The sequence below is a fragment of the Ochotona princeps genome, chromosome 10 (genome assembly GCF_030435755.1).
Source record: "Ochotona princeps isolate mOchPri1 chromosome 10, mOchPri1.hap1, whole genome shotgun sequence".
Taxonomy (NCBI): domain Eukaryota; kingdom Metazoa; phylum Chordata; class Mammalia; order Lagomorpha; family Ochotonidae; genus Ochotona; species Ochotona princeps.
The window spans coordinates 4,226,733-4,298,821 of NC_080841.1; positions in this window are offsets into that span (position 1 = coordinate 4,226,733).

Genomic DNA, 72,089 nt, shown 5'->3' on the forward strand with positions numbered 1-72,089 from the left:
GGCATGGCTGCCTTCTCTCCTTGCTGTCCCATGCAGTCTGTGTGGCACACTGTCAGTTTATCCCAGTCTCCGGGGAACAAATACCTTCCTTGGCTTTTCTGGTGTTTTAGTAAGCTATGGTCAGTGTGAACTCTCACTATCCTCCTTAGATTTCTTGCTGAAGTATCACTTCAGTCTCTGTATCTCAAGGTATTTTGTGTGAATGCTCCTCAACAGAGCTTGCTATTTCCTCCCCCAACTTTTCTTCCCATGGCAGAAAGGATTTTTTTTTTCTGCTGTGGATTGTTAATGTCTATCAATAATTCAGCTGCTATTTAGTGGCCAGCACTCTTTCTTTAGAAACAATAATATTCTTCTCTTTTAATTCCTCTCAATAACTAGCATAAATATGGGATTCCTGATTCTTTTTAAGATTTTAACGTGCAGGTAAGTCTTCTTTAAAAGCCGCCTGTTACTAAAACTGATAACTTCAATACAAATCTTCAAAATCTATTCAGACATCACCCCCACTACCCCCTTGCTGGTCAACATAAATGATCTTGTTCCGTATCCTGCTTTGTCGTCTCATAGCATGAAAATTCATCAAGTGTCATCAACAGAAAATTGCCTGCCTTTACTACTTCAAAACTGAATTTTCTTTTTGACTATTGACATCTATCATTCCTGTATCTTCCTCTTATTTCTTGCAACAATCACGTTGTGTTTCTACAGAGAGGCAGACTCAGTCTTATCCAACCGACATTCAGTACTCTTGCTTTGTGTAGTTCCACTTGATCTTCCACTACAACTTAGAATCCCTTTTCTTCCCACATAATCAAATATTGAAGAAAGATAGTCAATTTCCAGTTGTTTTCTGTGTGAACGTAGGCTATGTAATTTGAGTTTCAGGGGATTCAGTGCTGACATGGTTATCACTCAAATTCTGTTCTCTCTCTGTTAAAATGGTTACAACTGTTACAAAACATTTTTTATTTCTTACAAGCCTTAGCTTCAAGTGATCTTAGCTGATGCTTCACTGAAATGATTTAGATCTCCAAAATAAAGTTATCTCAAAAGACTTGTCAGTTGCAGAATTTGTCTGTATTTTAATCCATGTTTGCAATTGCTTTTTTTTTTCTTGCAGATAATCTTAGTAACAGCATGTCATAAATGAAAGTCCAGTAGAACTGAAAACACAGCTTTTTTCTCAAGTCTCCATTTTTGATCATTTTGAATGATCTTGTTACCTTCTGGAACAACACATATTTAATTTCACAGACGCCATTTGTCTCATGTACCTGCCATAGTTAGTGCCTTTATTCTAATGTTTGGAAGAGTTTGAAAATCTGTTTTATATTCTAGGTAACTTATGTGAAAGCTTTTTTCTTCTAATGAAGAAAAGTTTGTAGCTACTTAAAGGAGTCAGATTTAAAAGCTTTAAAATATTTATTGTCTGATTGAACTTTTGTGTTATGTCTTAGGAACTGGAAGACTGTAAAAGGATAATTATCTGTCCAGATACAATATAGTAAACAATCCCATTTAAACTTATCTTCTAGACACTGAAATATTAAATTCAAAAACTATGCTACACAAATTAACTGAATTAATGGGTATCCTATAGTGCTTGTAAATGGTAACACTCTCATCTTTCACATTGTATTTGTATGTTATAAATAATACTCACTTTATAAAACTGAGGAATTAGCACACATATTTCTCCGTTATTCACCACATGGTGTTAGTGTAAAATCAACTCTGATGGCGATTTCTTTATGTTGGCTCAAGATTTTGTGTTCAGTATTCATCCTGACAACTCTGAATGACAGCCTTCCATACTTCAGTGCTTGCTTATGGGAAGTGCCCTAAGCATCTAAACCAAAGTGGTCAAGCAGCATGATAGCAGCAATGAAAACGAAATCAAAGAAGTGTGTTAAAAGTTCATGGAAAATGTGTATTGTGCGAAAGCTATGCCTGTGTTTCAAAATTCCTTGCATCGAAATGAACTTGCCTTTCAATAGCTGTTGCCAGGTTATATTCAATTCCATCCTATCATGTTCTGTGAACATCTGAATCTAAACGTATACATGTTTATCTATACAGTGATTTCTTGCTTTAATAATTATTAGTCCAAGCGATGTCTTGAAGCAATTTTTCTGTTCCTTCGGGGCGTAAGAAAACCCTGATTTGAAGAAATATTCTAATTCTCTATTACTCTAGAGTTTTTCATAGGTTATTTCTTGAAAAAATTAAATTTTCTGGGCCTGGTGCAATGGCTCAGTGGCTAAAATCCCTAGCTGCATCTGCCAGGATCCAATAGAGGTACTGGTTTGTATCCTGGCTGCTCCACTTCCTATCAAGCTCCTTGTTTGAGGACTGGGAAACCAGTAGTGGATGGCCCAAAACCTTGGAGACCTGCACCTGCTTGGGAAATCCAGAAGAACCTATTGACTACTGGCCTCTGATCATCTCTGCTCTGGCCGTAGCAGCCACTTGGGGAGTAAACCAGTGAACAGAAAATCTCTCTGTAAATCTGATTTTCCAATAAAAATAAAGTAAAATCTTAAGAAGAAAAGACTAAATTTTCTACTCATATTGTTGTAGTAAAATCAAAATTGTCAATTTATTATCATTATGGTTTTAGCTCATTCTTAATATTTGTTTTTGTTGATTGCCCACTGCTTTTACCTGGGTCTTGCACAAACTCGCAGTTCCCCACCAATCTTTCCTGTCTCTTCCAGCTCCCAGGAGCTTACACGGCATTTGCTTCCCAGTTTTAGACTCACTCAGACTCACACATCTTTGAATAGCTCTCACTCCCCGACAGGTAGACTTCTCACTTAGTATCCACAGGTCTTCAAAGCAAAATTTTTTAATAGGAGGCTACTTTTCCCTTTCTACTATGCATGAACTTCCCTGTCATTTTTATACAATATGGATTTCTAAACTGCTGTTAGAATGTTCCTTCTCTATGTAAAATCAATATTTCACAATTTACTACCCAAAGAAGCTGAAATTCCTGAGCAGAGCTAAGTATAGCTTGAAAGACCTATCACAATTTGATGTAATGCTAGCAATCTTGGCAAAATGCTCTCCTCACTCACTTTCCAATGAGCATCTCCTTAAATTTCTTCTGCTTTTTTTTTTTCATTTTACATATTTATTTCAAAGTATTATTTTAAATTTTTTTAGAACAATCCATTCAAAACCAGACCTTTAAAGTAATACTAGACCAGTGCAACTTCTTCAGAACCGTATCGATCCATTTGCTATGAATATTTCTACATTTTTCTCTGCTTTCCAAATTATTTATATTCTACCTCACAGTATTTAATTATTAACTTTAAAAAAATAATTTCTACAACATAAACAATAGATATCCTTCAAGGATATTTGCTTTAATCCTTCAGTGAGTCTTGCTCTCATTATTTTCACTGCCTTCTCTGCCTTCAATTATAATTAACATTGTGTCATTCATATTCCTTTCTTAGTGTAAGCTACGTGTCTTTTCAAGTCAGCTTCCACACAATTGCTTATATGCAGTAAGTATGTTAAAACAGACCAGTCTTTTCTACAGTCTAATCTTTTCAATGATTCTACCAGTATTATTTTGAGCAAAGTTCTCTATCCAGTCTACTAATAAAAACGAATTATTACACATTCCTGTGTCATTTTTTATGATTTATTTCTTTTTATTGGAAAGGCATACAGAGAAGGAGGTACAGAAAGATTGTCAGAAGATCTGAGAACTAGTTCACTTCTCATACGGCTGCAATTGCCAGAGCTGAGCTGATCTGAAGCCAGGATCCAGGAACTTCTTCCACGTCTCCCAAGCAGGTGCAGGGGCCAAGGCTTTGGACCGTCCTTGACTGCTTTCCCAGGCCACAGGTAGGAAGCTAGATGGGAAGTGGAGCAGCCAGAATTAGAACTGCCATCAATATGAGATCCTGGCACGTTTTAGGCAAGGACTTTAGCCACTAGACTACCAAGACCGTTTGTTTTTTAACTGTTGAAGTACATATATTTGGAATATATATATTTTAGATCACAAAATCCTAGGTTGGCCACGCTTTTCTTTCAGCATTCCATATATTTTATGGTACCCTTTTCCTGCTGATGTATTTCTGATCAGAAGACTAGTGTAAATCACTCTCATGACATTCTTTCCCTTTGGCTTATTTCAAGGTTTTCTCTTAATCTTTGTCTATCTCTGTAGGTTAAACTGTGACCTCAATTTTTTTATGAGTCTAAAAAAAGTGGTTTTCAGCTAGAGTATATTTTCCTTGTTGTGAACATTGGACTGGTGATTACCTTCACTCTATGCCAGTGCTAAAATGTCCCGTGCCTTGAGTGATTGCACAAACTACTGCACTTTCGTCCCATATTGATGCACCTTTATCTGGTACCTGGTACCTACTCCTGGTTCCAGCTGCATGCTGATACAAACCCTGTGAGGCATCAGGGCTAAGATAACTTGTTTCTTTCTATCAACATTGGAAACTCAGATTGGATTCCTGAACCATGGCACTGGTTTCGTGCCATCCTGGTATTCACCTAGGGACTGTCCGATATTTTGGTCTCTCTCACAGAGACTTTTTGAAAAATAAATTATTTTTTAAACAGAATACCATTAATATAGAATTATTAAAAATAAAATAAGTATTTTGTTTATGATATTAAATATGTTATAATTCTAATATTATGTTGTATTTAAGTATTCGATCATATTCAATTCCATCTAATTTAATTTAATCAATGATAATAAAATTTCATAATAAAAATTTAATTATATAACATAATTACATAGATTATACAATGAAAATATAATAATATGAATATAATAATATAAATACAATAGTATAATTGATTTTAATTTAATAAAATTAAGTTCTTGTTATAAACTATGTTTATTTAATGTTATTTCAATAATATAAATATAAAAGATTATAACATAGAAATACAAAATACATAAAATATTAAGTCTTTGCTGCAAACATAATCATGCAGTATCATCTAGGTATTTACGTTTTATTTTGGAATATTTAAGTCTGTCTTTAACAGATGAAAGTAAAGAATGAAAATGTGAGAAAAATCTACTGTCATTTATTTACCACATGAGTTGATTTTAGTCCTATAGTCAAGACAGTTATCACCAGGGGAGCATCATGACGCCAGCTGTGGTACCAGCATCCCACATGCGCACCGGTTCATGTCCATGCTGCTCCAGTTTCCATCCAAATCCTTGGCCGCAGCTCAGGGAAACAATGGAAGGTACTCATGTTCTTGGACTCTTGCACCCACATGGGAAACCCGGAAGTAACTCCTGTCTCCGCATCAGCTTAGGTCCAGGCTCTTCCTCTGTCTTTTCTTCTCTGTATCGCTCTGGCTTTCACAAAATGAAAGAAAGCAAGGAAAGTCAGCCCCGTGATGAAGGTGATCCTGTAGTGAGTTCCTGAGTATTCTTAAGTCACTGATGTGTCTCACTCCTAACAGATGGTAAACTAATACTCGGAAACTTCATCAACATGCTTCTGAATACTTTAAATAAACAGGACCTTTATAGTAGTATCAATCTCTATTAAATTTGTTGATTTGAATTTTATTTGTCTAGATCGTCAACCACTGAAAGATACAATATATATCAGAAAGAGTTCAACCGATCCTACCTATGACCTAAGTACTAGTTGCTTACCTTAATTATCTCACTAAACATAGGATTTCAGTGGTCTTTTTGTACTGTTTCAAAATGAAAAAAAAAAACCCAGAAGATTCTTTTTAAATTTTTCTTAAGATGTATTTATTTTATTACAAAGTCAGATATACAGAGAGGAAGAGAGACAGAGAAGAAGATCTTCCGTCCGATATTTCACTCCCCAAATGACCACAACGACTGGTGCTGCGCCAATCCGAAGCCGGGAACCAGGAACCTCTTCCAGGTCTCCCACGCGGGTGCAGTGTCCCAGGGCATTGCGCCGTCCTTGACTGCTTTCCCAGGCCACAAGCAGGGAGCTGGAAAGGAAATGGAGCTGCCGGGATTAGAACCGACGTCCATATGGGATCCTGGTGTGTTCAAGGCGAGGACTTTAGCCGCTAGGCCACTGTGCTGGACCCAGAAGATTCTTTAAATATATTGTATTATAAATCATTGATCAGTGCTTATATTTATACACACAACAGAATTTAAGACAAGCTGATTTTAAGTATACATTAAGTGTAGCGAATAGATTTCAAGCGTTAAGCCTGCAAACTGCATTTGAATAAAGTTTATGACACAACACCTGGTAAGTTTCTCTGGGAATCAAAAGAAAATCATAAAGAAGGGAAGCCTGAATTGGCTTTCTCATGAACAGGACAACCTCACGAGTAGCTGCCAATACTCTCAGACGCAGAATATCATCTATTCATGTAAAAATCTCAGTGCACTTTGTACAGTGGCAGGCTGCTTACATGTTTTAAAAGGGCATTCTGAATGAGTAAGTGGATCAATAAACAAATGAATGAATGTGTTTCCTTATAACATAATGGATTTATTCTTGCACTGCACAACCTTAATTATGTATGAGACATTCCATCTAATGATGCAAGCGTGCTTTCTATTCACTGCCTGTTGCACATGACCACAGCTTGTTCATAGCTCCTCACACTTTTAAACAGGTTCATGATAGACAACCCAGGAATATTCTATGCAATGTAAAAGATTTTAACCACAGAGGTTCTTGACTGTCTCATGGAGGGCTTGCTCTTTGTAATCACATCGGCCCACTGATCAGGTTTTGCTTTGGTCTCCACACATCCGAATTTTCTTTCACAAAGACTAAACAGATTTATTTGCCCACAAAGTGGACTCTGCTGTTTGAAGTGTTTAACACTTTTGAGTTTCTATACGTTTTCCTTTGATCCATTTTTCCAGTACTTTTCTTTACCAACAACTTCAGGTATAATTCAGTCATCCCATTTAATATAACCACATTTTATATATCAAATGTACTCACTGCACAAATGCAAATCCTGTCTTCAAAGTGCTTGTAACTCAGAAATATGTAAAATAGCACTATGATATTACATAAACCTCAAATATTCCCTCTGAAAACACGGAGAACCGAAACAAGTGTCTGACCATGCACATCCTTAACTTTCAGAAAACATTTACATGTTATTTTTTACACAAAGTTCATATTCACTGAAATGTGAAGCACTGTTATTTGATGAGTTTTGACAAACTACATTCCTTTCTATTTCAAACTTATATCTTGTTCATAGTAGAATGTCACCATGATCAGATGTTATCATCACTCCAAATAGCAGTCCTTCTATTGTTTTGTTCCAGTCCATTCTGACCCACATCCTTAAGGTAGCCACTGTTCTATCTTACTCTAGCAAACTACTCTAGTTTAAAAAAATACAGAAAAGTATTACAAATAATAAGCCTTTACATAAGACTTTTAACCCATCACAAATTTCCATATCATTTATATCATTGTGTATGTCAGTAACTTCTTTCTTTGGACTTCTAAATAACATTCCATCACTTCGATAGAAATATTTTTTCTCTTTTTATATTAAAAGGCATGTATTCTGTTTTTAGGATTTTTTTGTTATGATCATTACATATTAATCAGTATGAATGTTCTTGTGCCAACCTTTGTGGACATTCTAGTTTTGTACAAAAATACACAAAGTGTAAATACAAAGTCATAGGTCAATATGTTGTTTCTGTTATATTTTTCTTTTTCTTTTTTTTGTTTTCTTAGAAAATGGACTGTTCTTTTATCAAACCTATGTCAATTTGCATCCTAACCAAGAGTATATGAGATTTACTGTTGTACCACTTTCTCATTCACATATTATATTGCCAGGTTATTTAATTTTACTCATTTAGAAATGTGTGTTTTAAGTCTAGGAATAATATTAATGCTCTACTAAGACGATTTGCCCTTGCTGAAAAGTTACTATACTACTTGTTCCCAATTTTTAATAGTTGAATATTCACATTTAGTCTATTCTCTTCTGTTGATCCCTATCAGCATAATTTTCCAGTAATTAATTTTACTATTAAATTGAATTATACCTTGCAGTATAATTATTTTCTTTGTCACTTTAGGGTTCTCTATTGTACTTGAGGGGAATGATATTATGAGTATTCCTTGTTTTTGAATCAACACATATTAATCTTTGTGCTCAAGTGAAATAATTTTCTGGTGCCATCATTGGGGTGTAGCAGATTTAGCTGTCATTTGAATGCTGGTGTCACCTATCCCAGGCCAAGTTTAAAGCCCAAATCTCCACTTCTGATCCAGCTTTCTGCTAACATGCCTGGAAAGTAGCAGTTGAGGGGCCAAGAACTCGGGCCCCTGTCACTCAGGAGGGTGGAGACCAGGATGCAATTCCTAGCTCCTTGCTCTCACAGGCCCAGGCCTTGTGTCCATTGAAGTGTAAAGTAGTATAACTAATACATGAAAAATTTTCTCTCTCTCCTATCACTTCACATTTCAACCATCCAAATAAATCTTTAAATAAATTAGATCTTTCAGTGGTAAACTTACTCTAATATTTATCTCAAACAGAATAAACATTCTAATGTTTAAGGCAGATTCTGTGTCTTCAAATCTTTTTCAACTTTTTACACTACCTCACTCCATCTCAGGTCTCGGAGATATTAGCAAACTAGTACTATTTAGTTTTCTTATCCAATTTCTATTACGTTGACATAACATGCATAACATCATCAATAGTGATGTTAATATTAATTGCCACACAATTTAGGTGGGTATGCTGCTAAGCATCCAGTGCTTGGCCAGCAACTAATGATTTCTTGTTCATGAGAGGGCTTGGTTCCATAGAACCAGATGTAACATAAAACCTCATCCATAGCCCAGCTTGGAAGAATGGAAAGAGAGAAATTTAATTAAAAAGGGGGTGGAGGGCAGCACAGTAGCCTAGTGACTAAAGTTCTTGCCTTACATATGCCAGGATCCTATGTGTGCCCATGTTCCAGCAGCCTCGCTTCTCATCCAGCTCTCCTTGCTTGTGTTATGAGAAAGCAGTCAAAGACAATTCAAAGCCTTTGGACACTGCACCCACGTGGGAGACCCAGTAGAAGCTCCTGGCTCCTGGCTTTGTATAGACTCTGCTTCTGCCACTGTGGCCACTTGGGGAATGATCCAGCAGATGGAAGATCTTCCTCTCTGTCTCTCCTCCTCCCTGTACCTCTTAGTTTCCAATAAAAGTAAAAATAAATCTTAACAAAAAGAATGAAAAAGTGAAATGCAACAGACTTGGGAAAACTAATAGGTAATGTTTCCTGGCATATAACGAGCATTCAAATTTTCTCAGTGTGTTTAAAAACATGAAGATGGTAATGGAAATAAAAACAATTATTTTTTGTGTTATCACATTTCAGATATCTCATTATAAAAATACACGTAACTTGAATAAGTATTTTAGTTAGGGTCAATTGCTTGGTGACAAAGATAAGTAGACATCAACTCAGATCCAAGGATGGAATAATTCAGCTCTTGACGATAACGTACCACTGAAAGATATTTATTTTAAAGAATAGGGACATTTTTTCACAAACTGGAGCAACAAATATAAAAACTAGTTGTAGTACCTAAGAGTTTTGAAACATACCAAATACTTTCCTTTAACTTAGTACCATGTAAAATGAGTTACCTCTGCTTGGTAGATTAAGATATGCGAAAGTGAAATGGCTTCAAGCCCAGGAAACGGGCAAAACATGAACAAAACTTTCAGCTCCCACACCTTGTCTTTCCTTAACCAAGGTCAGGCACATTCAAGAATGCATTAGGGTCATTAGGAATATGCTTTCTCTTTCTGGGTGGAAAACTACTTCTCATCTCTGTGTACTGATTTTGAATCATGAGTGCCTCACACACAGGTCATGCATTCTGTAAAGTGTCGGGGCCCCTCAGAAGGATTGCTTGCTCTTTCAGTAAAGCTATAGTTTTTCATTTCCTCAAACACATACTGATTTTCTTTTGATTCAAAAGGAAATAAGTTTGATGCATTCCAATCCATGTAGGCGTCAACCTCAAAAGGCAGCTTTCAGAGATTTGAGGCTGACCTCATAACCATTTACTGTGGTGACTTACATAAAAGTTTGGAAAGGTATGAGAATGAAAATTCTGCATTAGAATATACCTCAATATCAATCCACGTTTAAAAATGAAAGTTTGGCAAACTGTGTTCAATTGTCTGTGAGAATCTCAGAGGTGATCAGTAAAGCAATCATTAGAAGGGAAATTGGAAATAGATAGGACTTGGCAGAATCTAAAGCTCAAATTTTAATCAATCTCTGAAATTGGATTAATCCAACCCCAGAGGATAAGGCCACTGGAGCTATAAACTACAGAAGCATACTCACACCTCTGCGATATTCTTATTAAAGTTTCCAGACCGTAATGGTTAGTGAAATATGACAGTCCCAAAAGTACAAATACCATACGTTCTCTCTGATATAACTCAGCCATTAGTCAGATTACAAAACAAATTGATGTAGGTCATTCAATATGTACATATACTCTCACAGACAAACAGAATAATGGAGACGAGTATATTGGGAAGTAATGTTCCTTTACAGCATGCATCTCTACTTCCAAATAAAAATAGGACGACGATTTTGAAACATGGACATATACGCTTACAGCATGATACTAGATTTTTAACTTCTGCTTATACCTACAATGTCATGATACATTTAAATAGCAGAAATTAATCTTATAACTTACTAAAGGACTATACTACTGGGACAAGTCAGGAAATAGCAGGGAGGGGAAATGGGAAGAGAGGAAAAGGAGGGAGAGCAAAGCATCTTTATACCTAGAACATAACTAACTAAATAAATAAATAAATAATGAAGTTTTGATGAATTGCTGAGGAAATAACGATCTTTAAATATCTTCATATATGTGTGAAAAAATTAAAATTTAACTCCAGGCTCACATGAATGTGAAATAAATTTCAAGTCAATCACAGTTTCAAGTTTTGGGCGACTATCACAGGTTCTTGAAGTAAATGAAGAGACTACTTCTCAGAACAGCATGGTTGGAAGATGCTGGAGAGGGCAGCTACTTCTTTTTAAATAAATCACAATGTATTCATCAGCTGCATTAAAGCACAGGTATTCATCCAAAACACCAAAAAAATGAGTGAAAGCAAAAGTCATAGAGTCAGGAAGAAAGAAACAAAATAGCAGAAAAGATAAGTAGGGTACTTTGAAATAAATGCTTTCCAAGCATAAGAATGCAAGTCACCTTCCTGAAAATTCCAGGGACAAGTAGAGCTCAGTGAGTTATGACTCACACCCTGCATGAGGCCAGAAGGAAAGAGAGCACCAAGGATTGGCAGATGCAAACAGCGGAAGTCAGCTGGACATCTCAGGGACATCGCAGGTCTCCAGAGCGCTTTCATCACACCAGTGCGGAATGAAACCGGCAAGCAATAGTAAGAACGTTCTGTTAACTTCTGTGACCGAATATCCACTACCTTCAAGATACAGGCTAAACTCTAACATTTGTTAATCTAAGATTTCCAATAAGAAAATCTAAGTGAAATTTCAACAACATGGTTGTGAGTGGTAGATAAAATAGACAACCAGTGCACATTATAATTCTTTTAGAATACCCTTAAATTTGCTTTTTTGCTTTTTTTTGGGAAGATTTATTTTTATTGGAAAGTCAGATATACAGAGAAGAGGAGAGACAGGAAGATCTCACATCTGATGATTCACTCCCCAAGTGGCCGGACATAAGCCTATGCAAAGGCAGGAGCCCAGAGCATCTTCCAGGCCTCCCACGTGGGTGCAGGGTCCCAAAGCTTTCTGCTGTCCTTGACTGCTTTCCCAGGCCGTAAGCAGGGAGGTGGATGGGAAATAATGCCACTGGGATTAGAACCGGTGCCAATATGGGATCCCAGCACACGCAAGGCTAGGACTTTAGCCACTAGACTACTTCTCCAGGCCATAAATTGCTTTTTATAAAGCATCTCTCAACTGTAACATGTGCAGTAACTTCAATTTCAGGGGAATCTAGGGTAGGAAACTATATATTGTAGGCTAAAGTTTATAATAACATTCCCTTGATGTAAGGTGGGGACTTATGGACTTTGAGAGATTATTTGGAGTGTTTAGCTGAGGAGCCCAGCTAACTCTTACACCCTTGACCAAAGACCCGTCCTCTATCAGGGATGGTCGTCCTCTTCCAGGGAGCACAGAGCTTTGGGAGGGACGCACATGGAGTGGTGAGGGAGGAAGGTGACACCTGCCTGGCCAGCTAGATCAGCCAAATCAACCGTGACAATCAGTGGAGTGACAGATGTCTCGGCTAGATCACCTTCACATCTAAGCTGGGGATGTATGATAGCACAGTGTTGATGGCTGTGTTTTATGCTACCCTGGCAATGAATGTATATATGCAGGGGCCTTATAATAAAAAGTGAAGCTGGAAATACAGATAATGCAGAATTCCTGAGCAATCTAGAGGTGCATATCCAGGAATAAAGTCTAAAATCAAAACACTCATGCTGCAGAAGATATATAGAGTCAAGACACTCCTCAGATGTGCAAAAATCAGTGCAGGAACACATACCACATTCACACACACACACACATGCACAAACACACACAGAGACATACATGCACAGACACACACATACACACACACCATAAGTGAGGAAGGCAATGCGTCCCCAAAAGGAAAACAATTTTGTATTAATACTGGATTGTGAAGAAGGGGAGATTTGATTAAATGCCTAAAAATGTGCTCAAAAGAATGAACATGTTTTCTCAAAAATACATAGGGAATAGGTTAGGTGAAATTTGGAAATCAATAAATACCATGAGTGAGAAGTTTAGCAATGATTGAGATATTGAAAAAGAACCAAACAGAAATATTAGAAATGAATTATTCAGTATATAAAGTAAGAATAATAATTACAAAAAAAAACCCCATAGTGCGTATCCTCAATGACAGACTCGATGTGGTAAGGAAAGATTATCCAACAGAAAAGACAGGTCTTTTGAAATACCCAATCAGACCAAAAAAAAAAAAAAAGAATGAAAGCTGTGTTTGCAATCTTTGTAAGATATGCCATTAAATGATGTCTGTACTTCTCTGGACTTCCAGTCAAGCTAAAAACTATTGAAGCTATAGGGAAATCAAAAATTAGTAGGCATGACAAGTGCTTGTCTTCGTCATGACATCTGTAGATATGGGTCCGCCACCACAGCCTCTCCAACACTAACTGGAACAAACACACTGCACACTTCACTGAATCTCTAGCTTTTCACTCAGGCATCCTTTGGAGATGTTCTTGTATGCATACATTAGGCATGGAGAGAAAGAAAAAAGACACACAGTCAGATCTTACATCAGATTTGTGTAATATGTTACAGTATTCCAGAATCAGAAGTCAACTGGGGGCAAATCGGGAATATTAAGTAACAAAGGCTTCCAAATCATTAATCATATACTTTAAAAAAAAAACATTGCTTCATTGAGAAAATGAATGGATTGACTGTAAATATCTGAGGTACAATGAAGTACAAAGCCTCCCCCAGGAACTCTGAAATGAGCTGATAATGACCTGGATCAGTGTCAGTGTGGTATGAATGGGGATTTCATTTTCACAATAAATATTGACTGATGAGCAAATTTGCATGTACTTCAACTGAATCCAATAATGAGTAAACAAGTATGAAAACTTTCTCTGTATTTTCAGTATTTACTTCATTTCTGTGGCAAATTATTGGAAGTTCCCATTTCTAAAAATATGTTTCTGGCGTTCCTGGAATGGTTGATGTGTGACTATAAGTTGTACTTGTCAAATTAGTCATTCTAAGATGCCATTAATCTAGAAACTTAAGAAGCATCCACCTCCTGTGTAGTTAACATTGAAATAGAAGCATTCAAGTTTAACATTCACATGTTTTTCAGTTAAACTCTCCTTCATAAAGCTGCCAGTGTATAAACTACTGAAAGCAATAAGCACCAGTAGAGGTCTGCGTTGGGTGCAGTAATAAGGAAGCCTGTGGGACACCGGGGAATCCCAAGCTGCACCCCACAGCGCAGGGCTCCAGTCCACCTTCTGTTTCTGACTCAGCTTCCAGCTCACACTGACCTTGGCAGATATTGAGCAGGAGGCGTTCTCACTCTGAGGCTCCACTCAGCCACATGGGAGACTCAACAAAGGTTCAGGCCCTTGGCCACAACCTAGCCCAGGATGGAGCTCTCTAGTCCCCTCACACTTTTTCAAATAAAGCAAATTTCTTGAAAACTCATTTTTTTATTTTAAAACTAATGAGATTATGCATGTGATGTACCTTGGAGTTACAATTATAAAACAAATAAGACCAATCTGATGCTTTGTCTATGTGGTTACTTACAACCTGCTTGTACATCTGAGTCTTACCATTTATAATCAGGCTACAAAAAATGATCCTTAGTGAGGCTTTACCAGCATATTTTCCAAAAGTTGACAGAAAAAAAAAGAACAAATCTATTAAAAAACATACTTGATACAATTTAGATTTCATCAGCCTTTGAATTCTTTTTGACGTCATCTTTAGAAAATTTATTTTATTTACATTTTAAAAATTCATTTACAGAATAAGAAAACAAGATTTCAAAATCATATATGATTTTACAAATTTAAATGCATCATTGCAATCCCACCTATTGTATCCTTTTTGGAGTACATTTATGTTAGAAATATATTTGAAGGGAAATATGTAGAGAATTGTTATAAACAGCAAATCCATTGTTTATCAAAAATGAGCCCCTTTGTAATAATTCTATTAGCAATTAGATAATAGTATTCATTAATCCTTTACTGTGAATTTGGCTCCTGAAGAATTTCACATATATCAGCAATTTTTATAATGAAATCATGCATAATTGTGACTTATGATGCTTTAAAAATAGGAACATGGGTTTTAAAACTTCACTGAATGAAAAGTTTTACAAAAGGTAAAAACATCTTCAGATTTAAATGCATCACATTGATATCTCAAGGCAATCCTGGGATGTTGCTTTCTGGTGTTGCATTATACTGGGGTTTAGGACAACTCTGAGAAACAGAAGAGAGCCAAAGCTTCAATTCAGTGATGTGGAGAGAGAAAAAAGCTGTAATCATGGGGAGGTAAATAGCAAGGCCTGAGTAAGGCTTCTTAGGCTGTTGTTTGGGTACACGTGGGAGGGGGAGAGGGATAAGCCAATGGAGAAGCAGACTCCGTGTGTCCACACCACGGTGCATATGTCCAGCTGCTTCTGCTCCGGGCAGCTGTTGACATGTGTGTGGCCCCAGTCCTGGGGACGGATCAATCCCTTGAGGTGGTTTCCGGCTCTCACCATCCAACTTCACTGACATGGACTAGACACAATTGTCTAATGCCTCTGCCCAGCTGCCTCTTCCCAGTCACGTGTTTCTCAATACATTATGAAATATGGATTCACTGTCTGCATTTCATGTCCCAACATGTAACTTAATGGTGAATGACTTTCCTTATCATTAAACAAATCCATGTATTTAACACAGATTTTGGAGCTTAACGATGTTTCTGACCTCACCCACTCTCATGCCGACACTTTTTTATTAATCTTAATTTCTACAATGACACACTTTCAGTTTATTTTATAATCATAGGCTCAATCCTCAGCTAAGTAGAGTTCAAGTAGTAATTAGGTAAACCATTTTTCCCTAAGAGCATACACAATAAACCTAAAAATGTCAATCTTACTTACACAGTATGCTTTTTTATACTGCATATAATCATAACTGAAAATAAAACAAGATATTTGTCTTTGTCCTTTGGGGACTGGCTTTTTTCACTAAGCACAATGGTTTACAGTTGCATCCAGTGGCAAGTGACAGAATTTGATTCCTTTTTTACAGCTGAGCAGTAACCGTAGCAATGTACATATCTTATTTTCTTTATCCAATCATTAGGTGCTGGGAAGCAGGTTGATTCCATGTTAGCTATTGAGAATCGAGGAGCAATATACATGGGGTGATAAAAGCCACATTTTTCATCGTTATGCTCATGGTTACTTCTACCTGTGTCTGCTGCATCCTCAATGAGTTATAGAAACCATTCTTCGTGTTGGTCACCATGCTTACGATCTGGGAATTCATCACTACAGACAGCTTACACAAATGAAGAATAATCTTTTAGTTAGTCACAGCTATTGTTTAGTAGAGAAGAAATACATTTCTTTATCAAAATTTTTGTTTATATTGAAGATATTTGATATAGCTTTTTTTTCAATTTAGTGACAGAATGATATCAGTGTTATATTCCATCATAGTGTACCAAATTGCTCTTTTCTTTGACTTTTCTGGGGAGAAACTAGCTGGCCTGTCAGTTACAAAAAATCTAACCAATATTAGGAATTGCATTAAGAACAGGACAGAGTATATTTCCATTGCCGCAATAAATATAGAGACTCTACTTTTTAATATAAAGATTTCCTTTATTGTCATTACAAAGTCAGATATACAGAGAGGAGGAGACAGAGAGGAAGATCTTCCGTCCGATGATTCACTCCCCAAGTGAGCCGCAATGACTGGTGCTGTACCAATTCTAAGCCGGGAACCAGGAGACTCTTCCGGTTCTCCCATGCGGGTACAGGGCTCCAAAGCTTTGGGCCATCCTCGACTGCTTTCCCAGGCCACAAGCAGGGAGCTGGATGGGAAGTGGAGCTACCGGGATTGGAACCGGCGCCCACATGGCGCGTTCAAGATGATCCTGGCGCGTTCAAGGTGAGGACTTCAGCGGCTAGGCCACGCCACCGGGCCCGAGACTCTACTTTTGGAAAATTACTGTGTTAATTCAGCCTGGAAGTTTTATAAATATTCTACAACCAATATCAGTTTATTTATTTTTAAGTACTGGTCAGTGGCTAGTAGAGAAATAAAAGCACATATGTTTCCTTTGGCAATTTCAAGTATAGGCTTAATTTTTCTGCAAATACATTTGCACAAAAACGGTCTCTAACTTAAAGATAAAATGGTTTTAACATGGTAGACTCAGATCAATTATTATGTAGATTATGCTATATAAAGAAATTATTTAATCTGCTAAAATAAAAACCATAGCTGAAATTTTTGAGGTGATATCAATGATTTGCAACATAAAAACAGAAAACATGCTTTTTTGTTTAATGTATACGTACTTGAAAAATATAGAGATGTTGCTGAAGAAGCACAATGCAATGTTCTGATGTGGCGATGTATTGGAAAATGATTACATGTCAATGTCATTAATATGAGCTCACCTAGTTGTGCTTCTATATGTGTATAAGAGAAACAGTGGGACGCAGGTTGTGGGAGCACTTAAAATAAACATCAGCAGCAACTTTCCAGTGCACAATGTTTAACCCTAACAACCGATGCTATGTTCTAGAACATCAGAGCCCACCCAAACCACACAACTGGACATTATAACACTAGGAAGACATTACCACATTTTCCCCATTCTGGTCCCTAGCAATCATCATTTTAGCTCTGCTTATGTTTGTTATTATTAAGTAAGAATAGAGTCTATGTGTCCAAGTAATGATTTTCTTCACTGTTTATCACAAGTCATGGAGCATTTTTAGTGCTTCCCATGTGAGTCTAGGGGCCCAGCATGGTGGTCTAGTGGCTAAAGTCGTCACCTTTCACGCGCCAGGATCCCATATAGGCACCGGTTCTAAACCTGGCAGCTCCACTTCCCATCCAGTTCCCTGCTTGTGGTCAGGGAAAACAGCAGAGAACGGTCTAAGGCCTTAGGACCCTGCACCCGCGTGGGAGACCCGAAAGAGGCTCCTGGCTCCTGGCTTCTGACTGGTGTAGGTCCAGCCATTGCAGCCACTTGGGGACTGAATCAGCAGACAGAGGATCTTCCTCTCTGTCTCTCTTCCTCTCTGTATAGCTGACTTTCCAATAAAAATAAAGTAAATCTGTAAAAATAATTAAAGATGTGAGTTTAGGAAATTTTTAAATAAACTGGAAGGTATTTTTAGTTTTACAGTAACTCCTATTGGTGGTATAGTGAAAAGCAGCAATTTGCTGTTCGTAACTATGTTAACAGCACTGTGGGCACTGGAAGCAGCCCAGACAGCTGTGTGTGCTCTACAGTGCATCAGCTGAGTGACAATAATTAGCCTGTGTGGTCCAGGCCACACAGTGGTCAGTCGTCTTCATGTCACTACTCTCAACCTCTGCCTAAGCAGCTCTGCTTCCTGATTGAATTCTCCTACTTTGATCAATGTTGCTGAAACTTTGTTTCTATAGATATCCCCACATGCTTTCTACTAGGTGTGTTTACACCCGCTTTGTTACTCCCTACTCTCTTATTAGATCACTCAGGCATCTCTGGACTTCCCGATGACTGACCTGTACATAGACCGATGTTCTAGCGTGTTGTTCATGAAGGATATTTGGACACTTGAATTCACTATCTAATATCCAAACACTGCCTTGGAACATTAATGATAACACAAATTGTTTTTGTCATCCTGTGTAGGTTTTCTATCTGCTTATTATCAATCAGCTTTTGATACATTTACAGTAGGATGATGATGGAAAAGGAAGATTGCTTAGGATGTATCATTTTTTCACTCAGCAAAAAAATTATAAAAGCAGCACCAGCTTGGAAGTCACAGTGGCCTTAAGTGGCCCCAAAGTAGAAATAACTAAACACAATCATTGAGAGCATCACCAGATAATGGTAAATTATAAACACTAGATTATAAAAACGGGGAAAGTCAATAAATGCACAAAAAAGGACTGGAAATTTTGAATTAGTACCACAGGGAAATGTAACCATTTATAATTCATTATTCTCCATCCAACCCCAGCCCCACCATGTGTGTTTAGGAGTCATGTGATCCGTGAGAGTTTTGTGAGTATCAGGAACACGTGCACATATGCTGAGGCGGCAGCATAGCACCTCCTCCTGGGTCAAGTCCTTCCTACAGCTGAGGAAAGAAAACTCACATGATGCTCTGCTTGCAGGCAAGAGTAATTCCACTAAATTATCTCAGCTCCACCCCACATGTGTGCAAAACAGCGCAAGTACTATTTTATTAAACAGTACACTAATCATGTTCACTTTTTGGCATCCTCACGTAGAAGAGGCAACAGACTTGAAGCACCAACCCTCATTTTGTCTGCAGAAACTACATCATTTAGATATAACTCTTTAATCTCATCATTAGAGCATCTAAATCTCAAAAGTTTTCTTTGATGGATATCAATATCACTCAGAACTTTACAGCTGGAATAGGGTGGCATTGGCTTCCTCTCCGCTTTCCTTTAGGTACATGAAACTTCTATACTTGCCAGGTTGTTTTAGTGTTTAGATAATACAATTCCAGTGACATCAAATTTAACAGCTGGGGTTCATAAGTGCTATATTTTTTATTCCTTCATTCAATCACATTTATATATAAAAATGATAGGTGGAGTTTATGTTTTTGTTTGTTTAATGTTGTATTTACTATTTTTCCCAATTTCTCTATTTTAAATGCATTATAGAAGGTCTTAAAGGCTTTTCATACATCTCTTAGCAAACAGCTGTGAATAGCAGAATTTCAAACAGACAAGGCTTAGAATATCTGTTTTTCTTTTGTTTGGTGAGGGAAAGAATTCCAACATTTAGAAGAAAACTTTGCTGTGAAGTTCTGGAACTCATCAGCCTAGAACCATATAATTGTTAGATTCTGCTTGATCTGTTGAGGCTGCGGGGCAGGGACGTGAAAAAGGACGGCTTGCTCAAAGATGTGACATGAATGCAGAGGCTCCTAAGACACATAAATGCTAAATCATAAAGGAACTTTCACATGAGACCAGAATCCTGAAATCTGAAGCAGCGCTTAAGAAGCAGATTTGAGAAGTAAATGTTTTTGAAAAAGAGAAAAAAATAGAGCACTTGCTAACTTACATAAAAGTAATGAACTATATCATGATTATTTCCACAAAAGAGAAAATGTTGTTTTGACTTTTGTCATCATTAATTCTATTGAGTCGTACGTGTTTGAACAAACATTTTGTCATTAGCAAAAAATAGATAGCCACGGAGTTTATCCTTTTTCAAAATAGTGAGAAAGCAATTGTATCTCCAACAGTAGTCCTATCCTCTAAACATGAAAGTGTAACGAGTATAACAAAAATGGAATCTAATGATTATTTTCAGAAAATCCTTTCTCAGGCAAAAGGACACAAAATAAAGTGGATACTACCAGAGTTGTTTACAGTCTAATAAATGAAAAACTAGTGAATGATCTCAGCTTCTATGTTATTCATTTGAACTATCATGTAAATACCAAGATATTTTTCAGCATTTTAGAACAATAGTCTTATATAAGTCTGGGAAATTATCATATATGTTAATTATGTCATTTGTTCAATTTCATGAAATTCTCAGTATATTTATAAAAAAGAAATAATCACTGAAACTGATGACTGTTGTATGACAATTAGAATCGTTATTTAAGTATCTAGTTATCATTTCTTCTACTAAAACCTAAGAAATTAGAAAGAGAAAAATATTTCACATCCAATATTCCTTTATCTTACCGTGTAAAATCCTTATCATATAAAATTCTCCTACCATGTTTTTTATCTTCATGAAATTTCGCAGCAATAATGGATAGCCCAAGTGATTTACTATTAGGATGTCATTCCAGAAAATAAATAAAAAATACAGACTTGCATTTGGGCACTATTATTAAGACATATAATGATATGTGATATAGCCCCAACAGTCACTGTAATTTCATTCTGTATATATGTATATATATATATACACACACATATATATGTAGATATGTATGTATATAGAATAGATTATATAAATCATATAAATTTATATAATCCATAAATTATATGTATATTATTATATAAAATATTAATGTTATATACAGGATAAAATTACAAATATAGATGTATGTATATATAAATATATACATTATATATATATATATATATATATATATATATATATATATATATATTAGAATGGTGGGGTTTTCTAATATCTAATACATCCTTGCCCATTCATTCATTGTGACATTTCTAAAATCATTTGCAAAATGTTAAGGCAACTAGAACAATGGTGATTATTGTATCACAGGTCCAATAAAAGTTTTGAAATGAAGGCCCAGAGTGTTGGCTCAGTAGCAAAATCCTTGCCTTGCCTGCACCAGGACCTCATACAGTGCCAGCTCATGTCCCAGCTGCTCGACTTCCCATCCGCTCCCTGCCTGTGGCCTTGGAGGGCAGTAGAGGATGATCTAAGACTTTGAGACTCAGAGAGAGACCCGAAAGTGAATCCTAGCTCCTAGCTTCAGACCAGCTCAACTGTTGCCATTGTGGCCACTTGAGAGAATGAACCAGTAGATCAAAGATCTTTCTTTTTGTCTCTCCTTCTCTCTGTAACTCTGCATTTCCAATAAAAATAAAATAAATCTTTGAACATTTTTGAAATGAAAATTGAAATCATAAGAAGTTAGGTTATCCTGTGAAGGCCACAAATACCTTCCAGATATGTTCTTCCTAAGTTATCTTCTATGTGGAAGGAGAAACAAAGCAACTTATAGATTTGAACCAAAGAACAGCACAATTCCCTTATACCAAGAAGCCTTGTAATGAATTGCTGTGAAAGAAAATTACAGTCAGGTTAATTCTTGTCATGCCTTCTAGGCATAATAAATGATATTCTGCTTCTGCTCACACCTGACCTTCTATTGTATATGATTTGAAGGGGTTAGCAGGGATGCTGCAAAATCTAATGTTAATTTTATTTTATGGGATCCCAAGCCATAGTCTCTGAAAGGAGCCCACATACATCATTAGAATGGATGATGATCTTCATTATAGAAACAAAATATCTATTATTCTAAGCCTATAACTTCATCATTGCTAATCTCAACGCATTGCTTCTTGTTCTTGTTCATTTTGAATGCAAAACAAACATGGAGGACAAATCATGGACTATTTGAAGGTAGGAATTTGACTGTACTTTATGATTTCTGTGTTCCACATTATGTTGTTGTGTTCAACCCTTGGTAGAGCTTCTTATTACAGCTTCCTGCCAGTGCAACGTTGGGAGACAATAGGCGAAAGTTCATCTGCCTCTCTTTTGACAATTTGGATCAGTTCCAAACCTTGCTTTCAACCCCTCATCACCCCTGATTGTCAGAAACATTTAGGGAGTTAAGAGAAACAAATAAACATTATTTTTAAAAAGCATCATTTTAAAGTTTTTAATCTTCTATTAATATCCATAAATATTATGAATAATCAATTCCATACTATGTAGTCACAAATAGCTTTGGTGTATCACACCTATGGTTTTGCAAGGAACTCTCCTGCTAGGCAAAGCTCCTGCTGGTGATCATGAGATTTAGGCTGCAGCACACAAGGGCAGCCCAAGCAGAGTTAGTTCACAGCATATATTGGCATGAGTGAGAGCCAGGACAAGATATAGGCCAGGCTGAGTTGGAATACAACATTAACTAGTTCATTTGATTGTGGTAAGTGGGCCAGGCTCAGCTAAACTGCTTCACCCATCAATAAGAGCTGGGTCGGGGGAGGCCAGGCTAAACCAAGCTGTAGCACTTGCTGGTCAATGCCAAGACTGGGAGCAGGCAATATCAGACTAGGTCATAGCATGTGTTGGCACACGCAAGACCCAGGACTGAGGATGGGCCTGATAGGGAAACTTTGAGGAATTCCTTGGTGAGTTGGTGCTTCCCCTGGTGAGCATACAAGTTGGAAATTGTGGCAAAGCGGTCTGTGGGCAGTCTAATCTAGGGTAGGCTGATGCACCCACTGATATGCACAAGAGTCAGAATGAGTACAGGTCAGCCAAGCTAGGCCAGCGTTCAAACTGGCAAGTCCCAGGAATATGTCAGGCTGGACTGCAGTAACCCCTGGCAGGTGAAAGAGCCAGGGCTGGAAACATGCCTTGCAGGGTAACTGTGGGCACGCTCCTGTTGGCTTTGTATCTGTTGCTGGTGAGCACAAGAACCAGGTCTGGGGCAGACACCTGTCAGCATTTCTGGGGTCTGGGGGTGAGTTCGGCTGAACTAAGTCACAGTAGCCGTAGATGACACAGAACTGAATGGAATGTGGCTGGGCTACACTGGCCACAGCACCCATTGGTTCTTCTAAAATATTGAAATATGGGGTTTAATCAAAGCTGTTTAAACCGCATTCACCAGCATGTATGTTGGCTAGTGCAAGTAACAGACTATATCTGACCCAGCACTGGCTGGAACATACAAGAGTCCAGTTTGAGGTCACACCAGGCAAAGTTCATGGGGGACTCCACAACTAGATGGCTGGACTCAGAACCTGGGCTCAAGAAGAATCAGACTGTGTAGTTTGACCATGGAGTGCATGTAGCGTGAGTGAGCCTACTCAGTTGCCGATGCCTGTGTAGTAGACAACCTGTTCAGATGCACTGAGGACACAATGACCAGCTCATTTAGGCCAGCAAAGACTGTCACTGCCTGATTAGAGGATGGAAAACAGAACAGATTGGAAAAGTTCCCTGACCAATCTTTGTAACTTGGGCTGTGGTGCACTAAAGTGAGAATTATCAACCAGTCGATCTTGGAAAGAGTTTCTCAACCGTGGAGCAATGAGACCATCTCAAGACTATTGAAACCATTCAAGTAACACCCTCAGAACATTCTTCCTCACATGGGGTCTCCAAGGCATCATCAAATGACTGTCCCCATTCCTGAGTGCTGTTGTTGTTTGACAAAAAAGAGTGGCCTTCTACTGCTGCTCCCCTATGGACACAGAGGAAAAAAAAATAAAAAGACTGGAACGTGTCTCACCCACCTTCCTCCATACCTAAACCTCCCCACCACTCTAATCGGAAGCCCACATATGCATGCATCACATTCAACTCTGTAAATAATTAAAAATAGAATTTAAAAATATAAGATAAAACACATGCTAAAATTTTATTGTATTATTTTATGATACAGTTTCATAGGTTCTGGGATTTCCCTTACCCCTCCCCAGTTCCTTTCCCTCCACTGATTTCACTTATATTATTACATTAGTGTAGTCTTCCATATAGAGTCATAAATCCATAATTCTGCTGTTTAAGTAAATCCTGACACTATAGGTATGGACAATGGCAGAGAGTCAAGCATCCTATTATCAAGATATATTCAACATTTTCATTGTAAGTCCATCCTTGATTTGGAAGTAGAGATGCGTACTGCATTGTAGCTTCACATCTGGATGTGATAGTCTCCATTACACAGTTACTATTCAGTGAAAAGTCATAAAACAAAATCAATGACAGGAAGTAAAGTAGAAAATTTACAACAACATGAAGGTAAATAAGCTATTGAATGACTAATGTGTTGCTGAAGAAATAAAAAAAGAAAATCAAAAACCTTCTTGAAGCAAATGATGCTACTGTACGGCCTATGAGTCAGTGAAAAAATTAATAAAACATTAAAGAAATGACAATAAAAGCAAAAATATCAAAACCCATGAGATGTAGCAAAATCAGGATTAAAAGGCTATTGATCTTGCATTTTTCATGAAGGAAAAACAATATGAAGAACTATACCTCAGTATCAATATAGGGGAAATCGGTGGGTTGTAGGAAGGATTCTTGGGGAGGGAGAGAGGGGAAATCCCAAAACCTATGGAACTATATCATAAAATAATAATAGTAAAAAAAAGAAAGGACTACCAATTTTGTATTTTTCATGAAGATGGCCTTATATCAGAAAGAATACATGATGTTTGTCATTTTGGGATTGATTTACTTCACTGAGCATGCAGGTCTCTAGTTGGGATGATTTGGTTGCAAATGATAGAAATTAATTTTTGCTAATGGCTGAGTAGTATTCCATTTAGTAAATGTACAATTTACCCCTCTTTTGATGGACATCTGAGTTGTTTCTATGTCTTTGTTATTGTAGATTATGCTTCTGTAAATGTAGGATAAATCTCACATGCAGATTTCATTTCATTTATATTCTCCCAAACAGTAAAAAAATTACCAATGATGCAGTTATTATATAATACATATATTTCATAAATTTTTTTGAAGATTCTCTCACATGCATGCATTTCAAAATTCTCCATATCCAAATATACTCACTTTTTATACATTATTTATTTTTTTTTATTTTATTCATTTGAAAGTCACATTGAGAGAGGGAGAGCAGAGACAGTTTGTCCATATGCTGCCTCATTCTGCAGTAATAACCAGAAAGTCTGAATCCTGGAACCCAGTCCAGGTCAGCTCCCTGGGTGGCAGGAGACTCAGAGCTTGGATCGCCACTGGCTTTCAGGGAGCACATGGGCATGTGGCTGAGGTTTGGAATCAGAGCAGCTTTGAAGCACAGACCCAACTCTCAGGAGGCAAGAACACCCAGCTCATCTCAATCACTGCCTCAGACCACACCTCTAAACTCAGCTTAAACACATTTTTATCAGCTTTGTGGAATGCCCTCTTATAGCTAGAAGAGTGGAAATGATGGGTCATTAAAAAACATGTTTGCTATTCCAGGAAATGATCAGATGACATCTCATCTTTGAGTCGATTTTAATAACACCCATGACAATGGTTTGTATGAACTGTTTAATTGTTTTGAATCAGTGACTCTTCATATCTACACGTGAGCTTATTTGGATATCTTTTTCACGCTAAATGCATTTTTGAAAATATTTGCACGTCTACACAAAAATAAGAGTTGATAAATATTTTTACTTTAACATTTCCATTCTAGAATAGTTAATTCTACATTCTGTGGTCAATTAACTACTGGAATTTTACTCACACTCCATAATTTAGAAATTTAAATTTTATTTTATTTTTAGAAAATATATGAGAGGCTTCAATTAGTTTTATACATTTTACTTTTCTTACTAAATATTCGGTGAAATTGATGTATCGTATGAAACATGATTGATATTTACTGTTGCTTGAGTAGAAAAAAGAAAAAGTATCACACTATTTAATTTTTTTCATGATCTTGATAAACTGAGATTGCCATCATCACAGTTACAGCAGTAGCCACAAAGTGTTTGCAGACAAGTCCATTTGGGACTTTCGATTATAATTATTTGTGTGGTTAAAACGTTTTCCCTACCTCTCCCTGAACTGAAATCGGAACTCATTAATGAGAACTTTGCGATGATTAATTAGAAACCTGTTGAAAAACATCCTTTGAAGATAGCTAAATTAGGCTTTTCGTTTTTTCCCACGATAGACCTATACACTAATTGGCTTTTTCCCCCTTGCAAGGGCAATTTGCGGTTTGGGAAGTTACTGTTCTGCCTTTAAAGTCTTTCAAGTCCGCAGCTGAAATGAAAAAGGGCAACTTTACTTTGCATCTTTTTTTCATAAGGAAAGGGTCCACTCAACCCAAAATCTCAGCTTCTCTGAGAGCAGGGAACTGCCAGCCCTGTGCAGTGCTTGCTTGCCGTCATTAACGGCAGAAGGAGAAATGAGGGACAATGCTAGCAAGGCAGAAAGACTAGAAAATCTCTCTCTCTCTCTCTCAATTCCTGCCTCTTCTCATGTCATCGGAGGAATATCAATTGTCCTAGTTCATTTTTAATCTTTCCGTATTTTATTCAAATGTTAAACTTTTTCAAACATTTTCAATCCACTTGTTTTTCATAGAGTCATAAGCAAGAGATAGGGGAGCGAGTAACACCTTTAAAACGTTGATTGTTGAGAGTGTGTGAAACCAAAAGTTGTCAACGTACTAATTTATAAGTGATTGTGAAGGTCAACGACTTGAGACTCAAGCTGTGGATGATTTTTGCATCCTAAATGGAGCAACATTGAGATAACACATGTGATATGCAGATAAACAACTGAAAAAGAATAAGAGGAAGAAGAAGGAGGAAGAGGAGGAAGAGGAGGAGGAGGAGGAAGAGGAGAAGGAGGAGGAAGAGGAGGAGGAGGAGGAAGAAGAGGAGGAGGAGGAGGAGGAGGAAGAGGAGGAGGAGAAGGAAGAGGAGGAGGAGGAGGAGGAGGAGGAAGAGGAGGAGGAGAAGGAAGAGGAGGAGGAGGAGGAGGAGGAGGAGGAGGAGGAGGACACGACAACAGTTGACATGGATTTTTGAGCAAGAGATTAGGATGCTGTTTGGGGTGACTTGCTCCCCTGTCTAGACACCTTGGCTCCAACTCCAGCTTTTAATTCCAGCTTCCTGCAATGTATACCTTGAGAGACAGTGACCAATTAAGTGTTCAGGGTACTGCCACTACATGGGGCACTTAAACTGACCTCAACTCCCAGATGCCAGCTTTGAACTTGCCTGGTCAGGCCCACAGCAGACATTTAAGGATTAAGCTAGCAGATGAAATCTCTCTTTTTTCTCTCCCTGCTATCATCCCCCTCTCTCTTTTTCTCTCTCTTTCTGTTTTGCAGGTGTGTGCTCATGTTCTCACTCCGTCTTAAATAAAGTAGAAATTTTAAAGGCAAAGATGATATTGTCCCCAATTTAAGTAACTTTCCCTTTTGATGAGTTTCCTTTATGTAGTTTTTACAAAATTAACAAGAAATACATATTTTGCTACATTAAAAACAGGCTGAAATTCTGTATACTCATTCAATATTTAAATCACAGTGTCTATGATGCCACTTAGGAAAACTACATCGCATATTAGAATGTCTGGGTTCAATGCCCACAGCTTTCATTTTGAATTCCAGTTGCCTGTTTTAGTGCACACCCTAAGAAAACAGCAAAGGGCTACCTTTCAAGAATCATTGCTAATTATGCACAGAATCCAGAGTGAGTGTCCGTCTTCTGGAATCAGTGTTGCTCAACATGTGCTGTTTCAGGAATCTGAAGTTATTTTTTTGAAAGAGAGATTAACACACATAGACAAGAGCAACAGAGAAAGAGAAGATGGAGAACAGAGAGAGACCAAAACCACGAGAGACACTGATAGGAACATCTTGCTGGTCTGCACTACCTTTGGACTTTCAAGGTCCATCAACAGGAAGCTAGATCAGAAACAGAGCAGCTGGGACTCAAACCAGCACAGACACGGGATGCAGGCAGCACGAGTGGTCTTAGCCTTTCACAGTACAGCACTGAACTCACATGAGGGCATTTAGAAAGTGAACCAGAGGGTGAGATACTATTTCTGCCTGTATGTCTCCATCTGTCATCAGCTTGGGATTCCCATATGCCAAACTAGAGTGGAAGTTTGAGTTTTGCCTGCTGCATTTCTGGTGGAACTCCCTGTTAACAGGATTCTGACGGCAGCATGTAACAGTCTGAGTATTTGGATCCCTGGCAACAATTCCGGAAACTTGGATGGATTCCCTGGACCTCAGCCTCCATGTGTTCCAGAACTGGTTATTATGGCCTTTGGGTAGTGATATAACAACATTAATTTCTCTCTCTCTCTCTGGCAAATAAAGAACGATTCTTAAAATAGAAATAAACACAAACAAGCAAGAAGATGAACGTTACAGGGATTTCTGGATAGAATTGTTTAAAGTGCTTTTTATCTTGGATTCTTTCCAAATAAAGTAGCATCTGGATGGCAAATTGGCTTTACAAAGGCAAGGCTTTAAATTGAAAGTTGACTATGCCTTGCACAGCAGAGGAGCTTAGGAACAGCAAAGTGGTCAAAAGGGAAGTCTGGTAATGCTATGCTAAAATTCATTTTCAGTTACACCGTAAGCTACTAATTATTTGGGGGCAAGAATGATGTTAATTGTTGAGAAGTGAACTACAGGATTTGTTCCTGTTTTCTCCAGACCACTGTTTTCATCAGGGCTACACTTAGAAAAGTGAGATAAATATTGCACTAGACATATTAAGTCCATCTTACCCATTCCACATTTTAAGCTCATGGAATAGATTCTGCTGCTACGGCTTATTGAGGTCACACAACTTGGAGTGAGTGATGGCTGCAAATCCTCAAAGGACTCCATCACCTCTGAGTCCCTCTGTCTGGCACAACACTTTCCTTGGGAGTCCAAGGGAGAGGAAACAGGAGGAGAGGGAGTTGTTGAGGGACAGGGAGTATATGAGAATTGTACTGAATACAAATTATTTCATGACCTGGACTGTTAAGTCCCTCCACAGATAAAACAGTCTCTACATATGTATGCCTTAGCATATTTCCATAGACTCTGATATCCAGTTTTAAGAAAGCATGGAAGAAAATAATTTTGTGCTCTATTGCAGGAAAAATGAGTGGTGAAATCCTTGAGTCTCCACAGAGTCGCAGCAAGAAAAACAGATGAGCTAGTAATTATGTAACGTTTAATTTTAGTGTGGTAGCACACAGATGGAGTTAGGAATCCTGGAGACTTCTGAGGGTAGGTGGCAACATTCCTCACATGGTATAGGGAAGAATGGCACATGACCCCAAGAGGAAAACAAAATACACTTCATATTTTGTGAACATATTTAATATTATAATTCATAAAACAATGGGACTTCACAGTAAGGCTTAAAGTCAAACACTTGAGAATTGGATCATCTTTTTGGCTTGAATTTATCAATGTAAATCTTTGCATAAGGTTATGAGAGAAGAAAATGACTAACATTTAAGTAACCTAATTATAGAGATGGGAAACAAACTTTAAACCTTACAACTGAAAAATAAGGCCTTTGCCCCATGCACTTAATATAGAGAGCACATATTACATCAGATTTCTAAAAGAAAATTTGAATAATCATGATTTGCAATTTCAAAAATTTACTACAAGGAGAGATCAACTATTATACTAAAAGCTTCAAGAAAACCAATTTGAATAAGTTGCTATTCTACTTCTCAAAGATAAATATTCCTAATATTTCTCAGAATTTTCCTTAAATATAGGAATTATGTACATCTATAAATTGTGTACTTAGAGGGTCTGATACAATGGCTCAACTGGCTAACTATCCACCTTCAAGTACAGCATTTTATAAGGGGTCCATTTCATGTCCCAGTTGCTCCACTTCCCATTCAGCCAAACATCTTCCATGCTTTGATGACTCCCTAAATGACCGCAGTAGTTCAGAGCTGAACCAATCTGAACTCAAGGGCCAGGAGCTTTTGTGGGTCTCCCACATGGGGAGGTGGTCCCAAGACTTTGGACCATCCTCTACCACTTTCTCAGACCACAAGTAGGGAGCTAAATAGGAAGTGGAGAATTTGGGACACGATCCCGCACCCAAATGGGATCCTGGCACATGCAAGGTGAGGATTTACCCACCAGGCTATTGTGGCAAGCCCAGAACACTACACTATTTTAATATACTTATCTATTCACAGTTTTTACAATACATTTTATAGACATACCAAAAGCCTAGAGAAGATAATGGAGCTTTTGTTTTCTTTTCTTTTTTTTAAAAGAAATAAATTAATGAAACTCACATAAGGAATTCAAATTTTGCTTATTAATTATTCTTGATGATGCAGTTCATTAAAACCAATATTGTTTTAGGATCCAATTCCTTAGCTCTAATCATAATTGTGCTCTATGGGGAAAACTGTGTGGGAGATAGTGATTTCCAGTCTCAGGCATGTTGCCCTGTGTTAGTCTTGCTTCTACTTACAAACCACCTAGGCTTTAGGCCATCCCAGTACTAAATAGTTTCAGTTCATTCAAGTAGAAGAAACATGAAAAGACCTATTCTCTAATTCTACTCTGCCAGAGTACTTATCCTTCTGGAAATTGCCTGTATATATGATTACTGTAGGAGAATAAATTCATAACTGAGAGAAAACCCACATAGTTAACACTTGAGATTGTAAAGTTAAAGTACTTTTTACCAGGGCAACTTTAGTATAACAAAATGGTTTAATTTCCCAAGGAATGAAATATGCTCTCCGAGGAATGTATTATTAATGGCATGCTATAATTAATTAATTGATTCTGGGAACTATTATACCATACTAGTCACTTTCATATTAGTGTTCTCAAGAGTATCAAATAAATAAGTCAGTGACTGCACGTCTCTGTGTCCAGCCAAGACATCCTGCTGATGCAGTTTCCATGCAGTTTCCCACAGTGTACTGCTCAGCTGTCTTGGTCCAAGTTTTGTTGGCATATGCTAAGAAAAGACTGATGCGCTCAGAGGAACTATTTTCTTCTCATTACCTTTTTGTAATATTATGGACAGCTGTTTCCTTGTGGGGTTGGTATTTGATTCCAGTTGGTTATTTATAGTGAAGCAGTGGCTGTTGCCAATGGCGTCACCCTAGGTTGGTGGTTTTCAATGTCGAGTTTAACTAAGCAACAATTTCACCAGTTGTAAATAATTCTATATTTCCTTTCCAGTCAAGTAACGGCTGTCAAATTAAGGAAGTTTTCTAAGCTGGGAGCACAGTTTTGCTTTTTCACTAGAACACCTGCAATTTGTTTGATGTGATCCATTCTATTCCCTGAATATGCATCGATTAAAAGAGACAGACATTTGCATAAAATTTCTCCATGTTAGGCAGCCTTCCAGTTGCTTTACATGTCAAACCTCTGAACTCCTACTATAATGATATTCTATAACATGAGAAACCAGATTACATAATTAATTTGCATTCTAAATACAATAACCTACTCCACTAAAATTACATAAATAGGTTTTATTTCATAAGTATATGTGCCCATTCAAATGTTATTTAGGTAAATATTTATTTAGTAGAAGTAACTTTGTTGTTTTAGATTTTTCAATAACATTATTGAATTTAAACTTCTTGATAACCCATGCATAAGCCTTGTGCTATGATCATGAGGTAAGAAATTGAGAAAGACAAAGTAAATTCATGTACTTATTAAGTTTATGACCTGAGGTTTCCAACACTAAAATTGATATTTGTTTCTTCTTTCAACTGGGATCCTTAATGTTGAAAAGAGCCTGAAGGACATTGAGTGAAGGGCTGACTTTCAGCTGCATCTCAAGGAGTTAAGGAATGGCTGCCAAGCTCAAGATTTCCCAAGAGAGGAAACAATGCTTCCGTGGACTTTCACCTGATTTGATAAGCAGCAGTTTGTTGTGAGAACGATCCACTCTTCAGGACTTCTCAAGGACGCTCTGTCCTCTGCCGTGCTCATGGTGCTCTATTCCAGTTGGTCTGCTGAACGTTGTGCTGTGAAATCCTGTTTTCTTCCACATTCCGTCATGCACGTTGACCATCCCAGCCAGAATCAAGCACCATTCCAACATCTACTTCCATGAGACACACTCTTTTAGGTTCCCTAATTTACATACCATGATTTTCTCCAAGTTTACCTAGACTACTGGAAATGAAATGATTTCTTTCTTTAACAGCTCATTATTATTCTTTTGAGTATACATATATATGTATGTCCATTGTTCTATGTGTTTATGGATCCTTAAGAATATGTCTGTTTCTGGGCTTCTGTATATGATGCAGCAATTAACATGATTGCCACTGTCTCCTGGCAAACTCATTTCCCTCCATATATATGGTTACCAGCAGTGTTTTGACTCCTTTGCTTTACTTTGAATATTTTTCAGAATACCCATATTATTCTCCAGGATGGGTATAATAATTTAGGATCTCACAAACTATAATGCTAGTTGGTGTCAATTGATATTTTACTATAGCTATAAATTACACTTCCTTGAAGAATGGCAATGTGGAGTGTCTTTTAACATCAAAGTATTGTGTAAATTATTAGTAAACTGGAAACCATAATGCTAAGGGAAATGAGCCAATCCCAAAAGGTTAAATACCACATGTTTGCCTTAATTTAAGATGATATGATGTTATGTATAACATGTTATGTTATGAATGTTATATGTTGTGTATAAACTAAAATTGAAATGTAAGTGAGGTGGTCACAGAAGGTGGCTAGGAACTCGCATTTACTTTTAACATATTGGTTACTCATTACCATGTCAATTAATTCCATAATGATGTAAATTTCTGCTGATGGTATGTTAGAGCTTTCAATTGACTGGGATGATACTCTGCTGGCTCTGTCTTCAGACCAGAGAGGGTATACCTAAGAAGCCGTTGAACTTGACTGGACAATAAGATGCTGGACTCTATGTTTGGTATACGCTTGCAATGGGGGAATCTCAATTGAACTTGAGCTGTGATTATGCAACAAGGTGGAGGAATCCACCATGGTGGGAGGGTTTGGGGAGGGGTGGGGAGAACCCAAGTACTTATGAAACTGTGTCACATAATACAATGTAATTAATGAATTAAAAATAATAAATAATAATAAAAAATTATTAGTAAATAGAATTAAATGATAACTTCATTTTGATTACTATCAGCTTAGAAATATATGAATACACCATGGGTCTTCAAAATGTTCACAACAGTATATATTTTGAGATAAATGACACGTTAAGAATTTGCACCAAAGCAGCTTAAATTTGAGTTCCATGTCTTCATGAATGTTTTGAAATACGTACATCTGTTCTATTTCCTAATCTGGAATGAGTTAAATCTTGGGGAGCAGTCATCGTATCCTTCTTCAGTGGAATCTGAAGGACTAAGTTAGAGTCTTGCAAACATAAGCTCTCAAATATGTGACCTTTAAAATTTTCCTGACTTATTATTCTCTATCTTATATGATCGATCTTAATTATTTCATGCTAATTATTTTACCTTAGTTTTATGAAAAACATAGCTCCTATTCAGCATCATTTCCTTATTCAACATTAAATAAAGCAGGAAGGAAATGCTAAATGGAAAATATTTCCTGAATATGGAAATGCAAAGTTTAAATTGTTTTTTGATTGAATGAAATGCAAATAATGACACTATGTTCTATTTGAGTCATTGAACTTTTTTTTTTAATTGAAAAGGCAGATATACAGAGAGGAGGAGAGACAGAGTGGAAGATCTTCGGTCCAATGATTCACTCCCCAAGTGACTGCAATGGCCGGTGCTGTGCCAGTTCAAAGCCAGGAGCCAGGAACTTCCTCCAGGTCTCACACATGGGTGCAGGGTTCCAAGGCTTTGGGCCATCCCCAATTGCTTTTCTAAACCACAAACAGGGAGCTGGAAAGGAAGTGAGGCTGCTGCGATTGGAACCGGTGCCCATATGGGATCCCAGCATGTTCAAGGTGAGGACTTTAGCTGCTAGCACACCGAGCCAGGACCGAGTCATTGAACTTTTTTATCAATCATGAATTTGGTGTTACAGAAAATTATTTCTCTAAGTAGATCGTCAGCTAGAGGAAAACTTAAAAAAATTATGTTAGCTTGGATCTACTTCTTATTTTCAATCAAACTATCTTCAAATGAGCTAAGAAGGGTAAAAATCTTAAGTAATCAAAGACAGTCAAGGTCTCATGTTTAACTATTCCCAAGAATCCCATGTGATAAGTCCCCAATGATAATTAGTATACTACATTCTCTAGTTAATTGAAAAAATAAAGGTTATGAAAATATGTGTTTCTGTAAATTAATTAGATTTTAATAACATCATCCACAGGTTAATCACTTACTAGAAAACTGCTGTTTCCTGTTAATTTTGAGCATGTTGCAAGTAAATACAGCCAACAAAGATCTTCTAGGATTGAAAAACATTAAACAAGCCTATGTATAAATAAAAGCATACTGCAGTTAAAATAAATGAACAGATAGGACACAGTTTATTATTACGCATTGTTTCTGACTTTTGATTTAGAAAATAGAATCAATGTACTTCCTACATTAATAGTTCTTGGGATATTCTGGAAAGTTACCATTAATTTTTTTTAAACACTAGAATTTTGGAGCATGTACTTGGGGCGGTGTTTGGGTTACTTGTTGTGATGTTCATATCCTGTCGCTGAGTGTCAGAGTTAGAGTTCCTACTCCCTTGCTGGTTTCTGCTGGAGTCGTCGGTCATGGCACTGTACTTGGTTTTTTGCTATCCATGTAGAAGTTCCACTGGATTCTTGAGTCTTGGTTTTGGCTTACCCTGATGTTAGCAGTTTTCATCAGGAAAACGAATCAGTAGATTATCTCTCTCTTATTTGCCCCAACTTTTTTTCTCTCTCTGTTTCTCTTTTTGTTCATTAAAAACTGCCGATGACATATATTGAATCAAGGCCATCTTGCATATATGACTGTAATAACTCATACTAAACTGTAACAATTTAAAACGGAATGCAAATGCAAAGAATTTACTAAGCCATTTGTAAAAATAATATTTTCAGAACCTTGCTTTATATTTTGAATGTGAAGAATGGTATCTTTAGGATTTAATTTAATGAAATACATTTTTCATAGCCTTCAAATGGTGTGTATTAGCCATTTGTTAGTTCAGTTGATAAATCAGATAGCACCTACAAAAAAATTCCCCTTAGTTTTAGAATTTCCATGGAATGCAAGTAAAAATCAAATACAACTCTGCACAAATATTTCTAAATAAAATTTCCAAATGCCTGAGACTCAAAAAGTGCCTCATGTGTGCAGATAAAGACATACACGTTAATATATTCCTTGGACAACCAAGAAATGCAAAGCAGACTATCCACATCCAACAGCAGAAATTGTCGCGTGGATGTCCTAAGAGTGTGTAGTTACGATTTTTTTTTAAAATTGAAGCATGCATTGGCTCCTAAAACATCTAATAGATCACTATGAAATGCATTATCATGCCTCTTATGCTGTGTAACACTCTATGTTTTATCAGTGATTTCAAAAAGCGATAGTTGTATCACCTAGTTTAATCAGTGTTACTGGTATGCATGTGATGAAATGCTTAGTCCATAATTATAAATAATCATCTTAATAAAATATGGAATTTCATTGAAATACACATTTTTCCTATAGTGAGGAGTTCTATACTAACAAGGGAGGATTTATTTGTTTTCTTAGAGAAAATGTTAAATAAAGTGGCCAAAAATGAGCAGCATTTAGAAAAACATTGAAAATGAATCATGTAATTTTTTGAGAATATTTCCAAACCCAAGATCCACTATTTTCCTCTTTCTGTAGGCTACACAACTGATCATTTCATGAGAATTTTATTTCATTTGATTTGTCTGTATTATCAGAGATCAGAAGGATGTTTTACCTGCATCTACGAGAAAGCAAATATGAATTACACAGCACTTCGCTTAATAAATGTTAATAACTTAATACATGTTTACTACAAATGGGATAGCTGTCCGACTGTTACTAAGCAATTTCATGTTTCCAACACTTCCTTTTCGAAAGTTATTTTAAACACTTTTTTAAATTGTCCTATTTGTTTCAAGGAAACAACTCGCTTCTAATTATATTTAAGTGATTCTTCACAAGTGATTGGAAAGTTGAAACATCTTAATAAATAGCATCCTTCAGTTCACACAAAATGTTTTCTAAGGTTCTGATGTTTTAATTAGCTTTGAATGCATATATCATTGCTGTGAAGTCTGAAAAATTACCTAAAGTAATGCTAATTACTTCCTGTCTGCAAGGGAAACATGCACAGGATGAGGGAATAACATTTGTTCAGAACACTTTGAGGCAGACAAACTCATCTAGTGCTTATTTTTCTGAAAACAATGTGCCATGTCTTATTGGATTTATCTATAGCAAATAAATTATGTGAACTCTTCTATTGGCTTGATAAATATACAGCATTAAAGATACAGGCTATTTTTTTTTTAACGTTCTTCTTTGCCTTTATTTGAATTTTTCCTTCCTTCCTTCCTTCCTTCCTTCCTTCCTTCCTTCCTTCCTTCCTTCCTTCCTTCCTTCTTAACATTAGTGGTAGTTGACAGCTGGAGTCCAACGGAGCTTGAAATGGTCATTCAAGTTGCCTTGTTTAAACTTTCAACACACACAAAAGTAGATTCCTGGGCTGAATATCTTGAAGAGACACGTTAAAATGTTACTCGTTCGGTACCCCAGCCCCCAGTATGGGAGTGGTGACTGCAATGCCAGTGCCGTAGTTCCCTGTCTAGTTTTCTACTGAAATACAACTTGGAAAGAAACAGATGAAGGCTCAAGAGCCTGTGCCCACCGCAGCCTGCTGGAGGGACCTGGCTAGAGATGAAAACTCCTGCTTCCCCTGGCCTTGTTTATTCAAGCATTTAACTAGTATATGGAATCCGTAACTACTTTCCCTTCTTTCAAGTAAGTGAAAAGAAATAAATAATCATTTAAAAACATATTGCTAAAGGAGAGGTCATGGAATGAGAGAGGAAATAGCAAGGGTATGAACTTTCAGAAACAAATGTCAGCAGAGACTATAGGCGTCATTTAACAAAGAGAGTGGCAGAAATCTAAGGCCACAAGGCTTACAACGTTGAAAGTGTTGTGGAAGAATGGAGGAATATCAATTTAATTACAAAAAGTCATTACAACTGGGATAATTCAGCAATAAAAAAGGAGCAAAAATCATGAACAGTGTGGTGACTTTTCATAGACCAGAACTTTCTGTCTCCAAAGTTCCCAACAAGCTTGGTCCGATGACATCATCACTGTGGCAATGGGATCACAGATCAAAGTGAATGAAAACTATAAGCTCCAGTGTCAGATGTTGAGAAGTTAGATTGTGAAAACTATACTTATGGAGGCATATGTCCTAACATTGAGTTTTGAAGTAAATTTTGAGTTGACCAAATACCTCACATTTGTGAGAAAGCTAATATCAGATACCTTCCAGATATTATCAATGATCTGCACATGCAATTTAAAACAGTACACATTTTTATTCAATTTACAAAGAGGAAATTCTATGAAGATTGTGCATGATTGTTCATGAGGTAATAAGTACATGGTATAATTGAGATGAGAAGCAGAACACTCAACTTGTTTAATCCTTTTTAAAGCTGTGACTTCTTTCAGGTCTCCCACATGGGTGCAGGTTCCCAGGCCAAACCAGGTTTTCAGACTCTTAATGAGCAGATTCTGGAAATAGTGGAGCAATGGCCCATGTTGCTCTTGCAAGGACTCCTTGAAGCAGCAGGTCTGTGGAGATTGCAATGGCCTTATCTGCACACTCCTTCCCACACGAAGAGAATACAGCTGCTGCTCTATTTGTGATTCTCTTGTGATTTGCTTCTGTGCAAGGAACAAGAAAATTCTAGAAAATGTAATTAAGCTAACATGAAAAAAATTTAAACACTGCATTTACTGTGAGATGTTTAATCAACACCACAGTACAGTCAGTAATTTCACCTCCTCAACTGCGATATCCTTCATGCCACATGATCATACAATCATAGCACTAATGTGTAGTCTTAATCTCAAACAGCTCCTTTGAAGGACCTACAAAGCACAATTTTGGCTTCTTCCAACCAGCATAAAGATCAAATCTTCATCGTGATATTATGCCTTTTTTAACTGAGGTGTTTTAATATTTGTGGAGTGTCCTTGGAAAATATTGTTTATATTTTCAATTTTTGGGTAGATTCAAACCATAATACATCTTGCTCTGAAGAGCAAGATTGCATATATATATATATATATATATATATATATATATATATATATATATATATTTGCACATGTATGCATGTCAGTTTTCCTCCTGTTGTGACTGAGAGCCCAGTGATAGAGCATCTCTAAGTCTTCTGGGGAAGCCGATAGAAGGGATGGAAGCAACTCTGGTTCTTGTCTCACACGAAAGGAGAATTTTTCTGTAGACAATTTGAGTGAGCAAAGTGAGATTTATCCAAGATAGAAACATTTTGCTGCAGCATCAGGGGTGAGGTTGGGGCTCCAAGAGTGGAAAGACTAAAGAAATTGTGGGGGTGGAGTGTGCTCAGCGCAATTCATGTTAGCACAATGATGGCCTATCCATCAACAAGAGTGTGGCTGCAAAGCCCATTAGAAGGCCAGACTGTCCAGCTTATCATGATGAGCAGAAAGCCATCAAGCTTGTGATCTGTAACCTCTTCCATTGTCATGACGACCTAAAGAACTCAGAAGGTTGGGATGGCACTTTCGTCCTGCTGAAAGCACCTTCATAAGAAAAGAGCTTGTTTACTTTTAAAGAAACTTCCATTTTCTCATTCCAACAGAGACAGGACCCTAACTTCCTATAAGCCCATTTAACTGTCCCATAAGGGCTCTTTCCACAACCATCCATCATGTTATATCCATGTAACAGAACGTACATGTTACCCTACAATGGACACAGGTTTATGATGGACAACGCTTAACAGACACAAAATTAGTTATTAAAATGGATGGTTGAAGTTGCATTAACATCCCAAAACTCTTGTAGGATAAGATACTATTTTTCCACCTTCGTACTCAGTCAGACGGCATTGCGTACTACAAAACACAGCTCACTCACCCCATGAATCACAGCAGAGGAGAAAGGAACAAATAGGGAGAAGAGAAATAAGAAGGAACATACGCATTCAGGATCAAAATAATGTCTACAGGAGGTTTACTCAACTCAAAGAAATTTATTAATGGTTATCTTCTCTGGAAATTAAACTATTTTCATCTCAAATCTTAAATAGGTCATCTTTGAAAATAAAATCCTGAATGTCTAAGATGAATGAAAACACCATTATAAATACTCATAGGACTCTGTAAGTTCCTAAAAACTGTCAGAATTTCCCCGTCTTCAAGTAGATCGAGAAGAAAAACAAAGTTAACAGGATAGTTGATTTATCTTTGACATAGACCAGCGAATCATAATGCACATTTTCCCCTTCAATTTCTTCAGGTTATGCTATAATTATAACTTTTCTATTGGTGCAAAAATGGAAATTCTGTGTGGCTAAATGACCGAAATGCTCTTGTTCATAAGTTTGTCCTGGTGAGCTTCTTCCTCTCCCTGTGGGGTAGACTAAGGATATCTTCCTTCCCCTGTCCCACCTTCCCCTTGGGCTCTCATCTATGTAAGACCATAAGTATGCATGCATGCCTACCTGTGTGCTGGAGTTGGAAGAATACAAATAGTGATGAAACTGGGTGCAGGTCGTTCATTTAAGGACTAGTGGAATGATTGCTAATCCACTAAGCCACCCACAACACCCCAACTCCCAGCGGTGCCTGCCGACATTCCAAACTGCTCAGACAATGCAGTTAGCAGGTTCCATGCGGTGTCCCCATCTCCCCAGTGAGCCTGTTAGGAAGAGGCTTTGTGGCACTGTGGGAATCTTCTAGCTTCCACTCCCCTGCCCTCTGTTGGGAAGGCCACTCATCCACTCTCCCTTTATTGCTCTCCTCCCTCACCCCGCAATGTTGTTCTCCCTAAAATAAAGCCTTTATTTAAAGGAAAAAAAATCTTCATTGTTCTGAAAATAATGAAGGGTATTGGCATCTGATGCTTCCCTCACTATGTACTGTCATATCAAAATTGTTATAATAAATGATTTGGAAAACCTTTTCAATTTCACTTAAACTTACTAGCTACAACAACATGTCAACATTTGAGATTATCATTTACAAGTTTGAAAATTGAGATGAAATTATGCAGAGTACTTTAAAAATTCAAATTATTCTTCAATTAGCTGTGACAAATGATAAGGAAGTATGTAGCCAAAGAAATTCACACCTACTGAGTAGGATGGATTTGTTTAAAATAAGACAGACAATGTAACACTTTCTTTGGACACATTTTTTTTTCTCAGATGAACACATTAGAAATTTATCCTGCTAATTTTTCTGAACACTATCTTTGGGAGAGTAATGAATAATTATGTACAAATAATTAAGATGGTGCATAAAGACACTAATGCGTATCTTATGCAAGGAGTATTGATTAGCATTTTAATGCTTTCCTGGAGAAAAAGCTGTAACAGGCAGGCAGTAGAAATAAAGTCATTTAGCAAACTCTATATTTTTCAGCAATAATCTTTATAATGATGTACATGAAGATTATTAAACATAAAGCTAAAACAGGTGTAAGAGACATAGCTTACATAGTTTACAAATCAAATCAAAGTACCCCAAATGAATGGGTTAAAGAAATAAGATATTATAGAATGTACTGAAATTCTGAAGTTTCTATTGACATTTGTTTTGTAGAAACAGCCACAATTTCACACAGAAAAGCAAAGTTCTTCAGAAGCTATGTGAAAATGCAAATTAAAATAAGTGGATCTTTGAAGAGTTTCAAATTGCTTTTTTTCTTTTCTTTCTCCCCTTTCTTCAGTGAAGGTTTTTTGGTTTTATGGTATTGTTAATTTCTTTTTTCTTGCTGTTGTTGATTTTGTTTTGTGGATTTTCATTTAAGGGGATGCATAGTAACTGTGTGATGGAGACTATCATATCTAGCAGCATGTTGTTTAACTTCATGGTGATGTAAATTTCTATTTTTCTTCCTGTTGTTGATTTTGTATTGTGGTTTTTCTTTTAAGGGGATGTATAGTAACTGAAATGGAGACTAACATATCCAGATGTGAGGATACAACATAGTATGCATCTCTACTTCCAGACGAAGAAGGACTCTCAATGAAACTGGTTACTGTATCTGGACAATAGAATGCTGGACTCTGTACCGTTGTCCACACATGCAATAATGGACATGTGACTGTGTAGGAAGAATTATACTTTAGTAATGATATAGGGGAACACAGTAGGTTGGGGAAAGGGTCTGGGGAGGGGATAAAGGGAATCCCAGGGCCTATGGAACTATATCATAAAAAATGAAAATAATGACGATGATAATAATAATAATAAGTAAAATTTCAAAAAAGTGGTTCTGATATAAAAAATGTTGAGATGCATGCACTGAGTTGCATACGTTTCCCATGAAGACCCCTTGCACAAACTGATTACAGGTTTTGTATCCAAATAAACTTAGCTGTTAGTTTCATTTTATGTGAATATTTTGAACTGTACTGCCACATAGGCCATAGGCTTGTGTTGACGATGCACATATGGGATTCGGTGAAGCTTGCACACCAACAGTAGATGGATAGTGTCAAATTCTAGTCCTAAACTGAAGTAGAGTCCCAATGTACACAGGGATTGGAGTCAGAAAATGCAGTCTCATCCTCCAAAAATTATAAAATAGCACTCATTTGCTGGAATGACCATAGGTTAAACTCAGTTAAATTTGTATGTGTCCTATTTCCACAATGCTCATCATCTAGCCCAGATTAAATAGTTACATTGGTTGATAGGATGAGCTGCACGAAAAATACTTTCCAATATAAAAATGGGAAAGAGTATCAGAAATTTGAAGAGTTCAGAATTTGAAGCAACTTCCTAATTAACCATAAATATTAATCCTTGTTTATGGCATGAGTCTGGAGATACAATCAATATTTCCAAAACGTTAGTTTCACATAATCACAGACTACCAAGTCTCTAGGGTAATTCCAGGTCTGAATAGATAACACTGGCCTGCGACTCCTCAATGAAGAATTGTTTTATTTATCATCAGTAGAGTGGGATTTAGTGTAACATTGAGCTAGAAGATTGAACATCTTGGGTCATTCCGTGTTGATATCTACTCAAAGAGTATGAGGAAAGGTAGAGTAATGAAAGTATAGTTAAGAATGAAGAAAGCTGAAACTTCAGTATTGTGTTCCCAAGCTGCAATTTAGACAAATCATTTACATTGAAAATAAGTCAACTTGTTAAGACTTCATGGCTGTGTAGATGTTTCATATAAAGATGGATATATATATATATATATATATATATATATATATATATATATAATTCTATGTTGCTAGATAACATAATGCAGTGGAAATGTTTTAGAAAAAACTCTTCATGGCTTTACAGAGCACTTTTTCCAATGTGAAACATAAATAAAATTGTTTAGGAGTATCATCCTTACATTTACAGTGAAGTAGCCTTCAGAGTCACAGCTCACATTCAAACATTATCCTCTCCTCTTTTGTCACACAACTTCTCCATCTGAGTGCCTGGATTAATCACACTCTGACCTTCAGAGGCACAGCCATATATGCTCACCTTTGCCCTCCCTTGTGGCATGCACATGTGTCAGGGGCACGTTCATGTGTCACTTTAGCCACAACCCATTCTGGTATCTGTGCCAAGTATCCCTGCCAGGGTCAAGAACATTTATTCACACTCAGTAAATAAGGGACGAAAAAACTATATGAAGTGTGGAGTCAAGTAAGTTGTGTTTTAGCCCTACATGCTTCAGAGTTCTTCTGAAAAATATTTTATTCTCATTATTCCACGGAAATAAACAGTGTGAGTCTGTCCAGTTTGGAAGATGATTTTAGTGTATTTAATTTCCTGCATAATACAGGCAGGCTGAAATGATTTTTAAAAAAATTATCCTTACATCCTTATTCAGAAGATGAAATAAAATGCATTAGCAAAATATTTGGTTCACTATGATGGTACTAGTTCTGCCAATAAATCTGATTTTCATTGTCCATGTCATCTTTTAAGAAAATGAAAATGTAGCTACACAAGAAGTTAGGGCAAAAACAGAATTTTTTTATCAAAATAAAAGTTACTAAAGCGAAAATGTGGTTAATAAACAAATTTGGTAAAGACAAGAAAATAACTTCAATAGTGTATAAATGTTCATTTATGCATTTAATACTTGGTTCAAATTCAGCTTAAATGGATGCATGTACTTTAACAGTACATACATATAACTGTTGAATTTTAGAGTAACATTTTTATTAAATATACGATGGCATAATCCTTTTTTGATTTTGATTTTTATGTGAATGGGAAATGAGGTCTTCCACTGGCTGATTCACTCTCCAGGTGGTCACAAAGGCCAGGGTTGAGCTGCTCTGAAGCCAGGAGCTGGAGCCGGAGCCTCCTCCAGGTCTGTCATGAGGCTGCAGGATCCCAAGGACTTTTGTCATCTTCCTCTCCTTTTTAAGGAAGCAAACAAAGAGCTGGACTGGAAATAAAATAGCAGGAACATAAAACATCATCCATTTGGGGCACCATCACTGCAGGGTGATTAGCCTACTGTGCCACAATACTGGCCACATAAATGCTGCGATCCTTTGTATCACATAATTTCTATAATTTAATGGAATATGCTTTAGACACTATAAACATATACAAGTTTGGAAATCAAAGTAATCTCTCTGTGTCTCACTTTCATTATTTGAAAAATCAATACATGTAATAAGTGATAATTCTGTTTTATTATTTTAAGATTGAATGTTACCCTTCAGTTATTCTCTTATATGTATTTATTTTGTATTTAAATAAAATATACTCTGTTTTCTTTACTTTGAGTTTATTTCTGGTTCATTTTTTAAACATTTATGCATACTAATAATTTTAATTTTTAGCTTACATTTAAAATATATACATATACTACTACAGATTTCCTTATATTCATTGTAAAATATAATTTATTAGCAAAAAATAATCCTTTTTTTAATTATTTATTATTTAACTTCAGTAATTACATTGTATTATGTGACACAATTACATAGATACTTGGGTTCTCCCCACCCCTCCCCAAACCCTCCCACCATGGTGGATTCCTCCACCTAGTTGCATAACCACAGCTCAAGTTCAGTTGAGATTCCCCCATTGCAAGCGTATACCAAACATAGAGTCCAGCATCTTATTGTCCAGTCAAGTTCAACGGCTTCTTAGGTATACCCTCTCTGGTCTGAAGACAGAGCCAGCAGAGTATCATCCCAGTCAATTGAAAGCTCCAACATACCATCCAACATAACATAATCCTTTTTATTCATTAGTCCTATTACCCATTAGCTCCTAGTAGATTTTTTAAAAGATTTATTTGCTTTATTGCAAAGTCAAATATACAGAGAGTAGGAAAGAAAGAAAGGAAGGAAGATCTTCCTTCTACTGATTCACTCCCAAAGTGACCACGATGGCTGGAGCTGAGCCAATCCGAAACCAAGAGCCTGGAGCCTCATCTGGGTCTCCCACGCGGGTGCAGGGTCCCCAGGCTGTCCTCGACTGCTTTCCCAGGCCACAAGCAGGGAGCTGGATGGGAAGCAGGTCTGATGGGATTGGAACTTGCGCCCATATGGGATCTCGGCACACTCAAGGTGAGGGTTTTAGCTGTTAGGCATGGAGTCAGGCATGGGTTTTTGCTTTTCAAGGATTTATCATTACATTGGATTTTCAGTATCGTAACAGAAGATAATTGCAGCAACACTATTCTTATAAATTCAAATTAGTGTTACACTAATGCAATCAGAACAATTCCATGTGATTCATAGTAACACTTCAGAGAATATAAAGAAATTTCTATCTTGATGCATATTTTTGAGATTCAAAATAGTTTTTCTATAATGTTCATTTTTACAAAATTGTTGACAATTACGTGTTTATATGGATTGCAAAAATTTCGTGAACAAAATGGACTTGTCTTTCTTTTGGATCAAAATGAATGCGATTGGAAATCATGCCCAGTTAAGAAGGTCTCAAAATGACAAACACATTTTTGTGATACATGTCAGTTAATATCGTCCACAAAATTAAGGCATAGGAATGAAAAGAACATGCTGTGATATGGTGAGGTAAGCCCATGGCTACACAGTGTTTTAAAACTGTCCTTTTGAAAACTAATGAAAACAAAACAGGGCCCAAAGGATGGCGGCAGCTGGGGGACAGGGAGGAAAGCATGGTTGTCTCACTGGAAATCTACCTATGGAATCATGAAATCTGTTCTCTATTAAGTGATAATAGCAATGATAAATACATACATAAAAAGGGTGAAAAGATGCAGTTGCCATTTGGGGCAATTTTTGCAAGCTCTTTTGAAGGATTTGTAAGTGTGTGTGTGTTTGTGTGTGTGTTTGTGCCATCTATAATAAGTATGAAATAATTATAACGTATTCAAAATTGGGACCAGTGTGTGGCAGTAGCTGGTAAGCCCATAGCCATAGCCATAGCCCACAATAACAGTATCTCATTGGCACTGGCTTATGTACCAGCTACTCTGCTTCTGATCCAGCTCCCTACTAATGCCTGGGCAAAGCAGCCAAGCATGGCCCAAGTGTTTGGACATATGCTACCTATACGGCAGACCTGGACAGATCTCTGGCTGTTGGATTTTGCAGGCCTGCTGATGAAAGATATCTCTCTCTCTACCTCTGTTTACGTAACACTTTTGAAAAAATAACACAGTTTTCTTTGTAAGTGTATACTTAAATTATTTTGTAAAATAATTCATTATACATTGTCTTAAAATATGAGGGCCTGGAATGGTTGCCTAGTGGCTAAAGTCTTCACCTTGAACGTGCCCGGATCCCATATGGGTGCAGGTTCTAATCCTGGAGGCCCTGCTTCTCTCCAGCTCCCTGCTTGTGGCCTGGGAATGTAGTCAAGGACTTCCCAAAGCCTTGGGGCCCTGCACCCATGTGAGAGACCCGGAAGAGTCTCCTGGTTCCTGGCTTCGGCTCGGTGCAGCTCCGGCCATTGGGGTGACTTGGGGAGTAAATTAGCAGATGGAAGATCTTTCTCTCTGTCTCTCATCCTCTCTGTATATATGACTTTGCAATTTTTTTAATTAAAAATAAATAAATAATGAAAGGTGAATTGTAACAATTATTGCCATAATTTTAATCCTATGAAAAGTAAGAATTACTGTTTTGGGGAAAATATATGAAGAACGTTTTAGGATATTTGTTGCAGATTTTGCAAAATCAAGCATATGGAAAAGTGTAAAAATAAATTATATTCCTCCAATGTTGTGATTTATGATCAATTTTCTGTATATCATGAAATCCTCCCTGGTGTTTATGTTATTCACAATTAATTAGGAATAAACTGAAAAAAACGGAACTATAAGTATTTTGTATATAACTCATTTGCTTACATGGGGAGCTCCCCAAAGTCAGAAATGTTTATTTGTATAATGATGAAACTATTGTATTCTTACTAGCACTCACTGGACACTAGAGTTTCCTTAGCATACAATCACTCGAAATGCTAACGCTTAGTAAATGGTGATATCAGAGATGAAACTACATATGATAAGTTATTCAATTTCTTGCACATCTATTGCCTCCAGGATAGTGTATTATAATACAGCAGCAAAATATTGCCCCAGGCTCTTTCCATAATGTTACATTTAAAATTTCAGTACTATTCAGGTTCAATTAAATAAGGTTAAATATTTAAATATATTGCTAAATATTGTTGTCTATGATAATAAACCGCATGTTACATTTATTTCTATGGTGCTATGGTTTGGATGATTTTGCTTGGAATCCCATTTGTATTATACCTGGTATGTAGCTGCGTTCTTCTCAGAGATTGTACCTCAGGACTGATTCATCTTTTCCAAAATGATCTGACATGAATTCCCTCTATGTCCTATAGATGTACAGAGCTAACATCTAAACAGGTAGCCTTTAATATATCAACTTACTTCAGACAGTTTCAGTGCGTTTGATTATTGCGTTGTAAATCAGAGTGATGATTTAGTGCACCAGCACTGCTGTGGCTCTGAGAGGGATTTGTTTTGAAGGTTTGTAAAAATAAATCTACCTGAATGAGGAAGAGATCTAAATGTAGCAGTCATAAACGTGTGGAGGATAGTGAATTTCTAGGGTCTCATTGTTTGCAACCTATCAAATACTGCTTTACAGAATGCTTCTCTTTTAGTAATTTATATTGCAAGTAATTATTCATTTTAACCACAAAATGTAGAAGTGAAAAATCTCATTGTTGACACCTTGCTCCGAAGCAGTATTTTTTTTTAGATGTTTTTATTTGTTTGAAAGGCAGAATTCGAGAGAAATGAGAAAGATGAGAAAGGGCAGGAAGAGGAAAGAAAAAAAGAGAGGGAGGGAGAGAGAGAGAGAGAAGAAGAGAGAAAGAAAAAAGGGAGAGAAAAAAGAAAGAAAGAGGGAGAGAAAAAGAGATGGAGGGAGAGAGAGAGAGAGCTATTCCATGTACTGCTTAAATCCCCAAATGGCCACAAGTGTTGGTGCTATGCTGATCAAAGTCCCCCATATGGTACAGGGGCCCAAATGCTTGAGCCATACTCTGCAAATCAACAGGGGCCTAGATCAGAAGCTGTGCAGCCAGGGCTTTAGCCAGGCCCCATTTGGGATGCTGGCATTGCAAAAGGAGGATAAACTTACTACACCATAATAATGCTGACCCTTAAGAGCAATACTGTAAATCTTTATTTTTATCTTTATTGCTGTTGTTGATTTTGTTTTATGTCTTCTCATTTAAGGGGAATGCACAATAACTGCACAGTAGAGACTATCATATTGAATTATAATGCAGTAGCATTAAAGATGGACTCTCAGTGAAACTGTTGGATGCGTCTTGACAAAAGGATGCTGGACTTTCTTCCATTGTATTACCAGCATTGTCAGAGTCAGAACACATTTAAATAACAGAACGATGAACTCATGATTGCTTATGAAGCACTATGCTATTGTAATGATATGGGGGAAATAAGTTGAGGGGATATGGGGAGGGAAAATGCAAGAGCCTATGGAATTGTATCATAAAAGCAAAAATAAAATAGAGAAAGGAAAAGAAAAAGAAAGAATTCATTCTGTCAAAGTATAAAGAAAAAGACAAGAGCAGTGCTGTTTGCTATTTTGACAGGCCTATCCCTATTTGCCCTACTAACCCATACCCCTCAACTAAACAATTACTAAGTTCCGCTTATTGTGCCCTGGAAGTTTTTCTTCCCTCTCGAGAGCTCGTGGTTCAGATACATTCTGTCTCCTCGTGTCGAGATGATAGGAAGTGACATGTACCGCATGCAGCAAACTTTGCTACTGTTCAGCCGAAGTACAATCTCTGTTTCCTCCTTTACAACACCCTTATTTTATAGTTCAATCTCTGTGCATCTTCGTGGTCCTGTGACCAGGAAGAAGTTAAATACCACAAACTTCAATGCAAAGATTACAAGTAGTTTCTTTCAGGCTGCCTTAGCTTCCATTATTTTCTTACCCAGAAAATATACTTCTGTGAATTTATGCTATTTATACATAACATTTGCATCGTGTGTTTTCCACCATCATTCTTTAACACACCATTACCTCTTAATATAAAACTGCTTTGTTTCTACATTTTCCCCCCTTCATATTCTTTCCTACTCTTCAAGCTCCAGCTAGCTTAAATCTTGCTTATTTCAAAACCCATTTTATAGCACTACAGGCAAAAGTGTTATTGTTGCTTCTTCAAATACCTGTGTAATTCAACATCTGTCTACACGTAAGAATGTATTACTTACTAGTCTGCAGAACTGTGAAAGTCATTGCCTATGTGTAATTTCTACACTGATTTCTAGTCTTGTTTTATCACTTTGGTTCTCAGAAAGATGACGTCCTGATTTGAATAAGTATTTGATAAATGAAGATGACATTTCTCCAACAAGAAAAAACAGAAGCAAAAGGAAAAGTATTCAGAATAGAGTTAGTTGATGCTTAAATTTCCTTCCACAATAAAGTTTTCTTCCTTCTTTCATTCCTTTATGCATGGGTAGTATTATTTTTCATTTATGGAACATAGAAAATAGATTTGGCCATGCGTACAACTCAATATATAAGCATGGTTTCTGTCTGAGAATCTTGAAATAGTCATGATATAAATAACATCAAAATGAATGTTATTTGCATGTACCTAAATTACTACCCTTCCTGTTAGCCTCTCCATTTGTCATTCTTTCTGTTTGTCCATAAGGTGTGATCTCATTTTCTTCTGATTATTTGTTTCCAAACTAATTTTCCTACAAGCATCTGTTTTGTTCAATTGCTAATTTCAGATCTCATGTATAGAATATCATTTTAAACAGATTACTCCTGTGATTAAAACATTGAATATTTACCTGTAATATCCCAAAAGGTTTGTTATAGGTTGAAGGATCTCCCTGCAGCAAATTCACACTGAGAGGTAAGCTCCAGTGTGAGGTGGGAATCAGTGAGCCCTTCAACTGGCAAATAGATCAGGAAATATGTCCCTGTGAGTGAATTAAGTCATTCATGGAGTAATGGATTAAGGGGTTAACATGTTGACTTAAGAACAGTTTGTTATATGTCAATAAATAACAGGTTTATTAGTTACAATATGAGATCATGTCTACTTCTCATTAATTCTCTAAAAAATTGTCTATTCATTTCTGTTTTCTTTTAGCTCCACAAAACAGACTAAAATGCACATTCTAGTTGAGTTTGCTTGATTGTGGAATAATTCCCATAGGTCAGAATCTGATGTGTGATGTGGGGGATCCAATGAATCTTTTATTATATCATGCACAGGTGTTCACTAAGCAAGCACCATAATCTAGTAGAAAGAATAGCTATTCTCTCAAGATCGTTCAAGTGCAAAATTGCATTAGGGACAATGATAAGGGATTAACTGACTCTCGGTGCTCTCTTTATGCCTTATGTTATAAGCAATAGAAATGACCTTATAGTCCCCAAGTTCTCCAGAATAATCTAAAGTCTTTGAAAAACTCATCCGGGATGCTGAGAATTCCCAGACTGTGCATATACCTGGAGAGGTTCACACAGGGTTCACGATGTTGCTTCATTGTTTTGTATTTATTTTTATTTTAGTTTTTGTTTTCATTCTGTATAACTGGAGAAGCAGAGTAAGAGATACAAAGGCAGATAAACAAATTCAATCCACTGGTTCACTATCCAGCTTCCCAACACATGGGAGAAACTTGGCCGGACTGAAACAAACGCACACAACTAAATCTGAGTTTTCTATGTGGATGGATGGTGTGCAAGCATTTGAGCCATCACCGGCTTCCTCCAGGTGTGCATACCAGGATCTAAAGAACAGGCTGCATCTGAAGATTCACACCCTGTGTCCACTCTTCTTTCATAACGATATTCTTCTCATCTCTAAAAATGCTGCTTTAGACAGTCTTCGCTAATGGTGGCCCTTTGACCCGGGAGTAAGATGCCACTTGTAGTGCCTGTATCACATGTGTAAGTGCCTGGGTTCATAACCTGGACTTGCTTCCACCAACCCACAGAAGGTATTTCCTTTCAATTCAAACATGACCACTACAACGTTAAGCAGGAATGTCCACGACTGAGTCTTGCTTGACTCTGATCGGTACTTTAAATGTCCAACAAATCTCTCCTTAGAGTAAGACTCCTCTTTTGTGAAAATGAACATTGCTGATTTATTTTCTTACTTATTATTCACCATTGCTTTCTTATACCTCCTTATTTAACACCATTATGACCCGTATAACGGTGTTTTGCTTTTTGCTTTCTCAGAATGCTGAAGCCTTTAATAAATCCATGCATTTCATTGAGGTTAATATCATCTAGCTAAGTGTTGGGAACAATAATAATAAAATAAGTAAGTAATTAGCAGTCCATACAGTCCTGCCGCTAGTATAATAATAACATTATACAATATTCATATAGACTTTGTAACTCTTTTTTAAAAAACTTTTTTGGAAAGGAAGACTTACAGAGAGAAGGAGAGACAGAAATATCTCCCATCCAATGATTCATTCCTATTTGGCTGCAAGGACTGGAGCTCCGCTTATCTGAAATCAGGAGCCAGGAGCTTCTTCTGCTTTCTCGTGGGTGCAGAGTTCTAACACTTTTGGCCATCCTGTACTGCTTTCAAGGGATGTAAGAAGGGAGCTGGATGGGAAGTGGAACAGCAGGGACAAGAACCAGTGCCCATATAGGTCTTGGTGCATATGAGGCCAGGATTTAGCCACTAAGGCCCATACTTTGAAATTCTTAATGACTCCTTTCTATTAGATTACTGACCCTCTCTCTGAGCATACATTAGCCAATTGAAAATATAAGCCAACCAAGATATCTGTTAGACTGAACAAGATCAAGAAAGAATTACTTACAATGTGTTGCGTGTGCATGTATGTGCAAAATTATACCTTCTTAAAACTCATGGAATGTTAGGTGACATATGAGATTTTTGTATGCAAAAACCCTACAAATCTATGTGTTTGAAATTAATAGATGTATTCTATGAATTTTTATGATTCCTCAGATACGTAGATGTGAATATATACATGTATATATGTATATGTATGAGGAATCTTGAAATAAGTATATATGTATGCATATGTGTGTATCCTTTCCTGTGGAAAGCATAATTCAAGGGAAGACACAGCTATATACCCACTACATTATAGATCACACTATGTCAATAATATGATAAGCACTGTATGATAGCATGAAAGAAGTAGGTTTCATTGTCTAGGGGATTATTGTAACATTTCATTTTCAGTTCATTTCCCAGTTTCATTGTTTGAACTATTACTTTGGTCAATATTTCCTCATAATTGATTAAAAATAAAAAATCTACAGAGATCAGTTATTTATATATACCTTTTCTGATTTTTGTGAAAGATCATTTTTTTCCAACTACAAAATGAAGTTTTCATTTTCTTTTTCTTTTTTTTTTCTATTGTGAGCTCTCTGAGAACTGAGCCTCTCTCTTCCTGCAACAATACCTAAGATGCAGTGCACATGCAATACAATTCAGTGACACAGATTGTATGTCTGAGTGCTTGTTCAAGAGGCTTCACAACAGTAAAAACTTCACCAGGGGTATTAACAGGAAATATTCTTCTTCAGAATGAGTCCATAATCCAATGTGATAGAAGGTACATTTAACTGGTGATCTGATAACTAACCCACAAGTAATGGGATTTAATTTTGAGATTCATTTTGCTGCCTGTCCTGCATGTAAGCTGAAATGACCTTATTGCTTGTATGTACACATCCTTTTACCTGTGACTCCAGTTTTGTTCCAAGCAGTACCTGTTAGAGCTTCAACATTGAGAGCAATGCCACTCAATCCTTCAGTAATAATAAGAAAAAGTGTAAGTGTGTTGTTTCATTATCATTATCACCCTGCTCAATATTTTTTGCTATAATTTTCTAGCATTTTCCCAACTTCAGAATAAAACCAATGATTATATTCAATAAATTTTGATGAGTTATTTCCATGGTTTATTATAACTTCTTCTCCTCCCAATGAACTTCAGAAATGGATATGAAAATTGCACAAATGTTTTCACAAACTATTTTTGCAGAACAGATGTATGCTCCAGTCTCTTTTGGCAGGATAATAAATGTAGCTCTCTGAAGGGAGCTTAAATGATTCAAGAAATTTAGTTCAACTCAGCTGAGAAATGCAGCTCCCAGTCAGCTGCTACTTAACCTCCAGGGTCTCAGAGCTCTAGTTTGTTAAGACAAAATTACATGTGGAAGTCGGATTCTGTAATTAACTACAAAGGACTGAATCAAAAGTGCAGATGATTGTTCATGTTTTGCTTTGTTTTAGGTTACCTCCATTGACACTTCATGTTTCTGCTTTCACAGTTTCCTTTATTTCCGTTGAATGTAACGATATTGTGTATGATTCAAATACACAAACTGGAATTTTCCTTTGGTTGCAGCCACCTTGCCAGAAGGACACATATTCCTGTGTAGTTGATTTAGAAAGAATTTTACTAGGGAATAATTGTGAAAAGGGATGTTAGGAAACCATGTTTTGAATCATGTACTAAACATTTAATTCGTAGCAAAATGTACATAAAAATAATCTCACTGAAATCAGGAGGCAGATGGTGATGTTGGACAACAAACACACTATAACAATGAGAATATTTTAACAAAAATGTAATTGTGGCATGGCCATTGTCTGCCTAGGCAGTCAGGAGCAATTATCATCTGAAAGCTCTCTTGGTAATGTGTTCTAGGAATCCCTGTCATTATGTCCTGAAAATAAATTTTCCATAGTATACACAAAAGGATGGAGATGTATGCCTTTCTGTGACATTAATGGTGAGCACTTTATGACTTTCTACAAAGAGTACCGTTGTATTCAGACAGTAAGAGAACATTTAATCCATGAAGCTTGCCAGCATGGACACTTTTTAGTGGCTCATGCCTCTGAACCAGCTATGCCTTCCACTGTTCGAGGAGAATGGAGTCTATCATTTTCAACAGAGAGAAAGCATTGAGGGTGCTTCCAAACATGTGGCTCTTTCCTTGGTTCTGAAGCTGGATGCAAGACCCTTCAAAATTTCTTCAGCTTGAAAGACAAGCAAAGATTCAGAGAGAGAGAGAGAGAGAGAGAGAGAGAGAATATGATTACTCATGCCTTTAACAGCACTGTGCAGCAGTAATTCTCAGAATTCATCACAGTCAAATTTGAGTAGCATGCCGTTGTTTTACATTTTTTCTGTATGAATTAACTTCATGCAGGGTGATTTCCTTTGCATGTTTCCTTTTAAAATGTATTTGCTTGCAATAACTGAACAATACTGTCATGTTTTAGTAGGAACTAACGTATTTTCACCAAAGTGTTTTAAAAGGTAATGATTTAGCTTACTAGGCACACATTTGATCCATTTATTCTTATTTTCCAATATTCTCAATACTCAAAATATACTATTTGTGCAACTTTCATAGTTTAACATTGAGTACATCTGTGCTTGACCACTTTCGCTTCCTTATAGAAAGAATTTTAGGGAGAAATGAATGGAGTTATCAAAGATATGTGGCCACAAAATAAGAAGCAGACCCATTTCTTGGCACAAGTAGTTCCAGAAGCAGAAAAATCTATTCATAATACTACATGGATTGTTTTTCATGAGCAGTTTCTGTATTAATGGAAAGAGACCCTATTTATGTTAGGTGTTAGTCTAGGTGTCTATGCTCATTAAAGATTTTCGGTAGTTTTCTTAATTTTGGGTATGCTGTATTATGCATCTTAGTGTTTCTCCATTTTTCCAAACCTTGCATTCCATGTATTTGAATACTTTAAGCCAAATTCATGAGTTTTACATTGCTTGAAACAGTAAGTAAGTTTAAAAGACTCAACGATGGCTTAAAAAGAAAAGAACAAAACATTATGAATTCTTTAAAGATGACTTTAAATTCTGACATTTAAATTTTTAATAAGTAAAAAGTTAGTAGGAACAAACAAAAGATGATTTTGTATGTCTTATGGAATTAGCATTTGTGCTTCTTTAATACTGAAAATGGAGCTTCTGCTACTGTACTATGCTTCAGGAAAGAATGGTTCCTGATATAACGAAACCATTCATAAATTTAAGTGTGCAAAAGAAAATGAAATGGCACTAAAAATCCTAAATTATGTTAGATCTTGCATCTCCCTGCCACTATTTTTTGCATATGCTACATAAACATGTAAGTACAATCTTAGACTGCTGCTACTTAGTGCTACTGGAAGCCAACACTTGGTCTTGATGGAGAAAACAGTACTTTCAATACCCTTGAACTTTCCAATTAGACCTACTGAGACCTTTCTTTCTTAGGGCAGTCAGTGGGACTTAGAGATCAATGACTTATCTATTGTTTCTTGGGTAATTAATGTTTGGTTCTAACTAACAATTCCCAAGATATCTGTGAATTTTTAATCCCTGGTTATGCACAACATCATAATATCCATTCATTTTTCTTCCATATTTAGTTTTAAAACAATTTTATGTAACTAGCACAAGGATGTTGGATTCATTGGCATACAGCTTAAACATAAGATTTCTCAAACTCAGGGGTATGTGAAAACTGTCACTGTAATTTGACAATATTCTTCCCCTTCCTTCCATGAACTGCTGTACCCCACAACGTCATGTCACTTTCATGTAATGACAGTGTTCCTAGAAAACAACCTTGTCTTCTCCCATGGTCTTCTTTGTGAGCGGTTTTGTTGATACTCAAGAATTCAACGTTAATTCACTGACAACATACATTTAAGATATTCATGTAGCAAAGAGCATTACTTTAAAGTGTTTGGTATGAATTTATATAGTTTAATAACACTTAAGTTGAGTTAAAAGTTTGTAAATTTTGATAAATGGCTCCTTAATTTTTTTCCCACCTGGAAATTCACAAGCCAGAGACTAGCGTGAGAAATAGTAAGCATACAAATTGTGAGACACTCTAGTTATCATATCCTATGATTTTATCTACAAAACTTCAGAAGAAAAAACTCAGTAAAACCACACTGCACAAAGTGAATGTAAAATAAATATTAAAATCACTATATATGAATACTGCATTGACTGAAAAACAAATGAAGAAAATACAATTCTGTTTACACTTCCTACCCCAAAATTCTAAGGAATAAATGTACACTTAGGGGTGACAGATATGAAAGAGGAGACAAGGAAAACTATGAAACAGTAAAGATGTTATTAAGCAGGGTATGTAGTGGGAGATACCTAGTGTCCACCATTGAAAGATTGAATACTCTGAAGGTGCTCGAGGTACACAATGTGATCTGCAGATTTCATGCAATACCTGTTCAAATATTGATGCTACTTTTCACAAAACAAGCAAAAATGATGCCAGGATATGTTTGGGATCACAAAAGAAAACAACAACAAAAACACATGACCAAAGTAACCTCAAGGAAAATGAATGACGCCAGAGGCCTTAATCAATAAATAACATTTGAATATGAAAAAATTGATTTATAGAATCCAAGAGCATAGAGTCAAACATGACACAAACACAGAAGAAGCCTAAGGCTGAGGAGAATAGATGTCATGTGACTATAGTAGTTGGACAAAGCGCAGAACCCAATCAGACTGGATCTGAGCTTTTCAAAAACGAGGAATCTTCTTTTGTTGAAGTGAGGTTACTTTTCTGCAGAGCCAAGGCCAAACGTAAACATACAGATAACGGAACATAATTAAGGTATTCTAAGAAGAGAGTATGAAGAAAATTTATACTTTTGCGGATTAGTTTAGTGAATGAAATTTAATATATATGGTGCATTTTTATTTAATATTTCTTATTGAACAAAAGGTGAGATTACGTGGTATTATAAAATGCCTCCTACTAGTAGAATTATCTTAGTGGACTATCCTCACGCAGTAAGGACACAGATTCTGTAACTCGACAAACACCACCATCCAGGATTAGACCTGGGTAGAACTTTCCTGCCAATAGACATAACAAATAGATTTGCCATTCAACTGAAGCAATTTCTTAGTTTCATCTCTTGGTCTTCAGAAGACATTGAGAAGACTAACCCTGAAACAATGTGAAACTTTATGTTTTTACTTTAAGCATAAAATATTATAAATAAAAAGCAAACTGCATAAGTTAAGAAAATCCAACTGAAACCTGTGCTTATTATTTTTGCTATATGCACCATCGACCAGAGAGATTTTAGTGTAATGATATGTGATTAAACTTCCACTAAGCAATCATAATAATGAAGATTGATGAATAACCTATTAATATTTGGCAACAATGTTTGCTATGGTAATAACCTTTTTTTTGGATTCCAAATTACCTTCCGTCAAGTCTCTTTGGTCTCTTTAGTGAGTTTGTCTATCAATATGAATTGTTCCATGAAAATTAATTGTCCCTGTTATCTCATGTCATTAGTGATTAGGCAAACATTTATGGAAGCATGCGACAAAACAGATAACGTGCAAAACTTAAGTGAGGACTTCAACTATTGAAAAACACCATGCATTCTCAAGGAACTACTTTTTATTTGATAGACTCAAATTTTTTAAAAAAAGCAGATTCAATACGATGTAATCAGTGCTATGATCATAGCAAGTACAGAGCTGAGGTGAGGCAGCTAAGTTTGAGTAGTCAAGGACTACCACAAGGAATGTAACCCAGTAGGTGTCTTTACGAATACTGACGTCTTTGCGGGTTAAGCAGCTGAACAAGGCATTCTGGGCAGTAAAGTTACTGGGAGAAAAATCTTCATACACAGAGTCAAGTTCCAGCTTTGTGAAGTGTACTTTCTGGAGAAACAACAGAGAAAAAGTCAACGAACACAATCATGTGCATTTTTGTGTCTTCAAAATACTAATTGGAATTCAATCTTGAAATCAGGTGTGCTATTGATATTTTTATGTAATACTTATCTATCTCATCAAATTGCTTTATTGTACCAATCAAACATCTTATTATCTTCTATCATGTCATTCATCCAACCATTCATATTCATTTTTTTAACTTTTGAAAATTTTCTTTATTTAAAATATATAGAGAGAGAAAGAGAGGGAGAGGTGGGGAGGGTTCTTGTCTGCTGTTTGTCTGTTGAAGCATCCATAGGACTTGGGCTGTGCTAGATTGGAACTGAGAGTCAGGAACTCCATCTTGTTCCCCACATGGAGGGCCAGTTGGTTATCATCACTGTGCCCCAGCATGCATGTGAGCAGGAAGCAGGGTCAGAAACAGAACCAGGACTCTTAATGCTGGCAGTGCCAGTTGGGATGTGAGTGCTCCAAGCAGTGCACGGTCCCTGTGCCTAAGGACTGCCCACCTCTTAGCTGCTTTTCCTGTGATGTTTGCTATGCTTTTACTTCAGAAAGTGAGAAAATTGTCCTGTGCTCCTTAACCTTAAGCTTGGAGAAGACTGACATTAGAGTCAGCCAAACTTGACAATAGTAGGCTTTTAATATATATCTGGAATTCACTTGATTATACATAATAATCATTAAGCAAATGAATGAATGCAATGTAATTAAACATATTTGAATACAGTTCAGTTGTTTCTGGATATATTGTAGATATGTTGTTAGAAAAAATCCAAATAGAGAAGTAATGAGAAGAAAAAGCATGCTATTGTCTGTTAAGCAGAGAAATGAAATACACTGCAGAATTTTTACACTTAATTTATCTTTTACAAATTGTGTGTTAAAAGACAATACAAGTTTTAACATACAATAGTGTCAAGATGGATTCAGCAGAAATGCACATGATTTGTTCATTGCCTAATGTGAAATAGACAAGTAAAGAATCATTATTCCAGAAGAGTGACTTGAATGCTGTTAAATTATCTTATCTCATGTCTAAAAGAAAAGAAAATGTTTAGAAAGCACTTATGTGCAGTCTTTACTGTAGGTAAAATCTTCAGAATTTCATATATACATACGTGTGTGTGTATACAACCTCAACAGTTAACGATCATTTGTGGGTTTTTTTTCTCTGCACAGTTACCTAAATAAATATGAGAAATTATGAAAGAAAATGAAAATTCTCCATAAATTATCAAATACCTGTATGGCACAGCTCTTGTGGAAACAATTTGACTATATCACACATATCCTAAATTGGCTTTGTATGCCCCCTAATCTAAATATCAAGGGATTTAGTAAGTTGCATCTATAAAAGGCAAATATGTATTAATTTACATTGTCTTAATAAAAAATAAAGTAACTTTCATCAATAGATGCAATTGTCCACACAGGCATTTCATTCTAGTTCTTTCTCACTCAAAGAATAAAACATTGTTGCAGTTTATGTTTGGTCATATTTCAGTTACTGGTAATTTTTATTTCACAGGGGAAACTTGCTCTTATAACAGTATATGTGATAAGAAGCCTTATATATACCAACATAAACACAAAATGCCCAAACACATGTGAGCAGATATGAGCATCAAAGAGGGGAGGCAGAAGAAGAAACATGGGGTGTGCGATGGAGCCCCTGTCCTGAACCTAACTGGCCTCTTTCTCAGGTGTAACCATAGCTATGTCACTTAAACTCCTGTTACTCTATTATTCCCTGTGAAATGAAATGGTCAATTCATTGTTGACTTATTTATTGAAAAATAATATCTCACCTGTATAACTGATCCCCCAAATGAGGCACAGAGAGCGGAGCATCATTAGAAATGCTCGGCAAACATTTCCTTTGGTTCTAAAGAGCAGTGACTTTTGTTTAAACATTTGTCATTGCAAAACATTGCAAATAATGTACAAAAGTCCAAAGAAAGATCTATGGACACATAGATATATTTTTCAGTGTTTTGCCATATGTATTTCACATAAAAGTATTTATGCACCTGTTATTCTCTGAAAGAAGAAATGGGTATATTAGCAATATAAAATTGAAATTCAATAAATCATATCATAAAAGGAGACAAGATTTTTATGTAATGGATATAATTCATTGTAGCCAACATATATGTGTACATATTATAAACCAAATAGGACTACAGCCGCATAATTTTAATATATTATCTATAAGTTTTTATAACTAACTTCCATAAAAAGAGAATACATAGGACATCTCTTTTTCTCTGGGTTATTTTGCCTCTAGTAATGTTTACCAATTCTTTTTGTTACATATGTCAGTATTTCAATCTTTTCATGGTTCAGTAAGATAGTATGAATAATGCTGCCATACACCTAGTAGTCTTCTTAAGCTTATTTCATTTTCATTGGAGATACTCCCAGAAGAAGGCTAGCCAGGTCATCTGCTAAAAGTTTATAATTTCTTGAGGAATCTCCATACCGTATTTTGTAAAGTCTGTACTATGCACAACTTTGAAAACTATGTATTTGCAAAACATCATCGTCATAGAGCATGTAAGATGCAGTCTACAGTGACAGCATCCCACAATGGTCCTGATTGGAGTCCTGACTGCTCCACTTCAAGGACAGTTCTCTGGTACTGGTGTGGGAAAGCTATGGAGGACAGCCCAAGGTGTAGGGGCCCCTTCCACTCTCATGAGACACCTTGACGGAGCTTCAGACTCCTGGCTTCACTTTGGCCCAACTCTGGCCCTCTTGCTCTCCTGTGTGTGCGCACTCACGTGTGTGTGTGTGTGTGTGTGTGTGTAAGGGGTTTTTCACCCCGAATGCATGGATGTTAATATTTCAAGCCTCTTGTTGACTTGACTAAATGTTCCCATCATGTTGGCTCACAGTAAAATTAAAGTCAAGTTTGATGTTCAACCACAGCAAGTCCTCTGCCTCTGTCATTGGTACCCTATAAACCCCGGATCTCATTTAGAGTGCTTTCGTTCCAATTTCATTCTGTTACGACGTTAACAATCTTATGGCTTCTGAAGTACCTAACAGGATAAATCTTAAATTAATCTACTACATGAACTATGTTGTACTTTTTCTAAATGGTACATGTAAAGAAAATCTAAATCTAGAATAAAGATATATATATAGATACACATAGATAATGCATATAGATATATAGAGATAATATATATATGAAAAATATATAGATTTCATTTCTAAATATCAATCTATCTATATTTTACAGGCTCATTCTAGACATGTTTAGATAAAGCATCTAATGAAATACATAAAAGGTGACTATTACAGTTAGTGTGTTCATTTATCATGATTATGAAATACAAAACTGAGGCACGTTACTATACGTGTATTTAGTAACAACCAATCATTATAAACTCAAAGAGCAAAAATAGTACCAGCTTGTACAACCCCAAACTGAGCAACCTAAGGAAAAATCTGAAGAGAACAAAGACATGTTTTCTTGGGAAAATTAGCTGGAAGAAATTAAATAAAGAATCAATAAACAATTCACATGATTTATGCATTATCATTTTTGAGATCCTTAAAATATCTTTTATCTTTAAAATTTGTCTGCCAATTTGATACCATCCTAATCAACATCTCAGCATATTTTTATGAATAATTTTTTCAATACTGTGATTCAGTATCCTTAGATGCACATCTCAGTAAAAAATAACAGCAACAACAACAAAAAAAAACCAATGGGAGCCATCACAACAAGATTTTGAGAATTATTTATAAAGTTACAGTTATCAGAACAACACTGTAAAATACATAAAGAAATCAATGAAGAAAATGCAGTGGCTAAAATAAATTTGAGCACACATAGACAATCGATCTAGAATGACATCAAATAATTCAGGATGAAAAATATAGACTAAAATCAATGGTGCAGGAAAAAAATGCACAGCCCTCCATAGGCACACAGAGGTATCAATGGATTTAGAAAATTACAGAAATTCATGGTCACAAACATGAAACCAATTTTTTTTTAAACTTTCAAGAGAAATAACCACTTTCCATGGTTAAGCAGATTTCTTGGATATGACATATAGACTATAATCCATAAAAGAGTTGAAAAGAATACATGAAAACTCACTAAATTTAAAATGTTCGATTTTCAATAGATATTGATAAGATTTGTAAAACAAAACACAGACTCTGAAAAAATTTTGGGAAATAATTTTCTATAAATCACTCATAATATGCAAAGAGCTTTCACACTCAGCGATTGCAAGCATTACCTAATTAAATAATGAGCAAACATTTCAGCGTAAGGGATTCTGAAACAATAAAAAACACTACAAAAGATATACTTAAAATATTTAGTCATGTGAAAAATGCAAAGTCAAACTATCTGAATATCTAGAATGAAAAAAACTTACCAAACAGTGTTAGTAATAACATAGAAAACTTGGAAGCCGCAACACTATTTGTAACAATCCACATGGCACAGCCACTTTGGAAAAGTATGTCTCTTAAAATATTAAGCATATTTTACTATCCCATATTTATCCAAGAAAAAGGAACACGCATGTCCCTGCACCACTAGTACAGATCTGTGTATGAAAGCTCACATTGATTTTATTTGTAATATGCTCAAACTGGAATCATTTTTACTAAGAACAAGCGAAATATACCCATAAAATGACATAGTAGAAATGGCTGTTAGCTCACACAATACCATAGAGGATGTTCACAACTTTATCAGGTGAAATACGTCCTGAAAAATGTCAAAAGTTCTTCGCTCTCAGTTGTACGGGATTCTATAACAACGGAAAGTTGGCCAGTGGTTATCTCAGAATAATGGGTCTAGGAGTGGCACAGAGGTGGGGTGAGAAATGACAAAGGAAACTTTGAAGCGTGATAACACCTACATCTGCTTTCATCACATTGTTAGTGATCATCTACTCTTTCATTCTTATAAATCTTTATTATTAGTTTATTTGAAAAGCCAGGTTGTAGGGAGGGAGGGAAGAGGAGGGAAAGAAAGATCTTCTATCTAGTTCTCAAATCTCGCTGGCTCCATCAACAGATGCATCTGGGCTCTCATAGATTCCAGCTCTCACTGGATGGAACCAGCTGTGGAGGCTGGGTCCAGTTTCAGCTCCTTGCAGCCTGTTGGGAGCAGACAAACCACTTTTTCTCTGAGAATAATATCATGATAAGGCAGGTGTCCACCAAATTAACTGCCAAGGAAGAAAAACCAGAAATGTGATCCAGCTGGATGCCATAGCCATTGGTAACCAGGTGCTGTACTCCTCTCAGAAACAAATCTGGAGTTCAGCCCACTAATGAATTGGAAGATACTGCACAGGCAAGTGAATACAAGGGGATATGGATCAGTAATAACACTTTGTAAGTTGTTGGTCACAGTGCACAGTGACAATCATAACTTAACCATGGTATACATGTTAAGTAAAGATTAGGCTTCATACATTAATTTGCTGATAATTTTCATTCCTTTTTTAGATTTATTTATTTTTGTTGCAAAGGTAGAGGATATTTATGGATAGAAGCGTAGACAGAAGAAAGATCTTCCATCTGCTGGTTCACTCTGCAAATGGCTGCAATGGCTGGAACTCAGTCTATCCAAAGACAGGAACCAGGAGCTTCTTCCCAGTCTCACACACAGTTTCGGGGTCCCAAGGTTATGGAGCGTCCTGTCCTGTTTTCCCAGGCTGTAAGCCAGGAGCCAAATGGGAAATGGAGCAGCTGGGACACAGACTAACACCCATATGGCATCCCAGCACTAGCTTGTTGAGGGTTTAACCATTAAGCCATTGCACCTGGCCCTCATTCCTTTTAAAAACTGAATTTCATTTGTTTTGATGTTTATATTAGCAGTTTGTAACTCTGGTTTGGGTCACTTTGATCCATAGGGTCCTCATTTTGTTTTGGTTATCTTGTTGTTTATTACCGATCAGTTCTGCTACTATAAATTTTCAAGTCAAAATCCTAAAATAATTTCTGAATTTCAACAGCTAAAATGATATTTAAATATATCCTTGAAAAATCACAAGCCATGATGATATCATATGATCCCAGAGCTGCATTTTAAAAATAATAAGAAGGGCAGGGACGGCATAGCAAAGCTCCCCTCTGCTTGAGGGGTCGGCATTCCACATGAGTGTGGGTTCATGTCCTGGCTATCCCATTTCTGATCCTGCTCCTTGCTAATGGCCTGGAAAGGCAGGGAGGATGACCAGAGCCTTAGACACTTGCACTCATGTGGGAAACCTAGAAAATGCTCCTGGCTCCCAGGTTGTAACAACTCTGCTCTGGCCTTTGTGACCATTTACGGGATAATTACCGAATGGTAGACTTGCTCATCTCTGTCTCTGTAATTCTAACTTCCAAGTAAAAAAAAAAATTAATCTAAAAGTAGCAAGAAGAAGCAACTATGTTTCACTGCTTTTAAAATTAAAATAAGCATGTTTTTTATTTTAAAAAATGTCGAAAGAAGGCACAAACTTTGATTTGTAAGTTAAAGAAATACAAATGCATAGATAAACTTCAGCTAGTTAATTTTTTAAAGACTTAAACAGCATCTCTCAGGACACTCGGTCCAGGACGAGCTGTATCTCTTCTGTTTGGACTGTACACAGGTAGATGGACCAAGACTACACTATCAGAACGTGGATAAAAAAATATAGCATGAAATGGTGATTTATAAAGATAAATAACTTTTTGATTCCTATCATAAATCTGTGAGAACAAGTAAAAAGCATAAAAATGAATTCCCATACACATTTCAGAGCTACTATGGGACAAAAGCGGAATGAGGACAATGTGAGGAATAGAATTCCAACTGTGACTCAGAGTAGGCAGGCCTGGAGACATGAGACAAGCTTCCATGAGCCTGGTGACAGGGGCACAGCCGCTCCACACACCCATCTGTGAGTTCCAGACAGACAGGTGCACACAGGCTCTCACAGACAAGCTAGACTGTATTAAAAGTTAAAATTGCTTTATAATAGTTTGGACGTTTTGCCTCTGGTTAGGAAACGTCATAGATAGGAAGTAAAAAAAAAAAACAGCAAATAAAGGATTCTTCTTACAGTAAATTTTATTAAAAATATTCAACTGTAAAAATAGTTGTGTATGAGTATTATACAGGTAAGGCAAATTTGTTAAGGTAAATTTTGCATTGCTGTAAAAACTTTGTGATCCATTCTTTCAAATGATGATTGTCTGACACAGTAGGTATTTAAGGGTATAAATACCCCAATATGTAGGTTTCATTGCCTTTTAAATATAAAACACACTGATATTAATATCACAGAAGGAATAAGCCAAATAGCAATTGAAAAAATGCCCTCCTGTTGGATTACACAATAGTCACAGAGTCTGAAATTGCTATGACTTAGCCACAGATTTGATGATAGTGTCACAAACAGCTGTTAACAAGCTCAGTTCCTAGATATTATTTTCCACTGGGGTTCACATCTTTTGTTTTTAATGAAAAGCTGGTGAAAGAGGTAAAGAAAAATCACTATTTTTGTACTCACAGATTTTAGCTACTGAAATCTGAAGCAAATTGGAATATTGTAGTACCCTGGTTAATTTTCCTCCTTTATAGCTATCTATCTAGCTATCTAGATAGAAATGCCTAGATAGATAAATGGATAGATAGATGATAGATGGATAGATAGATAGATAGATATAGATAGATGTTTGTGTATTATGTGAAAGGCACAGGTACAGAGAGGGAGAGAGACTGAGAGTTTCTGTTTAGCTGTCCACTCTCACAGAGGGTTATGACAGCTGGAACTGGGAAGAAGCCACACACTCCATCCTAATCTCCCAAGTGAGGATGAGGCACTAACCCAGGATGTTGGATGGGAAGTGGGTAACAGGAAGCACTGTGATTGGGAGAGACGCAATCACAAGTTGTGGTCGCTCTGCTGCAATGCAACAGAAACGTCTACTTGATTTTTCATAACTTGTGTTCTGCTTTTCAATATAATCGTATTTAATGAAATTAAGACATGCTCACTAATTATCCCTTAATAAATACTAGTAGATATCTGTTCTTTCTCTAGCTTTTGTTTGTTTATCTTTTACCAGCTTATATAAATTCCCTACATTGGTCTATTGTCTGGCGAAAACCCTATTGTTCTGGCGGATAATGTCTGTGTGTGCGTGTGTGTGTGCGCGCACGCACAAATTCAAGAATTATATTTTATAAACTTAAAGGTTTTCCAGGTTTATCTGCCCTACCATGCATACATATAGAATCAGACGCAAGGAGACATGCAGTCAAAGTTCGGCATCAAGGATACTAATAAATGCCACATTGACGTATTTTATGTCCAGTTGGTGAGTAAAGATGCCAGTGAATCCTTACAAGAAGCAGCAGTACCTTTGCTAACTTGCTGTAATAAATTGCTACGCTCTTTTAAAAGCTGGGAGGTGTTGGGGTAGGGGTCACGTGATATGCAGAATTTTATAACTTGTAAAGATTGGCAGCAAGACCTGGAGAGTGTTTTGCTGTTGTTGTTGTTGTTGTTGCTGTTTATGTTATTCGTGTAAAATATATAATCTTCAATTATAAATCCTTTGAAATAAGTAATCATTAAATTACATGCTGATGCAGATGACAGTGAAGTCAAAATAATTTTTTATTAGGCAGTAGATTTTAATAGATATGGTTTATTATTTCATTTCCCTTTCTCGATGTATCCATATAGTGAAATATGCAAACACCTAAAATATATTCTCATTTTTAAAATTCATGCTGCATACTCTTTGTTAAGGTGGAATATAAACTTACTTGTGTTTTTATTAATATGAGCTCTTTAAAAGAAAAATATATACTCATATTGTACTTAAATTGTAGTTGAAAAGTAGAACTAATATGCCTCTATATAAATTTTATTAATTGTGTTATGCCAGACTGAAGGACACATCTTGTTATTTAACTATGAGCGGGTTATTAATTTACCACAGAGTGGTGATAGAAGATGGTGAGTTTATATGTAGAAAAGTAGCTCTATGGAGATAACCTTTCCTCAAATCAAACTGCTTCTTATCAAAATAGCTCACAGAATTTACAGCATTTGCCCATCAATCTGCTCATTCTCAAATCCTGGAGGACAATCTGAGTATTTTAAATACTTTTGGGAGGGGTGTGCAGAGAAATCCTCCATACCCAAGTTAGGAGTAATTTGTTTTTGTGTCCTACCTAGTAAGGTATGTGTGAGTCCCAACTGATCGTTTCCTGTCTAGTTCTAAGCTTTCCTTATTGTTCTCTGTTTATTCCAATTTTTTGTTGTTTATTTTGTTTTGTTTAGTTTGGTGGGGGGGCTCCAGGGCAACCCTGATGGTCATTGCAAGAGAGGGTGGGGATCCAGTGTTGGAACTAAATAAGGACCAGAGAAAGCTCCTCTCCCTAGTCCCGAAGGGAGTTTATTGTTCTTCTGTTTCTGTTGACCGCTCAGGGCTTCTGACTGTTGTTCCGGTGACATTGGACCCTGTGAGCAGGGGTTTGGACTTCTTCTATCCCATGTGGGAGATTCGAGCGGGAGTGGATGACCTTGGAGTACTCAGCCTTTGAAGGCACTCCAATTCCCTGTGGTCTGCTTGGCAGTTGGTATATAGCCCTTGGTGCCCATACTGATAGTCCTTGGTGAGGATCTGGGAGTCTTCAGGGTTGGGATACAAGCCTCCTCTTGTCCACCTGCTCCACTCTGGGATCCCCTCTGCTCTGTGCATATGACCTCCTGTTAAGAGGTTGTCAGGATAGCTCTTGATATCCCCTACGTTTGTGGTTTTACTATTGTCCAAGGCTGATTCGAGTCTGTTGTCTATAAGTTCCCTGGTATGTTCTTGATAGGTTATGCTTTACATCTGCCTCACACATTCTAGGGAGATGGAAGATTTCTCTGCTCTCCCGCCCCATTACCGAGAAGCATAGGGTCTTAAAGGTGCATTAGGTTTTACAGTTCTTTGATGTAGATCATGAGCAGTCTGCCTCACAGTGATTGTTGGTTCATTGATTACATCACATTTCAAATTCCAAAATTTAATATAATTTTCATAATAGCTGGCATTTTACACAATGGTTCAAGGTGCTGTTTGAGACAGGAACATCTCATATCCCAGTGTCTGCCTTCAGATCCCAGCTCTGCCTCTGATACCAGCTTCCTGCATTTTCACACTCTGAGATAGAGGTGCTGGCTCAAATATTTTGATCCCACCCGAAGGTGGGACACCGGATTTGAGCTTTGGCCTCATCCATCTCCAACTAATGGAGACATTTGGATTGTAAATATCCCCGTATGTGTCTCTGTCTTTTTCTTTCAAATATTTTTAATTAGAAATACTTCAAAATAATGTCAAAAACACCTCAATGTCTTTGAAACTACTTTTTAAATGTCTTGCTAATACGATACATGAACCTATTTTCTTTAAAAAGTGAAAGCATTATGAGTAAGCTTAAATTTCATTTTGTTTAGTGTAACATGTTTCATTTCTTCACTAAAATAGCTTTCTCTAGTTAAAATAGCAGAAAAGAAACCCTCATAAAGTAAGAGTTAAAAAGATGACTATTTTGGACATAAATTTGCCATCTTGAAGTGTTCTGATGGATTTCTTAAAAGCTAGGGGACATAGGCCTTGCTGAGGGTTCAGGAGCTAAATCCTTGTCTTGTATGGCCCAAATCAGTATTCTGAGTGTTCCACTTCGCATCCAGCTCCATGCTTGTGGCCTGAGAAAGCAGTTGAGGATGGCCCAAGACCTTGGGACCCTGTACTAACTTACGAGACCCAGAAGAAGGCTCACCACTGGCCATTGTGGCCACTTGGAGTGCGAACCACTCTCTGAAGCATTAAAAAGGGGAGCATGCAGAAACTCCAACTCCTTCTCTATTAGCTTTGGGAAGAACACGGGATACCTTTGCACCGCATTTTTCTCATCAAGCCAGTCACACACTCACTCCTGGATTCATCAGGGGTGAAAATGTACTTTCAATGCCTTAATAAAGAGAGCAACTTTGAGAAAGTTCATGAGCAGCCTGCTTCCCACAGTGACCATTCTGGGGGAATGCATTCTGCCTCAGGCCATCCTTTGGCTAAGGCCGGTTGTATTTTCTCCTATGGAAAATACAGTCCTGCCATTTTCATCCTGATTCTCATTGAGTTTGGTATGAGATTGAAATTTAGAGGCAGATAGAATCAAGCCTGTGTTTATGGGAGCTTTGTATGTGCTTTCTAAACCAAACCAGTCTAACTTTAGCAAATAATTGTTAATGTATTTTCCACATGAAAAATCTGTCCACATAAGATGTTTTGAATGTCCTACACTTCCAGTGCACAGTAGTTTGTCACTACGGGTTTAGAATAGAAAGAATTGAGCACCCACAACTCTCTAACGAGCACACATAGGCAGTGCTGTGGGCAGAATGTCGCTTCCCTGGAACCATTCACTACAATCCTCTAGTCTGTTTTCTCTTGTTTCTGATTCATCCTTTTCTCTACATGACATGTGTTCCTCTGTGTCAGTTTTATAGTGTACTCTGCATCACCTGGGAATAACATTAAAACCAGTTTTAAAGAACATTAATACATGTGTGTGCTAATGTGGCTCAATGACATGAAATAAATCTGCATTTAGTATGTGAAAAGGGATGTCTAGCAAACATCAGTGAATACAAATTGTAGCAAGCAACTTTGAATGGAAAATACATTAATAAAACTACAGTAATAGTTTTTGAAAAAGAATAAAGTTGACAGAAATGAACTGGAGAACTTGAAGCTAAATGAAAAGAAATGGTAAATTCTGAAAAATGAGAAAGCAATAAATAAAACTTAATAGTATAACACCAACAAGTAATAACATGTATGTACTGGAAGTCCAGAATTTGAGCAACCACCAAAAATAATGCTTATACTCAGATTTGCCCAGCATTTCTTTATCCAGTATGTTTGTGTGTGTGTGTGTGTGTGTGGTATATATACATAATATCATACATATATTGTAAATTGCTATAACTTGGTATTTACTCAAATTACATAATTTGCATAGTAGGCCTATTTTATGCATTGTACATAATATTAAATATGCATTGCAGGAAAAAATCTTAACCAATACTATTTTTTCCTAGATTTGATTGGGAAAAAAAGATTCTAGCTAACAAGGCACCCAATCAGAATTTAAGTATTTTTTTCTTGAACAACTTGGGATAAAAGCAGTAAATTTTAAGGACCTAGAGGTGAATATGTCATGAATAACCTATGAATCTCAATGAAAAACACTTAAATATATCATTTTTCTTCATTAAGTATGACATTAATATTAAACAAAAGGCTTGGTCATCCAAATGACAAGGCAACACTATGAGATAAATCAAGAACACAATGACTGATGGAAAACATTTACTGTTTCATATTTCTTTGGCAAATTGAAGGGAAAAATAAAGCTTGGGATTCTGAGGAATCAGCATAATTAAATTATAGCATTAGGATGCTGTGTAATTTTCCTGAAAATCTGCATTATCTCTTTAAATGATTTGTTACCTTCTGATACTGCAAACTGCTAGATTAAAATTTCATTTATTTTTATTGATTTATTTTCAATCGAAAAGTAATCATTGCATGCGTTTATGTAGAACAATGTGATGTTTTGACCAATGGAAACATTGTAGAATGATTCAATCAAGCTAGTTAATATATAAAGCATTTCACAAACTAATCAATTTCTATGATAATACTGTTAAAATCATGTCTTTGTAATTTATCTGCTTGGTACTGCACTGCAGTGTAGATGTGACTGTGTTCCACAGACTCGTTTTTGGACGTGTGATCATCAAAGTGGTCATGTGAGGAGGTGACAAAGTCTTCAGGTGCAGGACCCTCAAATGGAATTAAGGCATTTCTCCCAGAGCGAGATAGAGGGAACAGGTGCCTCCCTCTCTGTGACCCGCTGGCGTGCCTTTCCCACCTGTTCTTCCCACCATACTTCCTGCTGGGACAGGATGAAACCGAAGCAGATCTTCCGGAAATGAGCCAGTGTGGCACCAGGCCTTTGGTCTCCGAAACTAGGAGAAAAGATATCTCTCCCTTCATGATTCAGATAATCTTTCAGATGATGTTTCTTTCAAAAGGAATAAAAGGACACTAGCAAGACAGAGAAATTCAAACCAAGATATTTATATTATATTAGGAATGGGAGATATTTAAATACACATTATTTGAAGTGTTTAATTTTCCCTTCTCAAATATTCCATGAAATCACCAGCAGAACCACTAAACACCTATGTCCGCCTAGCACAAACTCCTGGCTTTTTATAATTTTTTGTAAGATTTATTTTATTTTTATTACAAAGTCAGACATATAGGAGATAGAGAGAAAGTGGAGCTGCTGGGATTAGAACCAGCACCCACATGGGATCACGGCATGTTCAAGGCGAGGACCTTAGCCACTAGGCCACACCGCCGGGCCTGCCTTTTATAATTTGTTCTTCTCACCTGAGTTCAATTCTGTCCAAAACCCCAGGCAGCACTTCACCTGTGTCCTGTAACCATAATTTTTAATGATTTTATATAAATGGAATCACACCATAAACATCATTTCTGCTCAATTTTCTTTCTCTCGATTGTCTCACTGCATCACTGTGTTAAGTGTGAGCATGATGCAGACTGTTTTGTCTTTTATGTGCTCATAGTTGCTTGGGCATTTTGCCAAGTCGTGACCTTGACATATCAAGCTACTACAAACTTTCCTGTACCTGCACATATACTGTCTTCTGTGCAAATGCCAAGAAATGTGGCATAAAGCAGCTGCACATTCAACATAATAAGGAACTCCCAAATTGTGTTCTAAGGTGGTTGTACCATGTTAATTTCCACAAAACAATATATACCATTTACATTTATTCCACATCACAGCCCTCACTTGATGTGGAGAACCAAACCAGATGTCATGCTTCTAGTAGTATTTCCTTGTGGTCTTAATTTCCAGTTTCCCAAAGATCACCGATGCGTGCGATGGAGACATGAAACTGGCCACCTTGAAAGTACAAAAATTCACACATTTTGTACTTTGCAACTCCGGAGGCACTTGTTTACCATTTGTAGCAATCTCCCAACTACTGCATCTTGACAGTACTGCGTAAAGCCAGGAAGTGTATCTTTCATCAGCTGAACCTCACAGGAGATTCTGGCCCTGACAAGCACAGCATAGGGAAAGACTCAGAAGTAGAGTTCCAAGACTTAAGAATCATAGATTCTTGAACTGTGAGATCACATAGGTGTTGAAGATGTGCTAACATTACTCTACTATAGGTCATAACTCAGACATTGTACCCACAGTGCCACTTTTTACAGCTCGGTTACATGCCAGTCAAGCTCAGATTGAACATATTAAATCTAAAAGTCCAGAAATCAGAATTCAGCAGTACTAAATTGCCTTCTGTTGTGAAAAGTGTAATTAAATCCTCTGTCATTTCCCTCTCTCACATGAGATTTGAATCATCCTTTTGATCACTGGCTTGATGTATTTGGTAGCAATTTCAACAACCAGACCTAGTGTCC